Below are 72,089 nucleotides of genomic sequence, written 5' to 3'. Positions count from 1 at the left end.
CCGTGAGATACCCTTGGAAGCATCGGAGATTATAATAGTGATCGACGGGTGATGGTAATTCGACGGTTGCGAAAGTCGAAGTTTAAGAGCATTGTGACGAATACTTCTTATGAAGTGACGGGTGAGCGAATCTTGTTGCTCTTAAGTGATAGACGGGTAGAGATGACCGGTGAGCCGGTGACGGACTTAATGGTCGGTTAGTCCGAAGGATATGATGAAGTGTTGACATTGTGGTGGACGCAATTATGGTGTCGGAATTTGTCACTCTTCTCCATGAGAGTGAGCAATTGTTGAAAAAGTTCGTTGCGTGGAAGGGCGGGTGATCTCGACTGAGATGCACGACTGAGTAAGCGGAGTGACATATGCCTAGGCTTAGAGGCATATGTAGGACTTTGGTGGAGTTTGCTTTTCAAACAATTAAGGTAGTTAGTTGTGAATTGTGGTATGAATGTGCGATGTCATCGCGTGTACGACGTCTCAAGTGATTGTGCCTGTCGGCTCTGAGAGCTTAAAGTGAATTTGCGGTGAATTGATGTTTACGACCAACGGTGACAATGGTCAGGTGTGACGTGGAATTTCAATTCCGCGGGATGTTATCATCTTGGCGGTGAGAATAGGGAGATAAATCCTAAGTGGGGGAGTTTTTACTGTCGCCCGAGGAAAACTCCAGTGGTGTTATGTATAGTGAAATGTCGGAGCGTACCGTGCTAAGCCTCAATAGGTATTCAGAGTTCCTAACGAGGAAGAGTGACGGGTTGCTAATGTTGACTCGAGATCGTGCTTTACGATTGTGAGTTACAACTCTGGAATGTTATGCGTGAAGATTGTGATGATGGGATCGAAGGAAGTGTAAGACTTCCTATGTAAGGTGGTCGTGTAGTACCAATGTGCGTTATGAGACCAAATGTGAAGTTTGAGATCCCGGAGTGAGAGAATGAAGTGTCGTTGCGAGTGCTCCCGTAGTGAAAAATCTGGATTGTCATGAAACCCGGACAGTATAATTGAATGAGAACGAGTTCGATATCGTGGCGAATATCGTATTTTCCCTGTCGGGAAACGCAATCGTGAAGATTGTCAGTGGATTATTCCACTTTATGGACGAATGTGAGGCGGAGAGTGTCGATTTTGACTGTCTCACATCGAGACACGCAGATGTTGTTTGTTTGCGAGAGCGTGCTCCCTAGTGATGCGACTGTTAGTTGCATTGAAATGTTGAGACCATCCTTAACGGACGGTCTAGGTAGGAAAGTTCACCCGGCGTGGTGAATATTTTTGTGAGTCGTGTGGCGAATTGCGGAAATTTTGTGATGATGATTCGCCGTTGACGAAATTTTGGTATACGAATAGCTTCTATGCTAGTACTAGGAAGCCGTATTGTATGGTTCAGAGGAGAAACCCTATGACGATGTGTTGATGTTTCGTCTAATTCGTGGTGTATTATTGTCGTCCTGGATTAATCAGTGATGTATAGTCGTGTGTGGATCGATCGGCGGGAAAGTGGTGCTTCTTAAGTGTTATTGCGGGGTTAGTAAAAATTTTTCGCTGAAGGAATGATCCGGTGTAGAGCCGGAGGGAGTTTGGTTCTTGGCCTAAAGAATATTCAGGAATGATCGGTCGAGTAGTACGGTTATGAACCGAATGAGTACGAAATTTTAAGGAAGCATGAATCCTTCTCGATTTGGATTAATGTAAGACTTGGTTCGCGGCGTAGTGAATTTAGAAGATCGCATAGGGCGATATAGTTATGGATGACGCTTGTTGCGTGTTGCAGCCGTGAGAACTTGAAGGAAAATGTGGTATTTTTCGTATTTCCTAAATGGAAATTCTGGACGTTGAGTGTATGAGATATCGTTTATTGTGGTAGTGCACGCTAGTGATCATTAGCGTGTAGTGGGATCTTAGAATTCACGGATGATGTTATGGATGATGGGCTTTGTTGTGTTTTGTAGGAATCGTGAGGTGTGACGACGATGGTTGCCGGTGAATTGTCCTTCTTTTAGGATGATTGTGAAGTACGGTTGTTGTATTATGATGCGTTAGTGCACGAAGCGAGGATTCGGATGAGCTTACTACTTGTGTGACTCTGCGTTGGAAGCGGAAATGTTCGTGGAAGAAGTGCTTAACTTCTAGTGTTTGTACGGATCACGAGGACGTGATCCAATTTAAGTGGGGGAGAGTTGTAACACCCGTTTTTCAGTTACACGTTATTTCGAGCGTCATTCGAAATACGAGGCATGTAAGCGTATATTTGGATCCCAAATAAAATTAGAGTTGATGTTATAAAACCTTACCATTGGATAGTAAATCTCATTACGTTTCCAACGATATTTGGTTCATCAAAAACGGAGCTACGGTTTGAAAGTTACGACCAAAACAAGTTCAGTTTCAGGCTCAGTTCATTGGGACTCCGTCCAGACTTTGGGACGCCGTCCAAGAATGAAGGGTGGGACGCCGTCCGGCCATTTTGGACGCCGTCCAAAGTGCCTGACAGGCCAGCAGCTGTATTTTAAAGGTTTTAAAAGAGGGTATTTGAGTCTTTTCACTTGGGGGTCGGTTTTGAGCCATTAAAACTGATCCACTCTCATTCTTATCCCCATTTCACCTTCTCAAACACTCTCATCAAACCCTAGTGAGAGAGAGAGGTTCTAGCGAGAGAGAGTTGGGGATTTGAAGAAGACGAAGTGTGATTCAGGTCGGGTCTCAAGAGTTAAAGTTGTTCACCTCGTTCACGGCGACGTGGTGGTAGTGTTGGTAAGCTCTAAATCCGAATTTCTTTGTTAAGATTATTGTTTGAGTTAAAGTTTGTGCTAGTTAGAGTTATAACCCATTTATTGTGAAGTTTGGGGGTTTTTGGGGAAGATTCATGTATGTAAACCCGAATTGGTGACTTAGGGTTTCAATTGATGGAATTGTTAGTTTGGACCTTGCATGTGTTAGTTAAACCTTAGAACACTTGTGTTGACTTGATTTTTGGGTGTAAACCCTAATCTAGGTCAAAATGGGTCGAATGGGTATTTTGGGTCAAGTAAGCTTGATTCGGTGTCAAACTAAGTTATGGGTCAATATTTGATGAACTAAGTATATAAATGTTTGATTCAAGTGTTAAATGGTATTTTGGAAAGTTAGTCACTAGCCGTTAGTGATTAAAGATGTTTTTGGGACTTATGTCAAAATGGGTTGACTTAGATGGGTCAAATTTGTTAATGACTTTAATTTTGGATTAATTGGATGTTAAGCAATTTTGGTTAAGACCTAGATTGGTTTAAATGGTGTCAAATATAATTTTGGTTAAATTGTACTTGTTGGATGGGTCTGAATTACCACCCGTAGTGGTAATTGGTGAAGTCCACTTTATGTGTCTAAATGGGCGGTTTGTGGTGATATGTGTAAACCCTTGTTAAGGGTGTTGAAGTCGAATTCTCTCGTAGAGAATGTATGTTGATTGTTTGTATATCTATATGCGTATTATAGGTAAAAGGTTTGTTCGGTTGCTTTTGGAGGCGATTTACGTTTATGACTTGTGCGGGCAATTCGAGGTGAGTGGAATAATTATATGTGTAGGTATATAATGTATCTATTTGTTGTAGCGTGAAATGTGTAGTGTCGAGGTGCTAAGACACTATGTTTCACGTGAAGAGTGTAGCATCGAGGTGTTAAGATGCCACTCGGGTGTAGCATCGAGGTGTTAAGATGCCACCTAGGAGTGTAGTGTCGAGGTGTTAAGACACCACTCCGTAAAATAATGAGTGTTGCATCGAGGTGTTAAGATGCCACTCGGGGTGATGTGCCGAGGTGTTAAGGTGCCACCCTAGGGGTTAGTGGTGCGAGGTGTTAAGTGCCCTAATGTAGTGACCCGAACTTTTCCATGTTTATATATATTAATTGAGATTGATATTTACATGATTAAATGTTTCCAACATGTTAAGAAATCAAACTTGTTAAGACTTGATTAATTGAAATATGTTTCATATAAACAATTGACCACCCAAGTTGACCGGTGATTCACGAACGTTAAAACTTGTAAAAACTATATGATGGCATATATATGGATATATATATAGTTAACATGATATTATGATAAGTAAACATATCATTAAGTATATTAACAATGAACTACATATGTAAAAACAAGACTACTAACTTAATGATTTTTAAACGAGACATATATGTAACGATTATCGTTGTAAAGACATTTAATGTATATATATCATATTAAGAGATATTCATACATGATAATATCATGATAATATAATAATTTAAAATCTCATTTGATATTATAAACATTGGGTTAACAATATTTAACAAGATCGTTAACCTAAAGGTTTCAAAACAACACTTACATGTAACGACTAACGATGACTTAACGACTCAGTTAAAATGTATATACATGTAGTGTTTTAATATGTATTTATACACTTTTGAAAGACTTCAATACACTTATCAAAATACTTCTACTTAAAAAAAATGCTTACAATTACATCCTCGTTCAGTTTCATCAACAATTCTACTCGTATGCACCCGTATTCGTACTCGTACAATACACAGCTTTTAGATGTATGTACTATTGGTATATACACTCCAATGATCAGCTCTTAGCAGCCCATGTGAGTCACCTAACACATGTGGGAATCATCACTTGGCAACTAGCATGAAATATCTCATAAAATTACAAAAATATGAGTAATCATTCATGACTTATTTACATGAAAACAAAATTACATATCCTTTATATCTAATCCATACACCAACGACCAAAAACACCTACAAACACTTTCATTCTTCAATTTTCTTCATCTAATTGATCTCTCTCAAGTTCTATCTTCAAGTTCTATGTGTTCTTCATAAATTCCAAAAGTTCAAGTTTCATAAAATCAAGAATACTTCCAAGATTGCAAGTTTACTTCCAAGTTTTATAAATCCATTCCAAGTAATCATCCAAGATCAAGAAACCTTTGTTACTTACAGTAGGTTATCTTTCTAATACAAGGTAATAATCATATTCAAACTTTAATTCAATTTCTATAACTATAACAATCTTATTTCGAGTGGAAATCTTACTTGAAATTGTTTTCGTGTCATGATTCTGCTTCAAGAACTTTCAAGCCATCCAAGGATCCATTGAAGCTAGATCCATTTTTCTCATTTCCAGTAGGTTTATCCAAGGAACTTGAGGTAGTAATGATGTTCATAACATCATTCGATTCATACATAAAAAGCTGTCTTATTCAACGTTATAAATTTGTAATCACTAGAACATAGTTTAGTTAATTCTAAACTTATTCGCAGATAAAGTTAATCCTTCTAACTAGACTTTTAAAATCAACTAAACACATGTTCTATATCTATATGATATGCTAACTTAATGATTTAAAACCCGGAAACACGATAAACACCATAAAACTGGATATACGCCGTAGTAGTAAAACCGGAGGCTGTTTTGGTTGGGATAATTAAAAGCTAAGAAGAACTTTGATTTAAAAGCTATACTTCTAGAAAAATGATTTTTCTTATGAACATGAAACTATATCCAAAAATCATGGTTAAACTCAAAGTGAAAGTATGTTTTTTAAAATGGTCATCAAGATGTCGTTCTTTCGACGGAAATGACTACCTCTTTCAAAAACGACTTGTAACTTGTATTTCCGACTATAAACTTGTACTTTTTCTATTTAGATTCATAAATTTAAGTTCAATACGAAACCGTGGCCACTGGAATCACTCAAAACGGATTAGAAACGAAGAAATGGCGAGTAAAACAAGATTGATAAAAACTACTCATTTTACCTACGTGAAAGTTAGTAATAAATCTATTCCAACCATAACCTAATCAACTTATATTGTATATTATGTAATCTTGAGATACCATAGACACGTATACAATGTTTCGACCTATCATGTCGACCCATCTATATATATATTGCGGAACAACCATAGACACTCTATAAGTGAATGTTGGAGTTAACTATACAGGGTTGAGGTTGATTCCAAAATATATATATAGTTTGAGTTGTGATCAATACTGAGATACGTATACACTGGGTTGTGGATTGATTCAAGATAATATTTATCGATTTATTTTTGTACATCTAACTGTGGACAACTAGTTGTAGGTTACTAACGAGGACAGCTGACTTAATAAACTTAAAACATCAAAATATATTAAAAGTATTGTAAATATATTTTGAACATACTTTGATATATATGTATATATTGTTATAGGTTCGTGAATCAACCAGTGGCCAAGTCTTACTTCCCGACGAAGTAAAAATCTGTGAAAGTGAGTTATAGTCCCACTTTTAAAATCTAATATTTTTGGGATGAGAATACATGCAAGTTTTATAAATGATTTACAAAATAGACACAAGTACGTGAAACTACATTCTATGGTTGAATTATCGAAATCGAATATGTCCCTTTTTATTAAGTCTGATAATCTAAGAATTAGGGAACAGACACCCTAATTGACGCGAATCCTAAAGATAGATCTATTGGGCTTAACAAACCCCATCCAAAGTACCGGATGCTTTAGTACTTCGAAATTTATATCATATCCGAAGGGTGTCCCGGAATGATGGGGATATTCTTATATATGCATCTTGTTAATGTCGGTTACCAGGTGTTCACCATATGAATGATTTTTATCTCTATGTATGGGATGTGTATTGAAATATGAAATCTTGTGGTCTATTGTTACGATTTGATATATATAGGTTAAACCTATAACTCACCAACATTTTTGTTGACGTTTTAAGCATGTTTATTCTCAGGTGATTATTAAGAGCTTCCACTGTCGCATACTTAAATAAGGACGAGATTTGGAGTCCATGCTTGTATGATATTGTGTAAAAACTGCATTTAAGAAACTTATTTTGTTGTAACATATTTGTATTGTAAACCATTATGTAATGGTCGTGTGTAAACAGGATATTTTAGATTATCATTATTTGATAATCTACGTAAAGCTTTTTAAACCTTTATTGATGAAATAAAGGTTATGGTTTGTTTTAAAATGAATGCAGTCTTTGAAAAACGTCTCATATAGAGGTCAAAACCTCGCAACGAAATCAATTAATATGGAACGTTTTTAATCAATAAGAACGGGACATTTCAGTTGGTATCAGAGCGTTGGTCTTAGAGAACCAGAATTTTGCATTAGTGTGTCTTATCGAGTTTGTTAGGATGCATTAGTGAGTCTGGACTTCGACCGTGTTTACTTGAAAAATGATTGCTTAACAAATTTTGTTGGAAACTATATATTTTTAACATGTGAATATTATGTGATATATTAATCTCTTAACGCGTTTGATATTATGTGATAGATGTCTACCTCTAGAACAAGTCCCATTGACTCACCTAATAATAATGAAGAGTCAAATGTAAATTAGAATGATTCATGGACTGATTCACAAGTTCCCGAAGAGGAACTGGAAGAAGAGTCGGAACCGGAAGAAGAATCGGAACCGGAAGAAGAATCGGAACCGGATGAAGAAATAAAACCGGTGGGGGTAATAATAAAATGGTTAAGTAAAAGAAAACCCTCAACCAACCGACCAAGGTTAATTATGGTCAATGGTGTTTCCTCCAAGGAAGTAAAATATTGGGAGGATTACCAATTCTCCGATGAATCGGATTCCGACGAGAATTCCGATGATGTTATAGAAATTACCCCAACTGAATTTAAAAAGGCAAAAGAAAATAATAAGGGAAAGGGCATAAAAATAGAGAAATCTAATTCCAACCCGATGAACTTTATATGTATCGTCAACCCCCGAAGTCCTTAAGTTGTAACAATGACCCGGGAACCTCTAAACCACCAGGTTTTTCTAAACCAATGTGGAAAACGACGGTTCGTATTAGGGGAACATCATATATCCCTAGAAACTTGGCAAAACGAACGAAAACCGAAGAAGAAGAAGAAACAAGCGAGTCGGAATAAGATAGTTGTATTCGTGTGGTGTAATATATGTAATATAGTGTGCTTATGCTTTATGATATATGTAAAAATTGCTTGTATTAATAAGTATTTTTTTTTATGAATCTAACTCTTGTCTATTTTACAGTATAAAAACACAAAATGGATAGACAACTCAATATTTTAAGAGACCTACCCGGAGACATGATTGATGAAATCTTGTCTAGAGTCGGTCAGAATTCTTCGGCACAACTATTTAAGGCGAGATCAGTTTGTAAGACATTCGAAGAACGTTCCAAGAATGCCTTGGTTTATAAAAGGATTTCGTTCGAAAGATGGGGATATCACATTGGGAAATCCATAAGTTACGATGTGTTTACTTTGACGCATATATTGCGGGGAACCCAAATGCTATTTTACGCAATGGGTTAAGAAATTATTTTGACTCAATATATCCGAATATTGGACTTCGTGATTTAGAAAAAGCGGCTAACATGCAACATAAAGAAGCATGTTATGCTTACGGATTAATAATGTTCGCTTCTCACTAAAGTGAGAACAAGAACATCTGGCTACAACTATTAAACAAAACGTTCCCACAAGTGACGGAGTCGGTAATTGGGGTAAGAAATGAGGTTTTTAGATTGTTACGGGACTGTTGGACATTACGTAACCCTCGTCCCTTTGACGACGTTACAACACGCTGTCTTATCAACGGCCATAACGGTTATGTTCCACAAGACCAAGGATGGGAAGTAGTCCTAGTAAAACCAGAATGCATGACTTGTTTCTGGACGTATGAATTACGTGTCTTTATTGCCTTTGCTGAACGACTTGTGTACTAACTAGAATTATCTTCACAACCATCTTGTATCAAATTTATTGTGTGCTATATTTCATGCTATATGTAAAATAAGCGGTATTGTAAGTTTGTAAAATATTGTGTAAAAGTTTGAACGCGAAATATTATTATAATCAGTTTTTCATATAGAATTGTAGTACTTGAATTGTATATTAGCTACTAAGTATGAACTTAACGGGTAGGTACTACCCGAATTTAAACTTATAAAACGCTAATATGAAGAAAAAACTTTTATAAATGAGTTCATATTATGCTACGAAATACTATTAACTACTCTTAATATTCTATATGATTAACTTGTTCCATTTGACTATTTTGAAGGAAATGGCACCGACTACTCGACACACCATGAATATGAATGAAGAGGAATTCCGTACTTTTCTAGCTTCAAACATAGCCGTAGTACAGGCTGCGCTACATACCAACAATAACATTGGATCTAGCAGTACAGGAAATCGTGTAGGATGCACCTATAAAGAATTCACTGCCTGCAAACCTTTAGAATTTGATGGAACCGAAGGACCGGTAGGATTGAAACGGTGGACCGAGAAGGTCGAATCGGTGTTTGCCATAAGTAAGTGTACTAAAGAGGACAAAGTGAAGTACGCTACGCATACCATCACAGGTTCTGCGTTAACATGGTGGAATACCTATCTAGAGCAAGTGGGACAAGATGATGCTTACGCACTACCGTGGTTAGCATTCAAGCACTTGATGAACGAGAAGTACCGTCCCAGAACCGAGGTCAATAAGCTCAAGACAGAACTTAGAGGGTTACGAACCCAAGGATTTGATATTACCACGTACGAAAGACGATTCCCAGAATTGTGCCTATTGTGTCCGGGAGCGTTCGAAGATGAGGAAGAGAAGATCGACGCGTTTGTGAAAGGATTACCGGAAAGAATCCAAGAAGATATAAGTTCACACGAGCCCGCCTCCATACAACAAGCATGTAGAATGGCTCAAAAACTAGTGAACCAGATTGAGGAAAGAATTAAAGAACAGACGGCTGAAGAGGCCAATGTGAAGCAAGTCAAAAGAAAGTGGGAGGAAAACGGTGATAAGAATCACCAATACAACAACAACAGCAATTACAATAATAATCGCAACAATTATCCCAACAATCGCAACATCAATCGCAACTATAACAAACGGCCCAACAACAACAACAACAACAACAACAACAACAACAACAACAACAACAACAACAACAACAACAACAACTACAACAATCATCCCAACAACAATAACAACCGCAACAACAACAACAATCAGAAGCAGCTATGCCAAAGGTGTGAAAAGTATCACTCGGGGTTCTGCAACAAATTTTGCAACAAGTTAAAAGAAATGGTCATAGCGCGGTGAAGTGTGAGGTCTACGGACCAGGGGTTAACAAAACGAAAGGAACAAATGGTGTCGGAACGAGTAATGGCGGAGCAAGTAGTGTCGGAGCAAGTTATGCCAATGTAGTTTGTTATAAATGTGGAAAACCGGGCCACATTATTAGAAATTGCCCGAACCAGGAGAACACGAATGGACAAGACCGCGGAAGAGTTTTCAATATTAATGCGGCAGAGGCACAGGAAGACCCGGAGCTTGTTACGGGTACGTTTCTTATTGACAATAAATATGCTTACGTTTTATTTGATTCGGGTGCGGATAGAAGCTATATGAGTAGAGATTTTTGTGCTAAATTAAGTTGTACATTGACGCCGTTGGATAGTAAATTTTTACTCGAATTAGCAAACGGTAAATTAATTTCAGCAGATAATATATGCCGGAATCGAGAAATTAAACTGGGTAGCGAAATATTTAAGATTGACTTGATACCAGTAGAGTTAGGGAGTTTTGATGTGATAATCGGTATGAACTGGTTGAAAGAAGTGAAAGCAGAGATCGTTTGTTACAAAAATGCAATTCGCATTATACGAGAAAAAGGAAAACCCTTAATGGTGTACGGAGAAAAGGGCAACACGAAGCTACATCTTATTAGTAATTTGAAGGCACAAAAACTAATAAGAAAAGGTTGCTATGCTGTTCTAGCACACGTCGAGCAAGTACAAACTGAAGAAAAGAGCATCAATGATGTTCCCGTCGCAAAAGAATTTCCCGATGTATTTCCGAAAGAATTACCGGGATTACCCCCACATCGATCCGTTGAATTTCAAATAGATCTTGTACCAGGAGCTGCACCAATAGCTCGTGCTCCTTACAGACTCGCACCCAGCGAGATGAAAGAACTGCAAAGCCAATTACAAGAACTTTTAGAGCGTGGTTTCATTCGACCAAGCACATCACCGTGGGGAGCTCCTGTTTTGTTTGTCAAGAAGAAAGATGGTACATTCAGGTTGTGTATCGACTACCGAGAGTTGAACAAACTTACCATCAAGAACCGCTACCCACTACCGAGAATCGACGACTTACTTGATCAACTACAAGGCTCGTCTATTTATTCAAAGATTGACTTACGTTCCGGGTATCATCAAATGCGGGTGAAAGAAGATGATATTCCAAAGACTGCTTTCAGAATACGTTACGGTCATTACGAGTTTATGGTCATGCTGTTTGGTTTAACTAATGCACCAGCTGTGTTCATGGACCTTATGAACCGAGTGTGTGGACCATACCTTGACAAGTTTGTCATTATTTTTATTGATGACATACTTATTTACTCAAAGAATGACCAAGAACACGGTGAACATTTGAGAAAGGTGTTAGAAGTATTGAGGAAGGAAGAATTGTACGCTAAATTTTCAAAGTGTGCATTTTGGTTGGAAGAAGTTCAATTCCTCGGTCACATAGTGAACAAAGAAGGTATTAAGGTGGATCCGGCAAAGATAGAAACTGTTGAAAAGTGGAAAACCCCGAAAACTCTGAAACACATACGCCAGTTTTTAGGACTAGCTGGTTACTACAGAAGGTTCATCCAAGACTTTTACAGAATAGCAAAACCTTTGACTGCATTAACGCATAAAGGGAAGAAATTTGAATGGAAGGATGAACAAGAGAAAGCATTTTAGTTATTGAAGAAAAAGCTAACTACGGCACCTATATTGTCATTGCCTGAAGGGAATGATGATTTTGTGATTTATTGTGATGCATCAAAGCAAGGTCTCGGTTGTGTATTAATGCAACGAACGAAGGTGATTGCTTATGCGTCTAGACAATTGAAGATTCACGAACAAAATTATACGACGCATGATTTGGAGTTAGGCGCGGTTGTTTTTGCATTAAAGACTTGGAAGCACTACTTATATGGGGTCAAAAGTATTATATATACCGACCACAAAAGTCTTCAGCACATATTTAATCAGAAACAACTGAATATGAGGCAGCGTAGGTGGATTGAATTGTTGAATGATTACGACTTTGAGATTCGTTACCACCCGGGGAAGGCAAATGTGGTAGCCGACGCCTTGAGCAGGAAGGACAGAGAACCCATTCGAGTAAAATCTATGAATATAATGATTCACAATAACCTTACTACTCAAATAAAGGAGGCGCAACAAGGAGTTTTAAAAGAGGAAAATTTAAAGGATGAAATACCCAAAGGATCGGAGAAGCATCTTAATATTCAGGAAGACGGAAGCCGGTATAGGGCTGAAAGGATTTGGGTACCAAAATTTGGAGATATGAGAGAAATGGTACTTAGAGAAGCTCATAAAACCAGATACTCAATACATCCTGGAACGGGGAAGATGTACAAGGATCTCAAAAAACATTTTTGGTGGCCGGGTATGAAAGCCGATGTTGCTAAATACGTAGGAGAATGTTTGACGTGTTCTAAGGTCAAAGCTGAGCATCAGAAACCATCAGGTCTACTTCAACAACCCGAAATCCCGGAATGGAAATGGAAAAACATTACCATGGATTTCATCACTAAATTGCCAAGGACTGCAAGTGGTTTTGATACTATTTGGGTAATAGTTGATCATCTCACCAAATCAGCACACTTCCTGCCAATAAGAGAAGATGACAAGATGGAGAAGTTAGCACGACTGTATTTGAAGGAAGTCGTCTCCAGACATGGAATACCAATCTCTATTATCTCTGATAGGGATGTCAGATTTATTTCAAGATTCTGGCAGACATTACAGCAAGCATTAGGAACTCGTCTAGACATGAAGTGTGATTCAGGTCGGGTCTCAAGAGTTAAAGTTGTTCACCTCGTTCACGGCTACGTGGTGGTAGTGTTGGTAAGCTCTAAATCCGAATTTCTTTGTTAAGATTATTGTTTGAGTTAAAGTTTGTGCTAGTTAGAGTTATAACACATTTATTGTGAAGTTTGGGGGTTTTTGGGGAAGATTCATGTATGTAAACCCGAATTGGTGACTTAGGGTTTCAATTGATGGAATTGTTAGTTTGGACCTTGCATGTGTTAGTTAAACCTTAGAACACTTGTGTTGACTTGATTTTTGGGTGTAAACCCTAATCTAGGTCAAAATGGGTCGAATGGGTATTTTGGGTCAAGTAAGCTTGATTCGGTGTCAAACTAAGTTATGGGTCAAGATTTGATGAACCAAGTATATAAATGTTTGATTCAAGTGTTAAATGGTATTTTGGAAAGTTAGTCACTAGCCGTTAGTGATTAAAGATGTTTTTGGGACTTATGTCAAAATGGGTTGACTTAGATGGGTCAAATTTGGTAATGACTTTAATTTTGGATTAATTGGATGTTAAGCAATTTTGGTTAAGACCTAGATTGGTTTAAATGGTGTCAAATATAATTTTGGTTAAATTGTACTTGTTGGATGGGTCTGAATTACCACCCGTAGTGGTAATTGGTGAAGTCCACTTTATGTGTCTAAATGGGCGGTTTGTGGTGATAGGTGTAAACCCTTGGTTAAGGGTGTTGAAGCTGAATTCTCTCGTAGAGAATGTATGTTGATTGTTTGTATATCTATATGCGTATTATAGGTAAAAGGTTTGTTCGGTTGCTTTTGGAGGCGATTTACGTTTATGACTTGTGCGGGCAATTCGAGATGAGTGGAATAATTATATGTGTAGGTATATAATGTATCTATTTGTTGTAGCGTGAAATGTGTAGTGTCGAGGTGCTAAGACACCATGTTTCACGTGAAGAGTGTAGCATCGAGGTGTTAAGATGCCACTCGGGTGTAGCATCGAGGTGTTAAGATGCCACCTAGGAGTGTAGTGTCGAGGTGTTAAGACACCACTCCGTAAAATAATGAGTGTTGCATCGAGGTGTTAAGATGCCACTCGGGGTGATGTGCCGAGGTGTTAAGGTGCCACCCTAGGGGTTAGTGGTGCGAGGTGTTAAGTGCCCTAATGTAGTGACCCGAACTTTTCCATGTTTATATATATTAATTGAGATTGATATTTACATGATTAAATGTTTCCAACATGTTAAGCAATCAAACTTGTTAAGACTTGATTAATTGAAATATGTTTCATATAAACAATTGACCACCCAAGTTGACCGGTGATTCACGAACGTTAAAACTTGTAAAAACTATATGATGACATATATATGGATATATATATAGTTAACATGATATTATGATAAGTAAATATATCATTAAGTATATTAACAATGAACTACATATGTAAAAACAAGACTACTAACTTAATGATTTTTAAACGAGACATATATGTAACGATTATCGTTGTAAAGACATTTAATGTATATATATCATATTAAGAGATATTCATACATGATAATATCATGATAATATAATAATTTAAAATCTCATTTGATATTATAAACATTGGGTTAACAATATTTAACAAGATCGTTAACCTAAAGGTTTCAAAACAACACTTACATGTAACGACTAACGATGACTTAACGACTCAGTTAAAATGTATATACATGTAGTGTTTTAATATGTATTTATACACTTTTGAAAGACTTCAATACACTTATCAAAATACTTCTACTTAACAAAAATGCTTACAATTACATCCTCGTTCAGTTTCATCAACAATTCTACTCGTATGCACCCGTATTCGTACTCGTACAATACACAGCTTTTAGATGTATGTACTATTGGTATATACACTCCAATGATCAGCTCTTAGCAGCCCATGTGAGTCACCTAACACATGTGGGAACCATCATTTGGCAACTAGCATGAAATATCTCATAAAATTACAAAAATATGAGTAATCATTCATGACTTATTTACATGAAAACAAAATTACATATCCTTTATATCTAATCCATACACCAACGACCAAAAACACTTACAAACACTTTCATTCTTCAATTTTCTTCATCTAATTGATCTCTCTCAAGTTCTATCTTCAAGTTCTAAGTGTTCTTCATAAATTCCAAAAGTTCTAGTTTCATAAAATCAAGAATACTTCCAAGATTGCAAGTTTACTTCCAAGTTTTCTAAATCCATTCCAAGTAATCATCCAAGATCAAGAAACCTTTGTTACTTACAGCAGGTTATCTTTCTAATACAAGGTAATAATCATATTCAAACTTTAATTCAATTTCTATAACTATAACAATCTTATTTCGAGTGGAAATCTTACTTGAAATTGTTTTCGTGTCATGATTCTGCTTCAAGAACTTTCAAGCCATCCAAGGATCCATTGAAGCTAGATCCATTTTTCTCATTTACAGTAGGTTTATCCAAGGAACTTGAGGTAGTAATGATGTTCATAACATCATTCGATTCATACATAAAAAGCTGTCTTATTCAACGTTATAAATTTGTAATCACTAGAACATAGTTTAGTTAATTCTAAACTTATTCGCAAATAAAGTTAATCCTTCTAAATAGACTTTTAAAATCAACTAAACACATGTTCTATATCTATATGATATGCTAACTTAATGATTTAAAACCCGGAAACACGATAAACACCATAAAACTGGATATACGCCGTCGTAGTAAAACCGGGGGCTGTTTTGGTTGGGATAATTAAAAGCTAAGAAGAACTTTGATTTAAAAGATATACTTCTGGAAAAATGATTTTTCTTATGAACATGAAACTATATCCAAAAATCATGGTTAAACTCAAAGTGAAAGTATGTTTTTTAAAATGGTCATCAAGATGTCGTTCTTTCGACGGAAATGACTACCTCTTTCAAAAATGACTTGTAACTTGTATTTCCGACTATAAACTTGTACTTTTTCTATTTAGATTCATAAAGTTAAGTTCAATACGAAACCGTGGCCACTAGAATCACTCAAAACGGATTAGAAACGAAGAAATGGCGAGTAAAACAAGATTGATAAAAACTACTCATTTTACCTACGTGAAAGTTAGTAATAAATCTATTCCAACCATAACCTAATCAACTTATATTGTATATTATGTAATCTTGGGATACCATAGACACGTATACAATGCTTCGACCTATCATGTCGACCCATCTATATATATATTGCGGAACAACCATAGACACTCTATATGTGAATGTTGGAGTTAGCTATACAGGGTTGAGGTTGATTCCAAAATATATATATAGTTTGAGTTGTGATCAATACTGAGATACGTATACACTGGGTCGTGGATTGATTCAAGATAATATTTATCGATTTATTTTTGTACATCTAACTGTGGACAACTAGTTGTAGGTTACTAACGAGGATAGCTGAGTTAATAAACTTAAAACATCAAAATATATTAAAAGTATTGTAAATATATTTTGAACATACTTTGATATATATGTATATATTGTTATAGGTTCGTGAATCAACCAGTGGCCAAGTCTTACTTCCCGACGAAGTAAAAATCTGTGAAAGTGAGTTATAGTCCCACTTTTAAAATCTAATATTTTTGGGATGAGAATACATGCAGGTTTTATAAATGATTTACAAAATAGACACAAGTACGTGAAACTACATTCTATGGTTGAATTATCGAAATCGAATATGCCCCTTTTTATTAAGTCTGGTAATCTAAGAATTAGGGAACAAACACCCTAATTGACGCGAATCCTAAAGATAGATCTATTGGGCTTAACAAACCCCATCCAAAGTACCGGATGCTTTAGTACTTCGAAATTTATATCATATCCGAAGGGTGTCCCGGAATGATGGGGATATTCTTATATATGCATCTTGTTAATGTCGGTTACCAGGTGTTCACCATATGAATGATTTTTATCTCTATGTATGGGATGTGTATTGAAATATGAAATCTTGTGGTCTATTGTTACGATTTGATATATATAGGTTAAACCTATAACTCACCAACATTTTTGTTGACGTTTTAAGCATGTTTATTCTAAGGTGATTATTAAGAGCTTCCACTGTCACATACTTAAATAAGGACGAGATTTGGAGTCCATGCTTGTATGATATTGTGTAAAAACTGCATTCAAGAAACTTATTTTGTTGTAACATATTTGTATTGTAAACCATTATGTAATGGTCGTGTGTAAACAGGATATTTTAGATTATCATTATTTGATAATCTACGTAAAGCTTTTTAAACCTTTATTGATGAAATAAAGGTTATGGTTTGTTTTAAAATGAATGCAGTCTTTGAAAAACGTCTCATATAGAGGTCAAAACCTCGCAACGAAATCAATTAATATGGAACGTTTTTAATCAATAAGAACGGGACATTTCACCTAACGGATGTTATGAACACCGATGGCGTTTTCGCGAGCGCCATTCCCTTGTACTATTGGTTAACCATGGTTATTTGTGTTGTAGCGTAAGCATATTATATTTGTTCATATTATATATGCTTTTGTTATGCTAGCTTGATTATTGGAGGTTATAGCTTGTAATTGTGATGATAAGCTAATTGTGTTGCTAGCATGTATGCGGTATGTGAGTAAGTGTTTGCAAGTAGGTATATTATATATGTATGTGTATAATTATTGCATTCACTAAGCCTCGGCTTACCTCTCTCGTTGTTAACCTTTTTACAGGTATTGTGTTATTGATGCTAGCTAGTTGTTAGACTAGACGTGCAGGAGCGGTTGGGCTTGATGGGGTAGCTTTCGGATAATTAGACGCGGATGGGGGTTTTGGTAGTCCCCGGGATTATGCTCTTGGTATCGGGTTGGGTTGTAGAGTTCTAATCCGTCTAAAGAGATAAATGGGTCGAAACTGCTACTTTATTTGTAAAATGGGTCATTGTGAGCCCGGGGTTGTAAAACTTGTTTTTATGGTGGCAATATCTTAGTTTTACTTAATATGTCATATTGAGAAAATGGTTTCGTTGAAAAGTGTCGGGGAGCGAGTTTTTCGCTCGCGTGTAAACAAAAACTGATCAGTACTTTTTAGTTCATTGGGACGCCGTCCCAAATCCTTGGACGACGTCCCAGTTGTAAAGGCTGGACGCCGTCCCGATTTCTGGACGCCGTCCAGATGGGCAGTCATAGAAATTTTTTTTTTTTTTTGTCGTGTTTTTGGTAAATCAATGTTGGGTTGTTACATATTGACTTGAAATTCTTTTATGCTATATGTATGATTTGTATTCCCATTTATATAGCATATAGTAGTTACTCCGTGGTATATGCATTTTATTAATGAATAAATCAAATATTATAATTTAATATGCATGATGCCTCTATGATTACCCATTACTACCATATCCATAACTAATTAAATATTAACATACCTTATATTATATTAACAAAAGCTCATAATGTCGTTTTTTTTTTATATTTCTTCTTTTGCTTTTAAAGAATGCTTTAGGTGAGTTTTCCACTAAATTGTTAGTGGGTTTAGTTTGTTATTATTAATATCATTTTAATTTAAAAGTGTAAGCTACTTGTATCATTTAATGTCTAAAAAAATGACTAATATCGTTTTATATTTATAATTGTAGTTATTTTTTTTTTTTTTTTTTTTGTGTTATTGTACATCACATTCATTATATTATAAGGTTAGAAAATCATGGGTATTACAACTCTACTCCCCTTAAAAAGGATTTCGTCCTCGAAATCGACAATAGTATAATTCAGACAAATATCTTCATATATTCACACATGCATATATCAAATAATACAAATATGTAATTATTAAATTATACCTTAACACGATCCATCAGTCCTCACAGCAAACACCCTGTCGTTGGTTGTCGGTTGAGTTTTGTTTCCTCCAGTAGTATCACACTGGCTCTTACAATCTTTAGCGACATGTCCCATTTTACCACAATTATAGCAAGCTCCAGTTTCTTTGTAACATGTGTTTGAAGGATGACGTTTGCCACAAGTATTGCATAAAATAATCTCAACATCACTGCGCTTATTATGTTTCGAATAACGGTTTTGTGAATTCCCTTCTTGACCTCTCTTTGCGTCTCTATATTGGTCAACTCCGTTTCTCTTTTTGTAGCTTGCTGCCTTTGACGCTTTGTAGTCCAACTCTTCCATTTCAATGTTCTTAGCAGCATTTGCAGCCTCTGCCACATTAGCAAATTGCCCATTTACAATTTGAGAACGAACTCGATACTTCACCGCCCACTTAAACTTTTCAGCTTGCTCAGCTGGTGTTCCGACTGTAGCGCCTATAAAACTTGCAAGTCTAACAAACCTGGCCATAAAGTCAGTAGCAGATTCGTCCTCACGCTGGCGAATGTTATCATACTCTCTAACGTACGCTTCTCTATCAGCCCTAGAAAAGTATTGTTGATAGAATTCTTGACGAAACTCGTTCCATGAAAGTGCATTGACAAAGGCGTCGCCTCCCTTGGCTTGCTTGATTGCTTTCCACCATCTTCCCGCATCACCCTCCAACTTATAAGTAGCCAATTTCACCTTGTGGTTGTCAACACATCCCAAAACCTCAAAAAGTTTCTCCATGTGAGCAATCCAATTTTCTGCATCAATCGGAGTCGGTGCTAAGCTAAAGGTTTGGGGTTTCTGCTTCTGAAATCTCTCCAGCCATACATGAAGATCACCAAGTTGTATTATTGTTCCACCAGAACCTTCAGATGTGTTAGGTGGGGTCTCGAGTGTAGTCGCAATGGCATTTACTGGAGTGGATTGTTCGCGAATAGCATTTACAGTTTGAGTGACTATGGTAGGTATCATACTTGTTAACGCTTGATTTATTGCAGTCAAAATATTCAGGTCCACTGCATTCTCATTTGATCTCGGCATACGATGACGAGTTGTTCTTCGAATCTTATGACGGGAGTTTCTTTTCAAAGCATTGCGAAAAGGAGGCATCTATGAGAAACAAAAAGGTAGGAATCAAAACCCTAATAAGGATACCGAAAAGGAAATGAAGAGAAAGTTGTCAAAAACAGTAGCGGAAGTGAAACCAAGTCTCATGGGTCAACACCGGTCGGGTTTCAACAAGAAAGAACCTAATGCTCTGATACCATAACTGTAACACCCCACTTTCGTAACCGAAAATGGATGTCACGTTAACGATAATCAATAACATTAAAATTCATTTATTTCAAGTATCTAATAAGAAACGATACATTAATTGTCTTCAAATGAACCAAACTGAAAGTGCGTAACAGAATTTATATAATAACGAAAATAATAATGAAATGATTCTTGAACAAACTTTTCCGGCTTCGTCAATTTCCTTATAGCTCTGTTCCTTGCGATCCTTGAATACCTACCGTATGGAAAGAAAATGCGGCTGAGCGAAGGCCCAGTGCGCGGATACTGATAAAAGAAAATATATATGTTTTGTAAAATAATTTTTAAGTAACGAAAATGAAAGTTGGCGATGAACTGAACAAGAACAAATATCTATCAATGAGATTCAAACGAATCTAGAGTCAATGGGATTCCTACAAATCCAGAGTCAATGGTATCCATACGAATCCAGAATCAATGGGGTACGACAATCCGAGCTCAATACAATACAATACAATACAATGGGTACATGGACTGCAGATCCAAGTGTACCAACAATGGTGAATGAGGCGTTGGGCACTACACCTCATCCACAACAATACGATCCAATACAATAACTATGGTTAACCAATACACCTCCTAAAAATCCCATCACACCACAATGAGGAGACGCCGTAACAAATCACACCATTACGGAAGTGTCACGTCACCGGTGCCACAATGACATGCATATGGTACCTCCATAGGAAGTTATGCTCGCATACCCAGAGTAAAATAAATAACGCTAAACAAATATTTGGTCAACAATAAAGCAATGAGTCCAACTATTAGAAGCCAATAACGATGTTCAGAAGTCAATATTAATAGGGGTCAATTACGCACGGAGTCCAATAAAAATTATCAAAGAGTTCGTACAAATTAATTAAATGAACCGATATCCATATCAAACAATATTAATCAAAGTAATTTTAGTAAAAAGATTAGAATCCGTCGATATATATTAACAAGTATATTTTAGTAAAAATAATCCGTTTAAATATTACGAGTAAAGAAATCCGTACCTTAAATCAACCAAAGCTTATTACACCCTTTTTCACTTGATCCTATTATCAAATTGGAAATTGTATAGTCATTAACTAACAAGCTTAGGACATGTTTGAATTAAACTTAGGACTAATACGAGTAGTATTAATAGAAAACTAGTATATAATTCAGGGTGTGAACTCATAAATAAGATATTTAGTATCCTTAATTTGTAAACCCTATTATAGTTTAGGGGCCGTAAATGTAAAACTATAAATTATATCATATGATCTTCATCCTCATCGTCTAGTGTCACTGTTCTTCTTATTATTATTTAGTGGAAGTTTTCTTCTTTATATACTAATTATCAAAACATAATTCATCCTATCTTGAATTTAAGTAATACTTTAAATTCCTAGGTTCCGAATCGTTGATAAACTTGATGTTTTAAGACCCATAACTTTCCGATAAAACCACCAAAAGAATGAATCTAACAGTTGAGTTTCGATTTGTTTTAGTTGGTTTTTAATCAAATATATGAACACTATATGATTCGTAAAGCATAACATAAGAACACTATATATTTAAAGTAAGATTGAGATCTACCTTCGAAACAAGATCGAGCTTGAACCAAAACTAACATGTAAATGTTCTTGTTCCCGTAACCAACGAATGTCTCTCGGCCTCTCTCTACTTTTCTAGCCGTGTTTTTCTTTTCTTTTATTTTTATTTTGTGTTCTTGTATGATTTTTGGTGAACAAGGGTGATTACAATATGGTTTTATTTTTTTTAAGGAGATTTGGTTTACGGGCTAACCTCTCAATAAGAGTAAAACTATTGACTTGAAATTCTTTCATGCTATATGTATGATTTGTATTCCCATTTATACAGCATATAGTAGTTACTCTGTGGTATATGCATTTTTTTAATGAATAAATCAAATATGATAATTTAATATGCATGATGCCTCTATGATTACCCATTACTACCATATCCACAACTAATTAAATATTAACATACCTTATATTATATTAACAAAAGCTCATAATGTCGTTTTTTTTTTACATTTCTTCTTTTGCTTTTCAAGAATGCCTTTAGGTGAGTTTTCCACTAAATTGTTAGTGGGTTTAGTTTGTTATTATTAATATCATTTTAATTTAAAAGTGTAAGCTACTTGTATCATTTAATGTCTAAAAAAATGACTAATATCGTTTTATATTTATAATTGTAGTTATTATTATTATTATTTTTTTTTTTTGTGTTATTGTACATCACATACATTATATTATAAGGATAGAAAATCATGGGTATTACAAAAATCATTTAATTTATTTTAAATGTAGTTATTAAGGCATTGCTTGTTTTTTAAAAAATTTTTGTCTGAAAATGTGACCTAAAGATCTGCATGTGAGAAGAATGATTGTTTTTATGTCTGCAAAATAACTTAATCATGTATGTATCATTTAGAAGCATATTTCTAAGTTTCGAGTTTGCAGATACAAGTAGACATTATTTTATCTTATGTATTAATAAAATACAGTTTATAGTAAAAACGTCTGTAGGCACGCACACATAAAAATAAATAAGATTTGCAGAAACAACACCTAAATCTATATTTACAAAAATCTATTTTTATTTTGAAAAAATTACGCTGTTAGTACATGTGGTTTATTTACATTATCATTACAACATCTAAAATTTATTTTTTGCGTAGTTGGTACCTAGGTTTTATTTAACTTGCATAGTTGGTACCCCTAGCTAACTATGGTCAAATTTAATGGTTAACCCCTTACATTTGCCACACATGTGAGGGTAATATTGTCCATTTAATAATTTAACTCTATATAAGTTCAATAACGTCACTCGAGAGACCAGCTTGTGCAGAACAAAGGAAATCGCAAAATTATGTTGATTATCACTTCGAGTTCTCAATTTTCCAATTTTCTTAACATTGCAGTATCCCACACCAATCTTTACAGATTAAAATTAGTTTTAAACATTATAAGACTCCCTATACAATTTACAGTAATTTTCTTTCAACAAAAACTCCATCCATTGACAATTGCGAATGAAAGTTAAACGTAAAAATTTTAAACTTCAAACATATATTGTTCTTCATATTCGTAAGAATATTATGGCTTTTATACTTGACAACACCGCTGAAGTGAAAAAAAAAATTATTGGTGAAACTTGGATCAAGTTCTCATTGAGGCAACATATGTACTTTTGAGTTTTCAGGTTAAACAAACTATTTATATACTCCTACTTAAAAGTTAATAGAGTTCCCTTAATAGTCTAAAGAAAAACCATGATAGTAGATTGAGAAAAAAAACTCACAGTGCAATCGAAGTTATTTACATAAACATAATTAAGAACACAAGTACCATGACTTGGTATCAAAGCTATTTCTCTGTGTAATTTTTCTAAGTTGATTTTAGATTGTAGTGAAATGGTTTGAGTTGGGGGTTTCGGAAAGCACTTCTTTCACAGTTTCTTCATCTACCGGCGGCGGAGCTCGGCTTGATTTTGATGATTGCAGTTGGAATTGAGGAAAGGGTGTAATTTATTTATGCTAGCACAACAACCAATTTTGTAAAAACAGAAAAAGATTAGATCCTTAGAAATTTTGAATCTTGAAAATGGTGGTGGTTTGCGGCGGTGTTACGTAATGATACGGTGGTGTCATGTTTCTGAGATGCTGGGTTTTACAGTTACAATACAACGATATACTATCTAAAAATGGATAATATTAGAATGGATAATTTCAAATGAATTTATATTGAATTAAATTATTAAAGGGACGATATTACCCTCACATGCATGGCACATGTGAGGGGTTAACCATTAAAATTTGATTGTAGTTTGCCGGGGGTGCCAACCACGTAAGTTAAACAAACTTTAGGTACCAATTACGCAAAAAATAAAGCTTAGGTGTTGTGATGATATTGTAAACAAACCACATGTACCAACAACGTTCCTTCTTGTTTTGAGAGTCGCTTGGGTCAGTGCCCTTCCAAGCCTTTCCAGCCCACGCTCGTATAAGGAGTCCTACACTCTTGCCCAGTTAAAGTCTACCAACTCATGCCCAATTAGTTGCAACTTTTAATCGTTAAAAATATTATATGTACTATAAATTATAAGATCTTTCTAATAAAATTTCTTAAAGTTATCGTAATCATTCACTTGCTTTAACTACTCATGATATGGATGTAGGAGCATTAACTTGGTTCCTGTAGGCTTTTGAGAAGAGGAAAAAGTTGTTGAAATTCTATGAAACAGTCTCAAGATTCAGGATGCATGTCAGTTTCATACAACCAGATGGAGTTGCACAAGATCTGCCTCTTGGATGGTACTGGCATTTTGCAAACGTAGTTCGATTATTCTCATTTGTCTCTATCAATTGGTGGGGAGGTATATGAAGGAACAAATTAGTGGATTGAAGAATTAAAATTGTTAATGTGTATAAAAGTTTAGTACATATAAGTTATTTATTTTAGAATTTTTCTAGAGATAGCAATTAGAACAGTCGTTAATGTGCATTAATGTGTTGTATTTAACGATTAATTGACTTTTTAATGACAATTATTAAATATACAAGTATTTTTTGCATGTTAACGGTAGCTCTAAGAGTTGTCGTTTGAAAAATTATTTACTTTAATTAATGTGCCAGTTTTAAAATTATACAAGACTTTTATGCACCGACGACACATATAAGGGTTGTCGTTATAAATATAGATTTTACTTTTCTTCAATATACAATTTATGATAGACAATAAAGCAACCTCATTGGTTGTGGGTGTTTTAGTAATATTTTTTTTTCAAGTTATTATTCCGTTTAACGTCAATATGACACTATTAACAATTTTTTGGTAATTTCTCTCCGGTTGTTGACGTCATTAAATTATTATTATTATTATTATTATTATTATTATTATTATTTTTTTTTTATACACTAAAAGCAACCCCAGATTCAGGCGTTTCTAATCCAAAAACGACATCGGATTCTAGTTATTATTATTATTATTATTATTGTTATTATTGTTATTATTGTTATTATTATTGTTATTATTATTATTATTATTATTATTATTATTATTATTATTATTATTATTATTATTATTATATTTTAGTTACATTCCCTTTTCTGCAATCGATTTCCCACCGCAAGGGGTGATCATTTCAACCTACAAATTAGACATGACCCACTAACTCGAAACTACAACACAAATCACGAAACTAAGAACTGAAGAGAAAACACCATTCGAAAAACTAACACACGAGGGAAGTCAATCCTGAGACAACGTAAATGCTTCCGGAACGACTCTCGAGCTAACCATGACCCACCACTACATTTACGTGATCGAACCAGAGGAAGAACAATATCAACTTCATCAAGTCCTCCGTGATATCAACAAGAAATGCCCTTTTACACCATCTACGTTCGTCCGTACAACTTCAATTTCTCAACTATTTTCTTTGCCAATTTAATTAGTAAAATAGTGATTTATTAAGGGGTGCATTTTCCTCTTCTTAATCCGAAAATGAGCCACCACATTAGCGACCGATCTTTCGTTAAATGTAAGGGCTATTGATCAAAATGCCCATTTTTATAAAGAACTATAACAATTCGCCCTCAAAATAAGAAAATTACAACTCGTAATATTCGGTCGTTTTTTGAATAAAAATTGAGAAGTTCGTTTTAATGAAAACAAATAGATCTCTAAAAATACACACTTTCAAAAACAAAAACGGTGCATAAATACGAGCTACGGATCAAAAGTTATAGTTCGTGTCAGACCGCTCCAAGTCGCAAGTTCGCAAGGTCGCAAGAGCACCCTGCGACCCGGAGTTCGCATTGTCATCCACTCGCAAGGCTTGCAAGGCACTTTGCGACTTTCAAGAGCATTTTGACAGTTTTCCTATTTTGATGACGAATTGATATAATTCGTTTGAAAAATGGACGTTTTGATCAATAGCTCTTAAATTTTATTAGAACCAACCATTTTATCCTGACTAGGCTCAAGAAATTCAACTTCTCGTGATCCAGATATAAGCCCAACATTTGACAAAAGATCATAGCTAGAAACGGGATCTCTAAGTCCAGGTGAAGGCCCAGAAGAACATGAGGGGAACAACCGCAATTGCCTGATTTGGAAGATACCTTGAATCAATTGTCTGCTGCTTCTGCGGTTAAAGTTTGCTTTTTTTAGATACCCTATTGCTCGTTTTTGTTGATTTTAAACTTTGATCTGTGAAGTAGTTGTTATACATGGCTGCTCAGTTTTATATAACTTCCCAAAGATTGATTCTGATACACCGTACTTAATATTTGGGTATTCTGATTAATGTCGTATTACACCATCCCAAAAAGGTCAGAACACGGAATACTAAAGTTGGATATTAACCCGACATAACTGCAAATAACAAAAACATAAGTTCCAACACGTTGATTTGCTATTTCTTTGTATGTTTAAATCATAAATTATTCGTCTTTATGTTGATGAGTTATTCAACAACATTCTAATTCATAAATGAAGACTAATCACTAAACTAAAGATACAGCAATAGGACTGCGAACAATGTGGACGCTATCACTCCAACTTAGCCACCCGAACGAATACAATCCTTTCTCTATTTTCTTCCCATTTGCTTCCACAGTTAACTCAAAACTCTTCTTCTCGCCTACACGGTCAAAGTGCAAAACAGGTGGGACAACCTTAACCGATATTCCCATCGGTGAGTCCACTTTCGCAAAGTAAACGCTTCCTTTACCACCAACGTTAGTGACCGTTCGCTTAACAGTCATTTTACCGTTAAGTTTTGGGAAACTGAAAGACGGGTAGTTTAAGTTTTCTGCTGAGGGTGTGGCATTTGGGCATATGAACGTTGGGTCGACTTTTGTATCTCCTTGACTACAAAGAAACAATAGATAATCATTATAAGACGAGTCATACACAAGTCCAGGATCAGCTGCTTTTTCGGGCCTGAAATGACCCGACCCGAGTTGGAATGGGTCTGCCTTCTTGCCTGATGCATCGGTTATATGATTCCCAGCATTGTTAAGTAGTCCGGCTGTGAATTAAGCAATACAAGAATTATAAAACATAAATACTAAGACTATTAAACAATGGTTGTATTATACGCAGTGGGATTTTTACCTGATGTTATAAGTGCAGATTTTATGGCTGCACTGCTCCAATCTGGGTGAATTGCTTTGAGCAGGGCGGCTGCAGCCGCTACGTGCGGGCAAGCCATCGAAGTTCCCGAAAGAATGTTGTATTTTACCCTTCGTGGGTCCGTTGCTATCTTTGTTGGCGAATTACCTTCAGTCCATGCGGCCAATATGTTCAAACCCGGTGCAGCTAAATCAGGCTACACAACAAAACCACACGGTTATTACTTATTACTCAAAGTTACTATTAAATACTAAAAGTTTGATTTTTTATAGAATTTTTCTAACAAAGTCACTTAAAGTAGTCGTTAAGGTGCATTAATGTATTGTACAAAGTTATTAAAGTTGACTTTTACATGACAGTTAGTAAAAAGTACATGTCTTTTTCTGCACTTAACGACAACCCTAAAGAATGTCATTAAAAAAAATTGCATTTTTTATATATGGGTATTGTTAATTACCTTTAGAATCTGGGGTGTAATTGCATTTGGGCCCCTACTTGAGAAAGCAGCCATTTTTGGAGCTGGTTTAGTTTGTAATACAGTTCTTCCTGGATAAATATACGCAGTTCGGGTTCTTGTTGTATTGATATATTTAAGAATCTGTATAGCATCGTCTGACGTAACTGCAGTTGCCGGAAGAACATGAGAATCTACGGTTAGTTCAGCTCCGTTTGCTGGACTGTTTCCTAAAATGTAGCCGATACCCCCAGCTCGCTTTACTTCCATCCCTTTCCCGACTCTTGTTCCGTTACCTCGTAAACAAAAGACAATCTTGCCCTTGGTTTTTTCAGGGGATAAAGACCCAGGTAAACATTGTCTGCATAGTTTAAGGATTCAGTATGTTGTGGTTACATGTAAAAGTTAATGTACAAATTAAACTTAACTTAATCAGTAGTTACCCTGGTATGTATGTTTTAGGTACATCGGCGTTCACAACCTCTTCTGCGTAAACCAGTTTGTACATTTTCCTCTTCCGTAGCTTGTATGGTGTTACTGATTGTCCCTGTTAGAAATAAAGTTTGACCATTTTATGTCCCAATTTCAGCACTTATAATGTTTTGTATGATGTGATTGAATGTCCCTATATATCGATCAGTGTTGCAGAACTCGGAATTACTCAGCGAGTACTCAAATTTCGCAATTCGGAGTACTTGGAGAGTACTCAGTCAAACTCGGTCAAAACTCGGGATTACTCAGAAAATCGATCAAAATGGCCAAACGGTCAAAACTCGGTCAAAGTCAAACTTCGTCAACATCCGAGTACCCCCGAATACAGCCCGATTTTCCGACTACTCCTTAAAAACTCCTGACCGAGTACTTCTCGAGTAGCAATTTTTGCAACCTTGATATCAATGTGAGAATGAACAGAAAATGTAGTAGTGTAGATACTGACCTTGACTTTTTGACCGTTTCCTAATTGAATCGGGGCATCAAAACTACGATCTACTGAACTTGCAGCAACTGTGAGGATCCACGGGGCGGTATTAACCACCGTCGATGGAGTTGGGCCTTCATTACCACCACTGCACACCACTAAAATGTTATGTTTGGTTGCTTGTAGGGCTCCAAGAGCAAGGCCATCTTGCAGGTAATCGATCGGACTCGATGACCCAATCGAAACGCTCAATATATGGACACCATCACGAATTGCATCATCGAATGCGGCTAACATATCTTCAAATAGGCACGTGTTTCCGTCTTCTTTACCTTTGTTTGGTACGGGCCAGCAGACTTTGTAGATTGCTAAACGGGCCAATGGTGCACCGCCAAAAGCTGTCCCACGTGAAAACCCACCGAGGGCTGAAGCATTGGGCACACCTTGGCCTCCAACTGTTGAGGCTGTGTGGGTCCCATGCCCGTCCATGTCACGTGGGGACCGGCTATCGGTGGTGGTATTTAGAGGACCGTATGCTGCTTCATATCCTTTGATGTAGTATCGAGCTCCTATCAATTTTCTGTCACCATTTTAGCACATAAGATTCAACATTCATATGACCATTGAATTAAGGTACTTTATGTATAGGTTGTTCTTATTTCTTCAATCTTAAATGAAGTAAATATGAACAAATAATAAGCCAAGTTCTGTTTGATTGATATTTGATTGTTAAACTTCCTATTGTGACACCAGACACGAACTTATTGGTCCTACCCGAAAACTATTACACAAAATTGATGACTTTATCATTTATCTTTTGTTAATTTTATATGATGTTATTTAGAAGGGCATTATAAATTAATTGGTTCTTGATGATAAAACAAAAGATTGGCATATGTTACATTGCTCACTAATGCAATTTACCCCTACTTTATGTTATATATATGCTGAGCATTATAAAAAAAAAGGTTAAAAAGTCACTAGACTAGTCGGTGGGGACTTTGAAACGACTAGTCGGTCGGGACTTTGAAACGACTAGTCGGTCGAGTCGGGTCAAGTCGGATGTTAATTAACGTTGATTTTTAGTATATCATACATAAATATATCAAAGATAAATATTTCAGACATAAATATTTCAAACATATGTATAGTGCACAAAATTTAATTATTAAAATATGAAAATTTTGACCTAGTTTTGACCAAGCTTGACTTTGACCGACTCAGAACCCCAGCTCACCAGACTCAAACCAACATTGACTTGTTTGGGCGAAACAGGGCGGGCTAGTCACCAAACCGACTAGTCGGCCAACTGTAGCCATTTACCACCCTGTAAAAAAGGTACGATGATGGTCAAGTGTGTTTTTTGAGAGGGACCAAAGATTGTGGGCTAGGTACACAAGCAGCAGAATGATAGATACTTCACACATCACAAGATGGCACTAACAAACAGCCAAATTGAGGTAACTACCATTGTTAAACTTATTAGGTCACACATTTGTTTTCTTTGATGTAGACAATCTTGCCTTTCCAATCACACCATCTATATTTTATTACTACAAATCAACTACAAACAAGTATTATCATCATTATGATTGGTTTATTATACTTTTATACATGCTCCAATCATCTTTCCAAAAAAATAAAAAATAAAAATTGTGTTGATTACTCCATTATCAAACTTATCCATTATTATTAGCATGTATGGTCTTATAAAGCAATTTTATATCATGCTTACTAATACGATTTCTTATCATGTACCTAGTGGCGGAACTTGAGCTTCTCGATAAAGGGGGCGAGACCATCAATTCATTCATTCATAAAGAATAAACGAAAATGTATTATATATACAAAATACATGTAAATATAATCATCAGATATAACAATCTAACACTATAAACATAAAAATGTACTTTGTATATGAAGCATAAAAAATTATAAATGTAATAGATTATTATCACTTAACAGTTGAAAAGAAGAAACTAATGACAGTTGGGGAACTTATAACTTAAACTTTGCATTTTGGTTTATTAAATAAATTAACTAATGGGTTGTTTGATATTTGTATAACAGGAGTTTTGTGATTCACTCTGTATTTTTAATGGCCTATATACCTTTTCTTCTACACTTTTGGCCTTTGCGGATATATAAAATACAAGTACTTACATAGTATTTTTTTAAAGCCCACCAAATAAATACATAAAGGATAGTTACAAATTAAAACTTAGGAGGGGCAGCCACCCCCTTTTGCCCAACTTATCTTCCGCCCCTGCATGTACCAACGTGGTAGGTTATCTCGAATATGAATAACCATCCAAAGATATCATAATGGTTGGCGTTCTAATTTGTCCATTACAGGTCTCAAGTTCAAACTTCACTACAAGCAAAAACATAACTTTGGGCGGCCAGGGAAAAGGTCAAAATAGTCACGGGACAACTTGATTAAGACGCGTACATTTGAGTAAAAGTACTTTTTTCTCAGATAGTCTGAACTAATAAAACCTTATCCGTTTATTGTACCTTTATTTCTACTAGAGGTGCCTATGTTGATTGAATTATTGTTCAATGCTTATACATTTGGTTTTCTACATATTTCATTCTAAAAGAACACTTGTAAACTAGTATGAATAAATATAAATAATATTGATATAAATAATAATATAGTAAATGGAAGGAAAAAAAATGTTGGCTGACCTGTTGCAGTGTGTTTTTTTGAAATCGGGTCCAGTTTGGCAGATACCTTTCCAAGAACTAGGAATGGGTCCCATTCCTCTATCATTGAAGCTCTCTGACTCCGGCCACACCCCTTCACCAATACACAAGTTCTTCACATGTTAAACATATCCACATTTTCTTTAACATTTACTAATAATTGTAATTAACAAGTTCTAAATTATGTTTCTTTTGAGCTCATGTTGGAATTATCTCAATACCAGTATCCATTAAGTTGATATGATTTAAAAAAGACACTTAATGTATCAGTAAAGTTAAGCTCTCTTTCTATCCTTAAGTCGAGAACATTCGACAGCGATATGAATTGGGTCCATTCCTGTTGGACGCCAATGGAGTTGCGTTCCTATCATTCTAATGGAATCGATCTTTTTTTAAAGTTATGGGTCCATGTTTGATGACGCTTATGGAGGATTCCATACGGGTCATTACAGAATATATTGAACTTTAAAAAAGATGTGAAAACAAAAATGGCAAAAAGAAAAAGAGAAATATATACCACTATCCATCATGCCTACAATGACATCTTTGCCATATTGAGATTTGAGTAACAAGTCCTGTCTATCCAATTGACTTGGTTGTAATTCTTCATCTAAGCCTGCAAATTCCCATGATCTTGTGGTATGCATTGAATACTTCCTTTCATGGCTTGGGATCACCTTCACAACATCCTTCATATCTGTTCATACTCAACACATTAACATATGTTAGTCAGTACACAGATTTTACATAACAAAATCTAGATGAAACGTGAAAACTCTTGACAATAGGTGTAGATCGGCAGAGATACTCATCCCCGTGTTTCCTTTGAAAACTAATCACAAAACTCACCCTGTAAGAGTCGGATTTCTATAAAAATACATTTACCGAATACCCCATTTGGTAACGAGTATCATCCTACTTTGTCTAGGGTTGTAAATCTTTGCCAAGAGTGGGACTCGAACCTGTGTCCATTTTGACAAAGGCTTCCACATGGTGAGGCACAACTTTTAAGGCAACGAGTACGAGTGACCTATTAGCTCATTGGTAAAAGAGAATCTCTTATCATGGAAATAAAACACTTAGGGTTGACATCACAATATTCTAACAAGAGGTCTCGGGTTTAAACCTCACTATCAATGCATCTTGGAGTGACTAAACGGTCATGAGACTATCTGGTTATACTGCATAGTAAAAATACTCACCCTCCGCAATTAACTTGAGCAAGTATTCGTTTACCTTAGTTTTCAACTTAAGATACCTCTAATGTTTACACTTTGTTAACAAGTAATAGTATGCAAGATGATTATTTTGAAAGTAACCATCCCAATATAACATAGTGGAAAGTCTTGATATCCTCATGAAAGGTTTTGAGATAAAACTTTACTAACGATATATCTTATATATAAGAAAAGGGTCAGAAACATATGAAATAACTTGGTTAAACCGTGTACATCTAAATAAAAATAATCACCATCCCATATAGTATCAAAAATAAAATAAAAAACCAACCGTCTATGATTGCTTGAAAGCCAAAACATCTTTCATGTACAAATTTGGAATATATATATATATATATATATATATATATATATATATATATATATATATATATAGGGGAATGATCCATGGCTAAACAAATTTTGAGATACAAACTGAATAATTAAATGTGGACCGCAAATGATCATTCATCATATGCTGATGAATGATAAATTAATCATTCATCAAACGATGATGAATGATAAATTATCATTCATTAGTATATGATGAATGATCATTTGTGGTCCACATTTGTTTATCCAGTTTGTGCTCTTATTACGCTTAGCTATGAATTCTTCACACACACACACACACACACACACACACACATATATATATATATATATATATATATATATATATATATATATATATATATATATATATATATATATATATAGTGGTAGGATCAAGAGGGAAGTAACCAATCGGGGGGAGCGGGGGGAAGGAAAATTGTTTTTTTTTCGTTTTTTGAAAAAACGTTGTTCACGAACATTATAGATTGGATGAAAATAAGAACATTTAGAAAAGACACTTCGTGATGAATGTTATTATTTTGGCGGGAAAACGCTCGAAGAAGTAACATATAACAATTATCGTGTTTTTCGAGCGTATGTTGAGGTTTTAGACATTAGGGTTTAGATATTAGGGTTTAGATATTAGGGTTTAGAAATTTAGGGTTTAGATTTAGGGTTTAGATTTAAGATTTAGATTGCGTTTTTAACACGAACGGTTTAGAGTTTAGGGTTTAGGGTTTAGGGTTTGGTGTTTTGGGTTTATGGAATAAACCCAAAACACCAAACCCTAAACCCTAAACTCTAAATCGGGCTAAATTTTACTTCACAAAACATGAAAAAAAAAGTTAACATTCTTCACGAACAATATTATCTTGAATGTTATTTTTGTCGATCGTTTTCCCGCCAAAATAATAACATTCATCACGAAGTGTCTTTTCTAAATGTTCTTATTTTCATCCAATCTATAATATTCGTGAACAAAGTTTTTTCAAAAAACGAAATTTTATTTTATTTTTTGCTTCCCCGCTTTCCCCCGATTGGTTACTTCCCCATTGATCCTGCCCCTATATATATATATATATATATATATATATATATATATATATATATATATATATATATATATATATAAAACTGAAGTTATGATATTTTTTTGTAATTGTAATGAGTGCTAACGGACACATAGAATATGCGAATTTGTAAAAAGTAAAAAACTAAAAAGTATTTCATATTATTTTCTTTTCACGAAAAAAGAGTTAAAGAATATGACAATATTATTTGTCACAATGATTCTTCCTTATTAGTCAAAAAAGCCATATTAAGAACAAAACCAAGAGTCTTTAATTCTAGAATACTTGAATTATGAGCCACATTAAGAGCCACATATCATCAAAAACAAAATTTTGGAATTATTTTCTCGCTTATACAAGCTTATTGGCTAGCTAGTAGTGACAAAATCCCAATAATTCACATGATAACTGTTTTAATGAGAAAATAAAGAGCACATGGTGAAGTTTTGTACAATCATTTGTTACAAATGTAATTGTAATATGTGAAGGCATGAAAAGGTCACATAGAAATAATGAAAAAAATTCAATAATTCATATGATGTGCAAATTAAACAGATTATATAAACAGTCATGGTGACTTAATTACCAGAGAGTTGGGAGGCTTCTTCTTCAGTTAGTAAGGCAGCGAAACCGTTAATGCTATGTTTATAGCTATAAATAAGACTTGATCTTCCTTGTTCTTCGACTTTTTTGACAGAAAATAAGTAAGAAAGATGATGTTCTTCAAGCTCTTGCAACGTTTTATCTCCAATGTCATCGTTATCTCGTAAGTAAACTATGTATACCTGCCCATAAAAACTGAACCTATCAAATGCACGTAAATATACCAATTGTAGTGCCTACTTTTTTTTTTTTTTCGAAAAGCAAAAATGATATTAAAAGAACTCGAAGCAGTAAGGGTAGACACCCCTCCTGCATAATACAAGCATTCACAACAATTACATCACATGGAAAACAACTCGAAAACTACTCATGGACATAGATGGATGCGTAATTGTAGTGCCTACTTTTCGACTTTAATTTACAAGAATTTTGTACCAACAAAAGTTAACAATATTAATTATCACCGCGAATATACATTTATTCGTGTTATGAAAGATGTTAATCGTACCAAGATTGATATTATGCTTTAAGATTATATGCAAGAAGTGTTTTCAACAGATTTTAAAGTGCTAGTATGTACTTTTGAGCCGGCAATAAGAGAAATTACATAATCTAGCTAGTTTGTTACATTAGTTATCTTTCACTTAACTTGAACATATATTGCAATAGATATAAACAAGAATCTTGAATCCAAAAATGTGCATGTATAACGTATTCTTGGCACAAAACGTTGATATATTCAAGTACATTAAGAAGAAAAAAATAGAACAAGAAACGTAGTTAAGTATGGAGTGTATGTACGACCTTGGTGTCAATGCATGAGGCTAAGAGAGGTAGCAAAAGAAGAAGAAGAAAAAATAAAGAAGTATTCATGGTTGAATATTAAAAGGCAATGAATGGCGAATATGAATATTATGTATATGTAGATGTAGATTTGAAAAGGTGTATTTATAGGAGATGAGGTCCGATAAAATCTAAGATATTATCTACAAATCAATCTTGAATCTAGGGGAGTAAGGATTAAAAATTAACGATAAAAAAGTTGTCAAATTGTATCCCACTTGACAAACTTCCCTTGTTGTAACTTGTAACCGTTCTCTCTTAAGTTTTTATGTTATAATAGGGACTTTATTGCTATACACTAATTAATCCTGCTTTATGTATTAGTTACCTAATTATTTTATAGAATTATTAGAGTTGGAATTGGCTTAGTATTATTATTAACTAAGGGTTCTTCAATCATATACTTAGCTTAATTGCTATTGTTACTATTATTTTTTCATATTGTTTTTTAAACTCGATCTTTTAGCATGAATTGAATCCTATGGCGAAAAAAAAAAAAAAAAAATCCCTATATTTGTTTGTTTGATAAGAGTGTCAAATCTAGGCTTTATTATCATTTATTTTCAGGATTCAGGATGGCCTATATACAACTATAAATACTCATTTATAATTTCACCCTAATCATATACGTAGCTATATTTTGATAAAGTTGTAGGAATTGTAGCACTCAACAAGACAAGTGATTTAAAGCATGACTAACTCACAAACAATAAACGAATTGATTAAAACATAAGACGATAAATAAATACATAAATGATGCAAGAATTTAACGTGCTTATATCTCAACTCTAAAACACGAAAAAAGGTTTACTCAACAGGCGCATATCAGAGATTTTCTATTATAATTTTATGCACACAATTACATGTTACATGTGGATGTATTTATAGTGCTAATAACAACGAATTAGAAGTAAACAAGGAATCTTAATCGCAATAATATTCCAGCTCACTGACACCATTTTCGCGATCACGATAATATCAATCGGTCGCTAGATTCTTACTCAAACACGAAATTCAGGTCCTTGTGTAAATTAACTTCGTACTCCAACATCTCCCACTCGAGTGAGACTTTAAACATACCCAACCTTCGTCAACCCGTCAACTATGTTTATACAACCCACAAAACCCTAGATTAGCTGATTATTAATTCCTTTTGATACCGCCAGATGAGACACCTGATTCACGCTGCACTTCCATCGCTTCGCTATAAGGGAAGGAAGTCTCTCGGCACCAAAAATTACGTTGAGCGATAATCCAATCTCTTAATTACTAGTTTGTGCCTCTTGGTTTCTTCGCCACCATATTCTTAAACCAGAAGATATCTTCCTACACTAGAAAACCCATTTAAGTATGCGAAACTTCAATTATAGAATTTAACAGGAAGCTACTACGCCTCACTCATCGCTCTATACATATCCAACCCTTTCACTCTCATGTCAACGATCACCCGTACAATTTAACCCGTCTATCTATGATTTTCCATCCCATCAATCAGAAAACCCTAACAAACGCCTTTGTAGATTCGTCATCAAGGTACGCAGTGAGAACGCAGTCACCACCTCGAAATCTACCAACTTTTCCAACTTTCCGCTTTCACGCTGGTACACTGACCTCTTCATACGAATAAACCTCAGCTTCTCACCCAAGCACGCCCTCGTTGTACTGGTAAGAATTAAAACCGAGACTAATAAACTTGGTTCGTACCACCAGCCAGTCGTAGGTTACTTTTTCTTTGGAGAGTAATTTAAACAAGTATTTGAAGCCCCAATGTTATTCGGAATCATCACAATAATCTTGAGAACATTGAAGAACAATGTCTCATAACCAGCTTCACAACTCCACTAGTTGACTAAGTCTCTAGCTCGATAACTTTCGTCGGTTACCAACTCACACCAAGTTCTCGACACCCTCAACAATCGTAGAAAGCTCATGTTCCGAAACTTATATATTATCCACTCCCGTTTATTCCAAGCATCTTGAAATATTCGACCAATTATTTGGTCATCCCGTTTCAAACCCCGCAAGTATCTAACTTCTCCGATAAATCTCACTGTCGACTTTCAAATTGATGCGTCCCGTTCATTACAACGCCGCCCAAATCAGAGTTAAACCACCCTATTGAGCTCCCGTAACAAACCACCATCCCCATAAATCCATCTCGTATCGCCCAAACTTTCACAAGATAAATATTCTCACATTCACGCCATCAAAACGAAAAAAGATCATCATGAAGCTACTCAAATTCGAAAACTAATATATGAAAATCCAACGGTCTTATCATCATCAAATTTTTAGCACAGTTAGATCTGTGTGTATAGCACCCCAGTTCAAATTTCATGTCGATCCAATGGTAGGCGAACCGGAAATAATTTTTCTCCCACAGCTGCATAATCAAACCTTAAAAGATTTATGAATAGCAGAAACTTCAGAAAATCATATCTTCAAACTAAATGGCCCGATTGCTACCAAATTTTGATATGTTTTAGAACTATGTGTCTAGTAAATAAAGTAAAAATTTTAAGACGATCTCACGGTTAACGAAACCATTACGAATTTCTTCTAGAGCAGCTCTTGAACTCCCGAATTTGATAGCTCAACCATTCCTTCGCACGCTATAGAGAGGAATAAGAACTCATATCCGATCTCCTAAAATCTGTCCTGCAACAAAACCAATCGATCCGATCACCAACTTCATTTCCGTCCCGAAAGAACCATTGTCAAAACGTAACTTGGCCAAGTTACGTTATCATCAAATGAGAATCAGAGTAATCATGATTGATAAACTCTCGAGTATAAAGACCGTACTCGATGAGTTTATTACGAGCAACCTAAACAAATTCTTATCACAATACATGTTGCAAACAAAACACTAGATCCTTCGTTCAATAACCATGATGAAAACCCGAATCGTCAACCAATTGTATACCCTGCTTTTAATTCCCTATCGTGCCTGATCTTCAACAATGAAACCCTGATACCAGTTGTTAGGAATTGTAGGTACCAACAAGACAAATAATTTACAACAATCACTAAGCCACAAGCGATAAACAAATTAGCTACAACATAAACTTATAAATAAATGCAAAATGATGCAAGGATTTACCGTGGTATATCCCAACTTCAAAACATGGAAAAAAGTTACTCCACGGACGCAAACCAAATATTTTCTACTATAATTTTTGTGCACACAATTACAGGTTGCATGAGGATGCATTTATAGTGCTGATAATAACGAATTAGAAGCAACCAAGGAATCCTAATAGTAATCAAATTCCAGCTCGATGACACCATTTTCGGGATCGCGATATTATCAACCCGGTCGCGAGATTTCTACTCAAACACGAAATCCAATTCCTTGTTAAAATCAACTTCGCACTCCAACAAAAGTTGTATTCATGGAGCATCTGGATGGACTAAAATAATTATACCACGGCTATAAATCTTATACAATTGTGAAATTAAATATTTGTACAAAATAATTTCTTATTACACATTGTAATTTTTAATGAATTTTCAATTAAATTGTGAAAATATCAATTTCCTCTCTCAGAATCCCTGACATCGTATGGTTTGTTTACTAACTTTTTACTCACTGGCTTCCAAATATCATTTCATCATTATAGATCCTCTTTTGGTTAGCTTAAGGTATTAGTTTATTGGCCGTTTTGTGAGGTTGATTTGTGTTGATCATTTATTGTTTAGATGTGGTTTAATCGTTTTATCATCAGTTGGACAGACAAGACTAGATCATATATATCGCCCGCTCCTTTTTATTTTTATGGTGTTATATATCTATCAATAATTCAAGCATGTGGACAATAATTAAGGTAGACAAAAGTCTATGAATGTACAGGATGGATGTCAATTTTTTCTAATTGAGAATAGTAAATATTTGTAGTATATATATGCAAGCAAATGTAATCAGTTAGAGTACCCATTCATATACATATATGAAATATATCTTTCTATCTCCATCCATTATTACTCTTTCATATTCAAGTATTGAAATGTCCCGTTCATATCGATTATAAACGTTTCACATTAATTGATTTCGTTGCGAGGTTTTGACCTCTATATGAGAAATTTTTTCAAAGATTGCATTCGATTTTTAAAACAAACCATAACCTTTATTTTATCGATAAAGGTTTAAAACATTCCAAAAATTATCAAATAATGATAATCTAAAATATAGCATTTTCACACGACCATTACATAATGGTTTACAATAATATTACACAACAACTTAAGTCTTCGAATGCAATTTTTAAACAATATAATACAAGCATGCAGACTCCAATCCTGTCTTTATTTATCATGCAACAGCGGAAGCTCTTAATAATCACCTGAGAATAAACATGCTTTAAACGTCAACAAAAATATTGGTGAGTTATAGGTTTAACCTATATATTTATCAAATTGTAATAATAGACCACAAGATTTCATATTTCCATTTTTCATAAACATTATCCCATACATAAAGATAAAAATCATTCATATGGTGAACACCTGGTAAAGGACATTAACAAGATGCATATAGAATATCCCCATCATTCCGGGACTCCCTTCGGACATGATAAAATCGAAGTACTAAAGCAGTTCAAATTTTCTGACTGGGGCTTGTTAGTGCCCATAGATCTATCTTTAGGATTCGCGTCAATTAGGGTGTCTGTTCCTTAATTCTTAGATTACCAGGCTAAAAAGGGGCATATTCGGTTTAATAAATTCAACCATAGAATGTAGTTTCACGTACTTGTGTCTATTTTGTAAAACATTTATAAAACTGCATGTATTCTTATCCCAAAAAAATATTAGATTTTAAAAGTGGGACTATAACTCACTTTCACAGATTTTTACTTCGTCGGGAAGTAAGACTTGGCCACGGGTTGATTCACGAACCTATAACGAATATATACATATATATCAAAGTCTGATCGAAATATATTCACAACATTTTTTTTATTACGTTTTAACGATTTAAGTTTGTTAAGTTAGCAGTCCAATGTTAGTAATCTATAACTAGTTGTCCACAGTTAGATGTACAGAAATAAATCAATATATATTATCTCGAATTAATCCACGACCCAGTGTATACAATTCTCAGGCTAGATCACAATTCAAAGTATATATATTATTTTGGAATCAACCTCAACCCTGTATAGCTAACTCGAGCATTACTGCATATAGAGTGTCTATGGTTGTTCCCAAATAATATATATAGATAGGTTGATATGATATGTCAAAACATTGTATACTTGTCTATGGTATCCCAAGATTACATAATATATGTTAGAATACATGTATAATATAATATAAGTTAGTTAAGTTATGATTTGTATAAATTTGTTACAAATTTCACGTAGCTACAACAAGCAAAATTATCCAATCTTGTTTTACCCATAACTTCTTCGTTTTAAATCCGTTTTGAGTGATTCAAGTTGCTATGGTTTCATAATGAACTGAAATTTATGAAACTAAACAGAAAAAGTGTAAGTTTATAGTCAGAAATACAGGTTACAAGTCAATATTGTAAGAGGTAGTCATTTCAGTCGAAAGAACGATGTCTTGATGACCATTTTTGAAAAACATACTTCCACTTTGAGTTTAACCATGATTTTTGGATATAGTTTCATGTTAATAAGAAAAATCATTTTCCCAGAAGAACAACTTTTAAATCAAAGTTTATCATAGTTTTTAATTATCAAACCCAAAACAGCCAGCGGTTTTACTACGACGGCGTATGTCCGATTTTACGGTGTTAATCGTGTTTCCATGTTTTAAATCATTAAGTTAGCATATCATATAGATATAGAACATGTGTTTAGTTGATTTTAAAAGTCAAGTTAGAAGGATTAACTTTGTTTGCGAACAAGTTTAGAATTAACTAAACTATGTTCTTGTGATTACAAGTTTAACTCTTCGAATAAGATAGTTATATATATATATATATATATATATATATATATATATATATATATATATATATATATATATATATATATATATATATATATATATATATATATATATATATATATGAATCGAATGATGTTATGAACATCATTACTACCTCAAGTTTAGTAGATAAACCTACTAGAAGTGAAAAAAATTGATCTAGTTTCAAAGGATCTTGGATGGCTTGAAAGTTCTTGAAGTAGAATCATGACACGAAAACAAGTTCAAATAAGATTATCACTCAAATTAAGATTTTTATAGTTATAGAAATTGAATCAAAGTTTGAATATGAGTATTACCTTGATTTAGAAAGAGAACCTACTGTAAATAACAAAGATTTCTTGAGATTGGATGATCACTTGAAATGGAATTGCAAGATTGGAAGTAAGCTAGTAACCTTGAAAGTGTTCTTGATATTTTCTTGAATAGTTGTTTTGTAAGTTGATCTATGTATGGATTTTTGAGCTAGATTGAGACGACCCGTCCTAATCCATAAGGATGAATACAACAACATATGATTACATTGTGAGGTATTTGACCTCTATATGATACATTTTACAAACATTTCATTCATTTTTAAAAGACAAACTTTCTTTAAAACGAAATTTGACGGCATGCTTACCATTTCGTAATACATCCAATCATAATTGACTTAATAATAATCTTGATGAACTCAACGACTCGAATGCAACGTCTTTCGAAATATGCCATGAATGACTCCAAGTAATATCTTTAAAATGAACAAATGCATAGCGGAAGATTTCTTTCAATCCTGAGAATAAACATGCTTTCAAATGTCAACCAAAAGGTTGGTGATTTCATTAGTTTATCGTAATCAATTATTTCCATAATTTTAATAGGCCACAAGATTTCCTTTATTCAATAATCATACACTCGCATGTGTTTAAAAATCATTCATATGGATTGAATACCTAGTAACCGACATTAACATAATGCATATAGAATATCCCCATAATAGAAATCCATCTGTATTAATATAAACTCGAAGTACTAAAGCATACCATTTTCCAGTATGGGGGGAGTCAGTGCCCGTAGATATACCTTTAGGATTCGCGTCAATTAGAGTGTCTGTTCCCTAATTCTTAGGCTTCCAAGCTAAAAGGGGTGATATTCGATTCGAAAATCCAACCATAGAATGTAGTTTCGATTACTTGTGTCTATTTCGTAAAACATTTATCAAAGCAGCGCATGTATTCTCAGTCCCAAAAATATATATTGCAAAAGCATTTAAAAAGGGAGCAAATGAAACTCACAATACTGTATTTCGTAGTAAAAATACATATGTCGTCATTGAACAAGTGCAAGGTTGGCCTCGGATTCACGAACCTATATTAAGTATATATATTTATATGATGGTAAATATCTGTCTAACATTTTAGGTCAAGTCGTAGTGTATCACAATCCTAATGCTCGAGATTCTCATGCATAAGTTAACAAAAGTATTCTAATTCTAAAAAAAATGTCTTTCAAAGTTTATACCTGTTTATTATATATCTCAAATATAGTCATTTTATATATTTAAATATATTTATCATATTTTATTAGAGTAAATAATACAAGTCATTTATTAATAAATAAAAATTTATATTAAAATTTATATATGATAAAAATATGCTTTTATATATCTTAAGTAATAGAATTTGTAAAGTTCATTTAATATTATAAAAATAATATGATAGATATTATTAATGTAATTATATTACACGTAGTAAAATATATTTGTATCACATATTTATTTAGTACAATAATATCGATACTGATAATAGTAAGTAAAAGTTGTATTATTTTGTAATAATAATTATTATTATTCTATTAATAATAACAATATTTATATTTACTAAAAATGATAAGATGATAATTTTTATTAAAATACTAATAATAATGATATTTTATATTAACAATGATATTCCTTTAAATAATGATTTTTGTTAAAATGATAGTTTTAATATTAATAATAATACTTTTTAATAATAAAAATAATGAAAAACGATATTTTTCTCTTAAATCAATATCTTACAATATTTTAATTTTATCATGATACTCATACTCATTATTTCCCAATCGATTTGTTTAATAGCTTTTAGTCTTCATTTTTATCGCATTTATAATAAAGGTAATAATATTAATCATGAAAATTACCTGATACTAATATTAGTTTTAATGATACTAAATAGTATTATCATAATATTAATGATAATACTACTAATTATAATAATAATAATGATAATATTAATAATAATTTTTAATGATAATAATAATAATAATAATAATAATAATAATAATAATAATACAATTTTTAATGATAATATTTACATTAATAATGATAATAATGATAATAATAATATTATTTAGATAATAATAATAACGACGATAATAACAACGATAGTAATAATAATAATCATTTTAATAACAATACTAAAGTTCGGTTGGTCGTATCTTTTAATCCGTTCATCGAAATCACACGAGTTCTAAATGAAAAGTTCTTAATTTTTCGCTAGCTTTCCAACAACAAGCATATCTTATACCTTATCTCAACCGCATATGTAACTAACTAAGGATTCAACATAATCTATCTAATGACAATATCAAAAATACAAGCATGCATAATCCTATATACTCGAGCACTAGTCAGGGATACACTATTAATATATAAAAGTTAAGTTATGAGTGCTCACGTATCAATATTGAGATTCAATATTGTAAGAAAGGTATGTAGACGCAACAGAGATGATAAACACTAAATTGACCTCACGAGCATACTCATGAACCATAACCATCACCTCCATAGCTATAACCCATAATTTCCTTAGCCCTATCCTAGTCATAAATTCCATTTTTGAAATAACCCGCTCATGACTCCGTCGTAGTATTTTATGTATAAATACTAATAATAATAACACTCTTAATATTAATAATACTAATCATTAATAATAATAATAATAATAATAATAATAATAATAATAATAATAATAATAATAATAATAATAATAATAATATAAATATAGATATAGATATAGAGTACTCGATAGATAGATGGATGAATTAGATAAATGAAACTGAAAAATGTACGATATTTAAAGAGATGTTGCACCCACCTACCACCCATGCGATCGCATGGGGTCTGAGTCTCATGGCCATGCGATCGTATGGCCTTCTTTTTCCAGTGAATCACGTTTTAAATCACAATCTTGGTACTTTATTTATATTATTTAATATGTAATATATTTAATCTTTAGAATTAATTAATTAAATATTATATTATATTATCGTGCATAGTTGATTTGTAATTTTTACACCGATGAATAGTACGTCGACGCTCGACTTACGTACCGGTTCTAGTTTTTCGAACGCATTTTCGTACGCTTAGAAAACTGGTACTTTACGTTTCGTGTAATGTACCTTTATCAATAGCAAGACTTAAATCAATGAAAAATTATCCCACTCAAAGTGTAACTTATTCATTTGAGTGTTGTGGTCATTTGCTTCTATAAATCAATGTCTCGTTGGTTATCAAAATATATTATTTTAAATCATCCGTTAAATATTATATTTTATCACTTGTAAAATACATATATATCCTTGTTAAAAAATATAAATTTGTTCATATTGAAATATGTAATAATACAATATTTAATTCTTCAAAACTAATTATATTTTTAAAGTTCATTTTGGAATCGTTTAGATAGTAAAAAAATATTATATCAAATCACGTTTACGTTTTTGAAACACTTTATATATTTGTAAGTTATAATATAAACTTTATTTAAATTCTTCAAAATTCACATACAAGTTATTTTATAAAACGTCTTAATTAATAAAGTTCTTTTTAATCTGGAACGTTTTTATACGTTTAAATATGATAACTTTGTTTTCTAAAACTAAATATATAAAATAATCATTTTATTAAAATAGAAGAAGTTGTTATATCACGTTTTAGAAAAGTAAGATTAAATATACTTTTAATAGGTTTCAAGTTTTTAACATTTGTTGGTACAACGTGATATAAGGTCCAAATGTTAGATAAACGTATGAAATCATCTTAACGTAAAATGTCGATATCCAATGTCTAAGTTATTTACATTCCACATTCCAACTTTAGATGAAGATTAAAATAGTTATCTTATTAAAATCACGAGGAAAATGTTGTAAAGTATGAATTGAAAATCAAGTAGGAATTTTCACTAACTCCTGTCTAGTTCCCGATAATTGACATTTTGTTCTTATTTGTAAAAATCACTTTGCCATTTTCCGAATATGGTTAAAAAGGAAAGGTTTCCTAAATCAAAGTGGACCTCTCTAAATAGAGACTCGTAATCATACAAAGTACAAAGTTGTTGCCTGCATGGAGTCTCTCATGCTTTGTACAAAGTTTATTGCATTCAAAATAAAACTGCGTTTTGTAATAAATAATTGGACTGTGATGTCAACCTGTAAATTAAAGACTTATGTATTTTGGGGTTTTGCTTATACCTAAGCACTCGCTCACATGTTTATAACTTTCTATGTTTAGAAAGTCACTTATTTTAATGAATGCAATATTTTATCAAAACGTATCATATAGAGGTCAAAACCTCACTGTGGAATCAATGATTAACGTGCCGCGTCAATAGCGATTTTGACGGGTTGTTACAGTTGGTATCCGAGCTTGAGGTTATAGGGAACCATAATTTGCATTAATGTGTTTAACTGGTAATTGTTAGTATGCATTAGTGAGTCTGGACTATGACCATATCTGTTTTTACCGATTTTTGCTTATCATATTGTCAAAAACATTATATGTGATATATTTATATATTAACGTAATTGTTGTTTCAATTATGTGATAGATGACTTCTTCTAATCCTATCATTTTGTACGACTCGGAATCAGACACTGAATCTATTCTATCCACAACTGAAAAGAGCGTTCCAATACATATTAAAGAAGAAATATTGTTAGCTGGGGAATCTCAACTTCAGGTTAACCCAGAGGAGGTCCCAGCTCCACCCAGCTTTAGTTTTCCGGAGCCACAGTATCGTTGGCATGGACCCATGATCCCTGGAGTAAACGAGGATCGTCCATTTCTAAATGAACATGGACATTGGGCCAGATACACCGCCGACGAGCGGGTTATGCCGATTACGCCTGGCAGATTTCGGTTCATGACCACCGGAACATATTCTCGTACACATGATTCAGACAGTTCGTCATCATATTCTCCTACACATGACTCAGACAGTTCGTCATCAGACGAGATCAGTGAGGAAGAGGATTTCGCTAATGAAATAAAAGAAGTCACTAAGGAGAAATTCCAACTTGCTATAGATAATAAAAACAACCACAAAAATAAAAAGTCCTTAATTATTAAAAAGGAACAAGACCATTCGATCCGTAACCACCCTTATTATATTAAACCCACTGAGGCAACGGGTACCTCAAAACCCCAACCAAAAATTAAATACACTGCTAGAATGTCTGTCGGACCTTGCACACACAAACAATTGGCAGAGAGAACCAAATGGGAAGAAGTTTCTGATAGTTCTGAATAAACGACCTCGCAACCATAAATCTTCCATGCGCTATTCTATTGCTTATGAGTGCTACTCTATCTTGTTATGTAGAATAAGCATATGTAAAATATCGGTATTGTATGGTATTGTATTATTTTGGTTTATTAATAATAAATGCATGGAATGATTATTTGTATTATTACTACTTCTTATTATTATTATTACATAATAACGTAGTAACTCGCTATAATTTTTCATAGTGAAATATTATTAGGATTTTAGTAGTTAATTCCTCGTACTAGCTATTATGTATGAACTTAAGGGGTAGGTAATACCCTAGAAATAATTATAAAATGCTAATAAGAAGAAAAGACTTTTATAATAATTGGTTAATATTATTAATATGCTACGATTAACTATTGACAACTCATTTTACCTATAATATTTTATATGATTAAATTATCTCTATTGTATTTATTGAAGAAACATGTCTCAAATGTCGGATGCTGAGTTTGAGGAACTAGTCGAGAAACGTGTGAATGAAAGAATTGCTACAGCTGAGGCAGCAAAAGCAACAGCCGAAGCAGCAGCCAAAGCAGCAACCGTAAACACAAACTCACGAAACGGATGCTCATACAAAACTTTTCAAGGATGCAAACCACAGACGTTTAGTGGAACTGAGGGACCAGTCGGTCTAACCCGATGGTTTGAAAAGATGGAGTCCGTTTTCAAAATCAGTAATTGTGCGGACGGAGACAAGTCAAAGTATGCTTCGTGCACGTTGCAAGACGGTGCACTTACTTGGTGGAACAATTATGCTAAAACAGAAGGAGTAGATACGGCATATGATATCTCTTGGGAAGAACTGAAAAAGATGCTAATCGAGGAGTACTGTCCTCGAAACGAGATTAGAAAAATGGAATCTGAGTTACGTAATCTGAAGGTTTTCGGCGCGAATCTCAATAACTATGAAAAGCGTTTCATGGAACTAGCCTTGTAGTATCCCGAATTGGTGCCAAACGAGAAACGAAAGATAGAAATGTATATTGACGGTTTATCGATCAATATCAAAGGAAATGTTACATCGTCCAAACCGAATACGATGCAGGAAGCCATGGCAATGGCACACCAACTCATGGACCAGATCACAGAGAGTTCGATTAAGGTACCTGATGTGGTAGCGGAGGGGTACGTGATAGTACTATATTTTACTACGAAATACGTTACAAATTACACAAGTTTTAATTATTTACTTACAAATGGGATATACCTAAACCTTGCTACAACACTATATACAGTGTACCTAATCGTAGAGTAGTATAGTTTTTAGTAAGTCCGGTTCGTTCCACAGGGAGCGGGCTTATTGCACACTATATTTTTAAACAACTATATTTGTACAAAATATATATAATTATATATAATAATATATAAAAGGGGGTTTACCGTTTAATGATCGGTTTGTCGATTTATATTTTAAGCGAAGCGTATAGTAAATGATGATATTTAAATAACAATAAAATAAATAACAATAATTAAAATGACAATAAATAAAAGTACGAGGAAATATGAAATAAAATATATTATGCTTATTTAAACTTCCATAACCATGATGTTTGACGTGTTGATTTTAGTTTTATGCCCATGGGTTAATTGTCCTTTGTCCTGGATCATTTAATATGTCCGTCTGGTTTTTGTCCATAACAGTCCATCGGTCATAAATTTAAAGTGCGAGTGTCCTCGTCAAATTATCCTTATACCCGAAGTCAAATATTCCAACTAATTGGGGACTTAAACTGTAACAAGGTTTAATACTTTGTTTAATAATTATACCAGGATATCAACTGCGTGTAACCCAAGGTTTTAATACTTTGTTATCAATTATGCCAAGTGTCCTTGTACATAATTTCACCCCTGTTTTAATAATTCCATAGACTATTAATCCATTCCCGTGTCCGGTTAAATGAACGATTATTCGTACATATAAATACCCCGCCCATCGTGTCCGATCGAGTGTATATGGTTATTTATAGGTACGTTCAATTGTAAATCTTTATATTAAAATTAACAAACTATCATTTAGTTAAAAAAATATAAAGCCCATTAATAGCCCATAGTCTAATTTCCACAAGTGTCGTTCTTTTGTCCAAACCCCAATTATGGTACAAAGCCCAATTACCCCGTCTTTAATATTTAGCCCAACATCATGATTACTTCGGCTCAAATAAGCATAATAATAACTTAAGCACGAGACATTAATTTAAAAAGGAGAACATAACTTACATTGAGTATTTATCGCGTAGTGTTACACGGACAGAATTTCGACTTCAAAAACCCGTAAAATAACCTTTACATAATCCAAACTAACTAATATAAAAATATCCTATACTATATATATATATATATATATATATATATATATATATATATATATATATATATATATATATATATATATATATATATATATATTATTTATTTATTACAGAGTATTATTATTATTATTTTATATTTTTATCGAACGAATGCATGGCCTTTTATAGGCGTTTTGATTTCTGACAGCTCCGCGAGTCGTGGAGTTTTTGGCCTTCAAACTCCGCGAGTCGTGGAGTTTGAAAATACAGCTCACACAATTTTGGAACCTTGCTTGTCGACGTTATTAAATAATAATATAATATATATAATTTTTAATAATTATTTATATATTATATTTTATTTATGTGTATAGTTGACTTGTAATTTTTGCACCGTTGCGTCGCGCGTTGATAGTTGGCTCAGGTCCCGGTTCCGGATTTTCGAACGTCCTTGCGTACAATTTAATGTCTTGTACATTGCGTTTCGTAACTTGTACTCTTGTCATTTTTAGACGTTTTTCATCAATAAATTGAACCTTTTGAATTGTATCTTGAACATTTGAGCTTTTTGGACGTTTGTGTCTTCAAATCTTCGTTTTCGCCTTTTGTCTTCGCACTTATTTATTTAAATAATTACAATGAAAATATAATACAATTACATATGAAAACCTATTATTTAGGAGGGATATTGCTATGAAATATATGTTCCTTTTTAGCCTTATCAGTACCAATTACCGAAGTCAAGACAACTGAAGGAAAGAGGAAATGGGAAGACTATAAAGGCAAAAGTACTCACCTGAAGAAACAAGAAACTTTTAAAGGTAAACAAGATGGGGCAACTGCAAGTCCAAACTATAAGGGACCCCATCCGTTCTGCAAAAGATGTTACACACATTTTGCAGGTTATTGCCAACTGGTCTGTGATAAGTGCAACAAGAAAGGACATGTGGCGAAAGATTGTTATGCCACCGTTTTTGAAGTAAAGACAAAACCGACTGATGTCAAGAAATGTTTTGGATGCGGGAAGTCTGGTCACTTTATAAATCAATGCCCTGATAAGGAGAAGAACAAAGAACCCGCACGTGGGAGGGCATTTAATGTTTGTGCCAGTGAAGCACGTGAGGATCCTAATCTTGTCACGGGTACGTTTACCGTTAATAATCAACTAGCTTCTATTATGTTTGATACGGGTGCTGATAGAAGTTATATGTGTAAAGACTTTAGTTCTAAACTAAAATGTGCATCATTGCCTCTAGACGATAAATATACTATTGAATTAGCTAATGGTAAACTGATAAAAGCCGATAAAATTTGCCATGGTTGCGAAATAAATCTCTTTGGTGAAATTGTAACTTATTATCTTCGCATCTGGATTCTTTTCTTACTCCGTCCAATCTTTCTCTGATTACTGATACTATTTCACTCGGAAGTGTGTCATTATTACGTTTAGTGATCAAAGCGTGTAGCATTAGACCATGGTTTAGTTCGCAGGAAGTCTTCATTTCGTAAAAACCTAAAAAAAAATAAAAATTTAGAATGGGGGGAGAAGACTAGTTCCTTAGGGTCTGCTAGGGAAAGACCATTCGGGTTCCATTTTCGAGAACTACATGGAAACAGAAAATCTAACTCTAACAGAAATACATATTATCCTTTAAAAGACTTGATTCTCCCCACACTTAGTTAGCTGTGGTATCGAAATTGTGATTAACTTCATTGTCAACTTCCATTGGACTATCTATGTAATGTTTAACTCTGTGACCATTAACCTTAAATTCAATCCCATTTGAATTTATTAATTCTATCGTTCCGTATGGGAAAACTCTTTTGACTATGAATGGTCCAGACCATCTTGATTTCAATTTTCCAGGAAATAGCTTGATTCGTGAATTGAAAAGAAGAACTCTGTCTCCTTCTTTAAATTCTTTTAAACTTCTGATTCTTTTATCATGCCATTTCTTCGTTCTTTCCTTATAGATTAACGAATTTTCGTATGCTTCATGTCTTAATTCTTCTAATTCGTTTAGTTGACTTAATCGTAGACATCCGGCTTCATGTAAATCAAGATTACATGTCTTCAAAGCCCAAAATGCTTTGTGTTCAATTTCTACTAGAAGATGACATGCTTTTCCGTAGATAAGTTTAAAAGGTGTGGTTCCAATTGGAGTTTTGTAGGCTGTTCTAAAAGCCCAGAGTGCATCCTCCAATTTAATGGACCATTCCTTCGGATTTGATCCTACAGTTTTCTCTAGAATACGTTTTAAAGCTCGGTTGGTATTTTCAACTTGTCCACTTGTTTGTGGATGATATGCGGTGGAGATTTTATGAGTTACTCCATATCTTTTAAGAACTTTCTCAAGTTGATTTTTACAGAAATGAGTACCCCGATCACTTATTAAAACTTTCGGTGTTCCAAACCTTGTAAAAAGACGTTTTAAAAAGTTGACTACAACTCGTGCATCGTTAGTTGGGAGAGCTTGTGCTTTCACCCATTTAGATACACAATCAATGGCTACGAGAATATAGAGATTATTATGAGATTTTGGAAATGGACCCATAAAGTCAATACCCCAAATGTCAAATACTTCACATACTTGAATGACATTTTGTGGTATTTCATCACGTTGACTTATTTTTCCGGCCCTTTAACAAGCATCACAGGATTTGCAAAGAAGGTGTGCGTCTTTGTAAATTGTAGGCCAATAGAATCCAGCATCATAAACTCTTCTTGCTGTTAGTTGAGGCCCATAATGCCCTCCTGTTGGTCCTGTGTGACAATGGTTTTAAATTTTACTAGCTTCATCTCCAAATACACATCGGCGTATTATTCCATCGGGACAACTTTTAAACAAATGTGGATCTTTCCAGAAATAGTGTTTTATATCACTGAAGAATTTCTTTCGTTTTTGGTACGATAATCCTTTTTCAAGGAATCCACATACTAAGTAGTTTGCATAGTCTGCAAACCATGGAATTTCATTATAATCTATCTTCAATAGATATTCATCAGGAAAGTTGTCTTGTATGGCCGATTCATTTAGAACTTCTAATTCGGGATTTTCAAGACGAGAAAGATGATCAGCGGCGAGATTTTCTGTTCCTCTTTTATCTCGGATTTCAATATCGAACTCTTGTAAGAGTAAGATCCAACGGATTAATCTTGGTTTGGCATCTTGTTTTGAAAATAGGTATCTAAGAGCAGAATGGTCGGTATAGACCACCGTTTTTGTTAGAACGAGATATGAACGAAATTTGTCAAAAGCAAAGATAATAGGAAGGAGTTCTTTTTCAGTAGTTGTATAGTTCATTTGTGCTCCTTGTAACGTCTTACTAGCATAATATATAGGTTGAAATCGTTTTTCAATCCTTTGTCCTAAAACGGCTCCCATTGCAAAATCACTTGCATCGCACATTAGTTCAAATGGTAGATTCCAATTTGGTGTTATCATGATCGGCGCATTAGTGAGTTTCTCTTTAGGAATATTAAAAGATTTGATACATTCATCTGAAAAGATGAATGGAGCATCTTTTTCTAGGAGTTTATTCATAGGAGTGGCAATTTTAGAAAAATCTTTTATGAAACGTCGGTAAAAACCGGCGTGCCCTAGAAAACTCCTAACTCCTCTAACATTGGTGGGATGTGGAAGTTTAGCAATTACATCTACTTTAGCTCTATCCACTTCAATTCCTTCTTTTGAAATTTTATGTCCAAGAACGATGCCTTCTTTAACCATGAAATGGCATTTCTCCCAATTAAGAACTAGATTTGATTGTTCGCATCTAATCAGCATTCGTTCAAGATTAGCTAGACATGTTTCAAAAGTATCACCGAAGACTGAAAAGTCATCCATGAAAACTTCCATGCATTCTTCTATCATGTCGTGAAAAATCGCCATCATACACCTTTGAAAGGTTGCAGGGGCGTTGCAAAGTCCAAATGGCATGCGTTTGTAAGCAAAAGTACCATAAGGGCACGTGAATGTGGTTTTCTCTTGATCTTCGGGTGCTATTGGAATTTGTAAATATCCGGAAAATCCATCAAGAAAACAATAGTAACTATTTTCGGCTAGCCTTTCCAACATTTGATCAATGAAAGGTAAGGGAAAGTGATCTTTTCTGGTGGCGTCATTTAATTTTCTATAATCAATACATACACGCCATCCTGTTACAGTCCTAGTAGGAATAAGCTCATTTTTCTCATTTGTGATAACAGTCATGCCACCCTTCTTAGGCACGCATTGAACTGGGCTTACCCATGGACTATCAGAAATTGGATAAATTAGACCTGCATCTAGCAGTTTAATAATTTCTTTTTTAACAACATCTTGCATATTAGGATTTAGTCTTCATTGGCGTTGCACATACGTTTTATGACCTTCTTCCATAAGGATTTTATGTGTGCAATACGAAGGACTTATTCCTTTAATATCATGAATCTTCCATGCAATGGCTGGTTTATGAGCTTTCAACACAGAAATGAGTTGTGATTTCTCATTTTCAGTAAGAGAAGACGATATTATTACAGGTAATTCAGATTCACCATGCAAATAAACGTATTCCAAATGGTTTGGAAGTGGCTTTAATTCTAATGTCGGTGGTTCTTCTATCGATGATTTATATCGATATCTGTCTTCTTCTTTTAGCATTTGAATTTCTTCTGTTGTTGGTTCATATCCATTAGCTATTAGTGTAGCTAACATTTCAGCTTCATCAATTGGTTCATTACTTTCTCCTAAAGAACATTCTCCTGTTCCTTGTAATTCTGGAAATTCTTCTAACAATTCTGCATGTGAATCTATAGTTTGAATATAATAACATGTATCATCTGCAGATTGCGGTTGTTGCATTGCTCTATCAACTGAAAAGGTAACACTCTCATCCTCTATACTTAGGGTCAATTTCTTACCGAACACGTCTATCATTGCTTTAGCCGTGTTTAAGAATGGTCTTCCTAATATGAGAGGAACTTGAGAATCTTCTTCCATGTCTAGAACAACAAAATCTACTGGAAATACTAAAGTACCAACTTTAACTAGCATGTTCTCCATTATCCCTCTAGGATATTTTATTGATCGATCGGCAAGTTGTATACTTATTCTTGTTGGTTTCAATTCTCCAAGGTCTAGTTTAGTGTATAGTGAATACGGCATTACATTTATACTAGCACCTAAGTCTGCCAATGCTTCTATTGAACTAAGACTACCCAGAAAACATGGAATTGTGAAACTTCCTGGATCAGATAATTTTTCTAGTATCTTATTCAACAGCACTGCTGAACAATTAGCATTCATAGTAACGGCTGAGAGTTCTTCCATTTTCTTTCTATTTGAGATTAGATCTTTCAGAAATTTAGCATATCTAGGCATTCCTGAAATCACATCAATGAAAGGAAGATTTACATTTATCTGTTTAAACATATCCAAGAATTTGGATTGCTCGGCTTCAAGTTTCTCTTTCTTCATTTTACTCGGGTAAGGAAGTGGTGGTTGGTATGGTTTAACATAAGGTTTAGCCTTAACTGTGTTATCTTCATTAACCTTTTCAACTACCGGTTCTTTTTCCTTATCTTGTTCAGGTTGTGGTTCTTGTGGAGTAGGAATAGCTTCATCAGAAGTTACAGGTATTTCAGGTGGTTTAAGTGTTGTACCACTTCTTGTGGTAATAGCTTTAGCTGTTTCATTCCGGGGGTTAGCATTTGTATCACTAGGTAGACTTCCCGATTTTCTTTCACCTATTAACCTTGATAGGTTACTTACTTCTTGTTCCAAGTTTTGAATAGAAGCTTGTTGATTTCTAAATGCTTGAGCATTTTGTTCACTAGTTTATTTTTGAGATGTGAAAAACTGCGTTTGAGTTTCTACTAGCTTCGTCATCATATCATCTAAATTCGGCTTTTTATCATCGGTTTGTGGTGGTTTGTTTTGAAAATTAGGTCTTTGCTGGTTGTAAGTATTGTTAGATACTTGTTGATTGCTAGGACCTTGTTGGTTGTTGTATGGAATATTTCGGTTATAATTCTGATTTTGATTGTAAATCGGTCTTGGCGGTTGATAATTATTCTGATAATTATTTCCAGGCCTTTGGTTTATGTATGAAATATTCTCTCTTTGTTCCATTGTTAATTCAATACTGAGACAATCTTTTGTCAAATGTGGTCCTCCACACTGCTCACAACTAATTCGTATTGAGTGGATATCTTTAGTCATCTTTTCCATTCGTCTCTCGACAGCATCTATCTTTGCAGAAATGGAATCTAAGTCATGGCTAGAATCGGCTCTAGCTGCTTTAGATGATCTAACGATATCTTTTTCTTGGTGCCACTCATGTGAGTGGGAAGCAGTGTTATCAATAATTTTGTAAGCATCAGTTTCAGTTTTCTTCATAATGGAACCACCAGCTGCTATATCTATGTCTTTTCTTGTAGTGATGTCGCATCCTTGGTAGAATATTTGTACTATTTGACAGGTGTCTAAACCATGTTGCGGACATCCTCTTAATAACTTTCCAAATCTTGTCCACGCCTCATATAGAGTTTCATTCGATTTCTGTGTGAACGTAACAATTTCTCCTTGAAGTCTTACGGCTTTAGATGCCGGAAAGAATTGTTTAAGAAATTTTTCAACTAAAACGTCCCATGTATCGATCGCCCCTTCAGGTAACGATTCCAACCAATTATTGGCTTCTCCCTTTAAAGTCCAGGGAAATAACATGAGATATATCTGTTCATCCTCCACTTCTCGGATTTTAAATAGAGTGCAGATCCTATTAAAGGTACGAAGATGTTCATTTGGATCTTCCTTCGGCGCACCACTAAATTGGCATTGATTAGTCACCATGTGTAGAATTTGTCCTTTGATTTCATAATCTGGCGCATTAATGTCTGGATGAGTAATTGCGTGACCTTGGCCAGTACGTTTAGCTCTCATTCGGTCTTTCATACTTAAAGGTTCTAGATTCTCCATAATTGAATTTGTTGAATCGGAATCACTAGAGGATTCTGATTTAATGGTTCGTTCCTCAACAATCTCTGTTTGAATGATTGGTGGTTTCGGAGGAAAATTTAATGGTTCAGGATCTATGAATCGTCCCTGAATATTCTCCGGATTCTCAATTGTGAGGTCGAGTTCAAAAAATGGATTATCGGAAATTTGAATTGGAGTACTTGGTCGACTGGATGACGATTCTAAAGAAAAATCAACGGCCGTAATATTTGCTAAATGTCTTGATCTAGTTACAGGTGGTGAACGTACAAAAGGTGGTGAACGTCTTGCTCGGTGCATTCACTGAATATCCTATTAGTTTTTAAAAGGAAAGAAAAATTATATAAGTTATCCAATTAATAGACTTTTCTGATTTTGCCCACGTTTCGAATAGCCAAAAGATGCAGCAGAGGGGCAGGATTCGTTTGGTCTCAATATAATTGAGGACTATTTGGCTCCAATAACCCGGTCCACGTACAAATCCAACTATTACTACAAACCAGAAAATTTTGATGTCTATCAATTTAACCACTTAAAATAAATTTTTGTAATTTTAAGAAATTTAGTTAAGAAGTAGAAAAAAAAATCTATGTCCTAAAACTAGAATAGCGAGAAATAAGAAAGAAAAAGAGCGCGTCGAAAAAGAAAAAGAAAAGGGTTGAAAAATAAAAGGCGTCGGAAAATAAGAAATAAAAAGAAATGACTTATAGAACTTAAAAACACTCGACTAACCCAACCTTATTACTATCACTAACTTAAAATTATAATCGCAAATTGAGATTACTAATTGGAATGATAATTGATACATAGGTAAAAGGCGTCTAAAAATATTAAAGCTTACAAGTAAAACTATATCCCAAATGGAAATAACTTTAAAAAAAAGCACTAAAATTTAAAAAGGCGTCGCAAAATTCTAAAGCACTTAAATCTTAGTCTAAAGAAAAGGCACTTAAGGGATTTTATGACAAAGCCTAAAAATCTAAATAAAAAAAAATAACTATGGCAAAAACTATGTTTAAAACTAAAAATGAACGGAAAATACAAAAATTACGCTAAAAACAAATAAAAAGGGACAAAATATAAAAATATACTAAAAGTTGTAAAAAGTACAATTTTTATAAAAATATTATATTATTTATTTTATAAAACTATTAATTTTAAATTTTAATTAAACTAATTTAACTAAAAATACAAAATAATAAATAAACTAAACTAAATTAATTAAACCTAATTAGGGTTAAATTTAATAATAATAATAATTACCCCGTATTTAATGCTGTTAGGGTTCCTGTGTACCCGTGTCAGGGCTGCTCCGCGACTTGCGGTGCCCGAGGCTGGAAAACTCCGCGAGTCGCGGGGTTTCAAATTTCAGATCAGGTTGCTTCGTTTGACAGGTTCAACGTAATTTTATTTATATATATTTTTTTATTTTTCTGTTTTTAATTTAATTAAAATATTTATATAATTTAAATAAAACTTATATTTTAAAAACTAGAATAGAAATAAAAATATGTTACAATTTTATAAATAAAAATCTTAAAACTAGATTTATATATAAAAATTTTTTCGGTTTTTGATTTTATGTTTTAAATAAAACCAAAATATTTAAATAAAACTTATATTTTTATAAAATAAAAATAAAGAAACTTTATAAAACTTAAAAATTTAACAAACTCTTAAAAATATTATATTTTTGTTTTCTTTTTATATTTTCGAATATTTAAAACGTATTTTTACAAAAGCGTATTTTTTTTATATTAGCAAACTAAAAAGAAAATTTTTGTTTTTTTCTTTTTATTAGCGTTGCGCTTTCGGCGTTTAAGTTCCCCGGCAGCGGCGCCAAAAACTTGATGTGGTAGCGGAGGGGTACGTGATAGTACTATATTTTACTACGAAATACGTTACAAATTACACAAGTTTTAATTATTTATTTACAAATGGGATATACCTAAACCTTGCTACAACACTATAGGCAGTGTACCTAATCGTAGAGTAGTATAGTTTTTAATAAGTCCGGTTCGTTCCACAGGGAGCGGGCTTATTGCACACTATATTTTTAAACAACTATATTTGTACAAAATATATATAATTATATATAATAATATATAAAAGGGGGTTTACCGTTTAATGACCGGTTTGTCGATTTATATTTTAAGTGAAGCGTATAGTAAATGACGATATTTAAATAACAATAAAATAAATAACAATAATTAAAATGACAATAAATAAAAGTACGAGGAAATATGAAATAAAATATATTATGCTTATTTAAACTTCCGTAACCATGATGTTTGACGTGTTGATTTTAGTTTTATGCCCATGGGTTAATTGTCCTTTGTCCTGGATTATTTAATATGTCCGTCTGGTTTTTGTCCATAACAGTCCATCGGTCATAAATTTAAAGTGCGAGTGTCCTCGTCAAATTATCCTTATACCCGAAGTCAAATATTCCAACTAATTGGGGACTTAAACTTTAACAAGGTTTAATACTTTGTTTAATAATTACACCAGGATATCGACTGCGTGTAACCCAAGGTTTTAATACTTTGTTATCAATTATGCCAAGTGTCCTTGTACATAATTTCACCCCTGTTTTAATAATTCCATAGACTATTAATCCATTCCCGTGTCCGGTTAAATGAACGATTATTCGTACATATAAATACCCCGCCCATCGTGTCCGATCGAGTGTATATGGTTATTTATAGGTACGTTCAATTGTAAATCTTTATATTAAAATTAACAAACTATCATTTAGTTAAAAAAATATAAAGCCCATTAATAGCCCATAGTCTAATTTCCACAAGTGTCGTTCTTTTGTCCAAACCCCAATTATGGTACAAAGCCCAATTACCCCGTCTTTAATATTTAGCCCAACATCATGATTACTTCGGCTCAAATAAGCATAATAATAACTTAAGCACGAGACATTAATTTAAAAAGGAGAACATAACTTACATTGAGTATTTATCGCGTAGTGTTACACGGACAGAATTTCGACTTCAAAAACCCGTAAAATAACCTTTACATAATCCAAACTAACTAATATAAAAATATCCTATACTATATATATATATATATATATATATATATATATATATATATATATATATATATATATATATATATATATATATATATATATATATATATATATATATTTATTATTTATTTATTACAGAGTATTATTATTATTATTTTATATTTTTATCGAACGAATGCATGGCCTTTTATAGGCGTTTTGATTTCTGACAGCTCCGCGAGTCGTGGAGTTTTTGGCCTTCAAACTCCGCGAGTCGTGGAGTTTGAAAATACAGCTCACACAATTTTGGAACCTTGCTTGTCGACGTTATTAAATAATAATATAATATATATAATTTTTAATAATTATTTATATATTATATTTTATTTATGTGTATAGTTGACTTGTAATTTTTGCACCGTTGCGTCGCGCGTTGATAGTTGGCTCAGGTCCCGGTTCCGGATTTTCGAACGTCCTTGCGTACAATTTAATGTCTTGTACTTTGCGTTTTGCAACTTGTACTCTTGTCATTTTTAGACGTTTTTCATCAATAAATTGAACCTTTTGAATTGTATCTTGAACATTTGAGATTTTTGGACGTTTGTGTCTTCAAATCTTCGTTTTCGCCTTTTGTCTTCGCACTTATTTATTTAAGCAATTACAATGAAAATATAATATAATTACATATGAAAACCTATTATTTAGGAGGGATATTGCTATGAAATATATGTTCCTTTTTAGCCTTATCAGTACCAATTACCGAAGTCAAGACAACTGAAGGAAAGAGGAAATGGGAAGACTATAAAGGCAAAAGTACTCACCTGAAGAAACAAGAAACTTTTAAAGGTAAACAAGATGGGGAAACTGCAAGTCCAAACTATAAGGGACCCCATCCGTTCTGCAAAAGATGTTACACACATCATGCAGGTTATTGCCAACTGGTCTGTGATAAGTGCAACAAGAAAGGACATGTGGCGAAAGATTGTTATGCCACCGTTTTTGAAGTAAAGACAAAACCGACTGATGTCAAGAAATGTTTTGGATGCGGGAAGTCTGGTCACTTTATAAATCAATGCCCTGATAAGGAGAAGAACAAAGAACCCGCACATGGGAGGGCATTTAATGTTAGTGCCAGTGAAGCACGTGAGGATCCTAATCTTGTCACGGGTACGTTTACCGTTAATAATCAACTAGCTTCTATTATGTTTGATACGGGTGCTGATAGAAGTTATATGTGTAAAGACTTTAGTTCTAAACTAAAATGTGCATCATTGCCTCTAGACGATAAATATACTATTGAATTAGCTAATGGTAAACTGATAAAAGCCGATAAAATTTGCCATGGTTGCGAAATAAATCTCGCTGGTGAAACCTTCAAAATCGATTTGATACCCGTAGAATTAGGAAGTTTTGACGTAATCGTTGGCATAGACTGGATGTCCAAAACAAGAGCGGAAGTTGTTTGCGCTGAGAAAGCAATCCGCATTCCTCGTAGGGTTTAGGGTTTAGGGTTTAAGGTTTAGGGTTTAGGGTTTAGGCTTCGTCATTAATGATTTATGGGGAGAAGAGCAACTCGAAGCTGAACTTTATCAGCTGTATGAAGGCCCAGAAACTTATAAGAAGAGGTTGTTATGCTATTCTGGCACACGTAAAGAAGATCGATACTGAAGAAAGAAGCATTAATGACATGCCGGTTGTAAGAGAACATCCCGGAGTATTTCCAGAAGAATTACCGAGGCTACCTCCACACAGATGTGTAGAATTTCAGATTGATCTCGTACCAGGAGCCGCACCTGTAGCCCGATCCCCATATAGACTTGCACCTTCAGAAATGCAAGAATTACAAGACCAGTTGCAAGAATTATCAGACCGTGGATTTATTCGTCCAAGTTTTTCACCTTGGGGTGCTCCTATTCTGTTCGTCAAGAAGAAGGATGGATCTATGAGAATGTGCATAGATTACTGAGAATTAAACAAATTAACGATCAAGAATCGGTACCCATTACCGAGGATTGATGATTTGTTTGATCAATTGCAAGGATCAAGTGTTTATTCCAAGATTGATCTACGTTCCGGATATCATCAGCTGAGAGTGAAGGAAGAAGATGTTCCTAAAACCGCGTTCAGAACCCGTTACGGTCACTATGAGTTTCTAGTCATGCCTTTTGATTAACTAATGCTCCAGCAGTATTCATGGATCTAATGAATCTCATCTGTAGACCATATTTAGACAAATTTTTCATTGTTTTTATCAACGACTTATTGATTTACTCGAAGAATAAGGAAGAACATGAGCAACACTTAAGACTGGTACTAGAGATACTCAAGAAAGAAGAATTGTACGCAAAATTTTCAAAATGTGATTTCTGGTTACAAGAAGTATAGTTTTTGGGCCATGTTGTCAGTAAACATGGAATTAAAGTTGACCCTGCCAAGATCGAAGCCATTAGTAAATGGGAAACACCGAAGACTCCAACACAAATCCGCCAATTCATAGGTCTTGCTGGTTACTACCGAAGATTCATTCAAGATTTTTCTAAAATCGCCAAACCCTTAACTACATTAACTCAAAAGGGAAAGAAATATGATTGGTCCACGGAACAGGAATCCTCATTCCAGTTATTAAAGAAGAAGTTAACGTCTGCACCCATTTTGTCATTACCGGAAGGAAATGATGATTTTGTGATCTATTGTGACGCTTCGCGCCAGGGTTTAGGATGTGTATTAATGTAACGCACAAAAGTTATCGCATATGCCTCACGACAACTAAAAATTCATGAAAATAACTATACGACGCACGATTTGGAACTTGGAGCAGTAGTTTTTGCACTCAAAATATGGAGACACTATCTATATTGCACCAAGTGTACAGTGTACACCGATCATAAGAGTCTTCAGCATATTTTTGATTAAAAACAACTCAATATGAGGCAACGTCACTGGATAGAGTTGTTGAACGATTACGATTATGAAATCCGTTACCACCCCGGAAAGGCTAATGTTGTAGCTGATGCCCTAAGTTGAAAAGAAAGAGTAAAACCTCTTAGGGTCCGAGCTTTGAACATTACAATTCGTACCGATCTCACAAAGCAAATTCAAGCAGCACAGTTAGAAGCTTTAAAAGAAGAAAATGAAAAAGGCAAAATGAGCAAAGGGTTAGAAAAACAACTCGAAGTAAAAGCCGATGGTTAAATGTCCCGTTCATATTGATTATAAACGTTCCATATTAATTGATTTCGTTGCGAGGTTTTGACCTCTATATGAGATATTTTTCAAAGACTGCATTCATTTTTAAAACAACCATAACCTTTATTTTATCAATAAAGGTTTTAAAAACATTGCGTAGATTATCAAATAATGATAATCTAAAATATACTGTTTACACATGACCATTACATAATGGTTTACAATAGAAATATATTACATCGACATATGTTTCTTGAATGCAGTTTTTACACAATATCATACAAACATGGACTCCAAATCTTGTCCTTATTTTAGTATGCAACAGCGGAAGCTCTTAATATTCACCCGAGAATAAACTTGCTTTAAACGCCAACAAAAATGTTGGTGAGTTATAGGTTTAACCTATATATATCAAATCGTAACAATAGACCACAAGATTTCATATTTCAATACACATCCCATACATAGAGATAAAAATCATTCATATGGTGAACACCTGGTAACCGACATTAACAAGATGCATATATAAGAATATCCCCATCATTCCGGGACACCCTTCGGATATGATATAAATTTCGAAGTACTAAAGCATCTGGTACTTTGGATGGGGTTTGTTAGGCCCAATAGATCTATCTTTAGGATTCACGTCAATTAGGTTGTCTGTTCCCTAATTCTTAGATTACCAGACTTAATAAAAAGGGGCATATTCGATTTCGATAATTCAACCATAGAATGTAGTTTCATGTACTTGTGTCTATTTTGTAAATCATTTATTAAACCTGCATGTATTCTCATCCCAAAAATATTAGATTTTAAAAGTGGGACTATAACTCACTTTCACAGATATTTCCTTCCTCGAAAATAAGACTTGGCCACTGATCGATTCACGAACCTATACAAATATGTACATATATATCAAAGTATGATCAAAATATAATTACAACCATTTTTATTATGTTTTAAAGATTTGAGTGTATTAAGTCAGCTGTCCTCGTTAGTAACCTACAACTAGTTGTCCACAGTTAGATGTACAGAAATAAAGCGATATATATTATCTTGAATCAATCCACGACCCAGTGTATACAAGTCTCAGGCTAGATCATAACTCAAAGTATATATATTTTTGGAATCAACCTCAACCCTGTATAGCTAACTCCAACATTACTGCATATAGAGTGTCTATGGTTGTTCCCAAATAATATATATACATGGGTCGATATGATATGTCAAAACATTTGTATACGTGTCTATGGTATCCCAAGATTACATAATATATTAGAATACATGTATAATACAATATAATTTGGCTAGGATATGATATGTATAGATTTGTTAAACATTTCCCGTAGCTAAAAAGATCAAAAATATCCAATCTTGTTTTACCCATAACTTCTTCATTTTAAATCCGTTTTGAGTGAATCAAATTGCTATGGTTTTATATTGAACTCTAATTTAAGAATCCAAACAGAAAAAGTATAGGTTTATAGTCGAAAATTTAAGTTACATGTCAATTACTAAAGAGGTAGTCATTTCCGTCGAAAGAACGACATCTTGATGACCATTTTGAAAAACATACTTTCACTTTGAGTTTAACCAAGATTTTTGGATATAGTTTCATGTTCATATGAAAAATCATTTTCCCAGAAGAACAAATTTTAAATCAAAGTTTATCATAGTCTTAATTATCCAAACCAAAACAGCCCCCGGTTTCACTACGACGGCGTATATCCGATTTTATGGTGTTCATCGTGTTTTCAGGTTTTAAATTATTAAGTTAGCATATCATATAGATATAGAATATGTGTTTAGTTTATTTTAAAAGTCAAGTTAGAAGGATTAACTTTTGTTTGCGAACAAGTTTAGAATTAACTAAACTATGTTCTAGTGATTACAAGTTTAAACCTTCTTATAAGATAGCTTTATATGTATGAATCGAATGATATTATGAACATCATTACTACCTTAAGTTTTCTGGATAAAACTACTAGAAATGAGAAAAATGGATCTAGCTTCAAAGGATCCTTGGATGGCTTGAAAGTTCTTGAAGCAGAATCATGACACGAAAACAGTTCAAGTAAGATTTTCACTCGAAATAAGATTGTTATAGTTGTAGAAATTGAATCAAAGTTTGAATATGAATATTACCTTGAATTAGAAAGATAACCTACTGTAAATAACAAAGGTTCCTTAATCTTAGATGATTACTTGGAATGGATTAGAAAGCTTGGAAGTAAACTTGCAAACTTGGTAGTATTCTTGATTTTTATGAAACTATACTTATGGAATTTATGAAGAACACTTATAACTTGAAGATGGAACTTGAGAGAGATCAATTAGATGAAAAAAATTGAAGAATGAAAGTGTTTGTAGGTGTTTTTGGTCGTTGGTATATGGATTAGATATAAAGGATATGTAATTTTGTTTTCATGTAAATAAGTCATGAATGATTACTAATATTTTTGTAATTTTATGGGATATTTCATGCTAGTTGCCAATTGATGGTTCCTACATGTGTTAGGTCACTCACATGGGCTGCTAAGAGCTGATCATTGGAGTGTATATACCAATAGTACATACATCTAAAAGCTGTGTATTGTACAAGTACGAATACAGGTGCATACGAGTAGAATTGTTGATGAAACTGAACGAGGATGTAATTGTAAGCATTTTTATTAAGTAGAAGTACTTTGATATGTGTCTTTAAGTCTTTCAAAAGTGTAAGAATACATATCAAAACACAACATGTATATACATTCTAATGGAGTCGTTAAGTCTTCGTTAGTCGTTACATGTAAGTGTTGTTTTGAAACCTTTAAGTTAACGATCTCAATTAATGTTGTTAACCCAATGTTTATTATATCAAATGAGATGTTAAATTATTATATTATCATGATATTATGATGTATGAATATCTCTTAATATGATATATACATTAAAATATCGTTACAACGATAATCGTTACATATAAGTCTCGTTTCGTAATTCTTGAGTTAGTAGTCTTGTTTTTACATATGTAGTTCATTTTTAACACACTTAATGATATATTTAAATATCATTTTATCATTTTAAATATAGTGTATCAATATCATAATATGATACATATGTATTTACTAGACGTTATCATAACGATAATCGTTATATATATCATTTCGAGTTTCTTAACTTAGTAATCTCATTTCTTATGTATATCACACATTGTTAATATATTTAGTGAGATACTTACTCATCATAATCTTATGTCAACCATATATATATGTCTATATATACCACAACATGTAGTTTTTACAATTTTGTAACGTTCGTGAATCGCCGGTCAACCTGGGTGATCAATTGTCTATATGAAACTTATTTCATTTAATCAATTCTTACCAAGTTTGATTGCTTAACATGTTGTAAACATTTAGTCATGTAAATATCAATCTCAATTAATATATATAAACATGGAAAAGTTCGGGTCACTACAGTACCTACCCGTTAAATAAATTTTGTCCCGAAATTTTAAGCGGTTGAAGGTGTTGACGAATCTTCTGGAAATAGATGTGGGTATTTCTTCTGCATCTGATCTTCATGCTCCCAGGTGAACTCGGGTCCTCTACAAGCATTCCATCGAACCTTAACAATCGGTATCTTGTTTTGCTTAAGTCTCTTAACCTCACGATCCATTATTTCGATGGGTTCTTCAATGAATTGCAGTTTTTCATTGATTTGGATTTTGTCCAACGGAATAGTGAGATCTTCTTTAGCAAAACATTTCTTCAAATTCGAGACGTGGAAAGTGTTATGTACAGTCGTGAGTTGTTGAGGTAGCTCCAGTTGGTAAGCTACTGGTCCAACACGATCTATAATCTTGAATGGTCCAATGTACCTTGGATTTAGTTTCCCCCGTTTACCATATCGAACAACGCCTTTCCAAGGTGAAACCTTAAGCATGACCATTTCTCCAATTTCAAACTCTATATCTTTTCTTTTACTGTCCGCGTAGCTCTTTTGTAAACTCTGGGCGGTTTTCAATCGTTGTTGAATTTGGATGATTTTCTCGGTAGTTTCTTGTATTATCTCCGGACCCGTAATCTGTCTATCCCCCACTTCATTCCAACAAATCGGAGACCTGCACTTTCTACCATAAAGTGCCTTAAACGGCTCCATCTCAATACTAGAATGATAACTGTTGTTGTAGGAAAATTCTGCTAACGGTAGGTGTCGATCCCAACTGTTTTCGAAATCAATAACACATGCTCGTAGCATGTCTTCAAGCATTTGTATCGTCCTTTCGCTCTGACCATCAGTTTGTGGATGATAGGCAGTACTCATGTCTAGACGAGTCCCCAATGCTTGTTGCAATGTCTGCCAGAACCTTGAAACAAATCTACCATCCCTATCAGAGATAATAGAGATGGGTATTCCATGTCTGGAGACAACCTCCTTCAAATACAATCGCGCCAACTTCTCCATTTTGTCATCTTCTCTCATTGGCAGGAAGTGTGCTGACTTTGTGAGACGATCAACTATTACCCAAATAGTATCATAACCACTTGCAGTCCTTGGCAATTTAGTAATGAAATCCATGGTAATGTTTTCCCATTTCTATTCTGGGATTTCAGGTTGTTGTAGTAGACCTGATGGTTTCTGATGTTCAGCTTTGACCTTAAAACACGTCAAACATTCTCCTACATATTTAGCAATATCGGCTTTCATACCCGGCCACCAAAAGTGTTTCTTGAGATCTTTATACATCTTCCCCGCTCCGGGAGGTATTGAATATCTGGTTTTATGTGCTTCTTTAAGTACCATTTCTCTCACATCTCCAAACCTTGGTACCCAAATTCTATCAGCCCTATATCGGGTTCCGTCTTCCCGAATATTAAGATGTTTCTCTGATCCTTTGGGTATCTCATTCTTCAAATTTCCTTCTTTTACAACCCCCTGTTGCGCCTCCTTTATTTGAGTAGTAAGGTTAGTACGAATAATAATATTCATAGCTTATACCCGTATAGGTTCTCTGTCCTTTCTACTCAAAGCGTCGGCTACCACATTCACCTTCCCCGGGTGGTATCGAATCTCAAAATCATAATCATTCAACAGTTCAATCTACTTGCGTTGTCTCATATTCTGTTGCTTCTGATTAAATATATGTTGGAGACTTTTGTGGTCGGTATATATAATACTTTTGACCCCATATAAATAATGCCTCCAAGTCTTTAATGCAAAAACAACAGCACCCAATTCCAAATCGTGAGTTGTATAATTTTGCTCGTGAATCTTCAATTGTCTAGACGCATATGCAATCACCTTCGTTCGTTGCATTAATACACAACCGAGACATTGCTTTGATGCGTCACAATAAATCACAAAATCATCATTCCCTTCAGGCAATGACAATATAGGTGCCGTAGTTAGCTTTTTCTTCAATAACTGAAACGCCTTCTCTTATTCATCCTTCCATTCAAATTTCTTCCCTTTATGCGTTAATGCAGTCAAGGGTTTTGCTATTTTGGAGAAATCTTGGATGAATCTTCTGTAGTAACCAGCCAATCCTAAAAATTGATGTATATGCTTCGGAGTTTTTGGGGTTTCCCACTTTTCAACGGTTTCAATCTTTGCCGAGTCCACCTGGATACCTTCTTTATTCACTATGTGATCGAAGAATTGAACTTCTTCCAACCAAAATGCACACTTTGAAAACTTAGCATACAGTTTTTCTTTCCTCAATACTTCTAGCACTTTTCTCAAATGTTCTTCGTGGTCTTGATCATTCTTTGAGTAAATAAGTATGTCATCGATAAAAACAATGACAAACTTGTCAAGATATGGCCCACACACTCGGTTCATAAGGTCCATGAACACAGCTGGTGCGTTAGTCAATCCAAACGGCATAACCATAAACTCATAATGACCATAACGCGTCCTAAAAGCAGTTTTTGGAATATCATCCTCCTTTACTCGCATTTGATGATATCCAGAACGTAAATCAATTTTTGAATAAACCGACGAGCCTTGTAGTTGATCAAATAAGTCGTCAATTCTCGGCAGTGGATAACAGTTTTTGATGGTAAGTTTATTCAACTCTCTGTAGTCAATACACAACCTAAATGTACTATCCTTCTTCTTGATAAACAAAACAGGAGCTCCCCATGGTGATGTGCTTGGTCGAATGAAACCACGTTCTAATAGTTCTTGCAGTTGGCTTTACAGTTCTTTCATCTCGCTGGGTGCGAGTCTGTAAGGAGCACGAGCTATTGGTGCAGCTCCTGGTACAAGATCTATTTGAAATTCAACAGATCGATGTGGAGGTAGTCCCGGTAATTCTTTTGGAAATACATCGGGAAATTCTTTTGCGACGGGAACATCATTGATGCTCTTTTCTTCAGTTTGTACTTTCTCGACGTGTGCTAGAACAACATAGCAACCTTTTCTTATTAGTTTTTGTACCTTCAAATTACTAATAAGATGTAGCTTCGTGTTGCCCTTTTCTCCGTACACTATTAAGGGTTCTCCTTCTTCTCGTACAATGCGAATTGCATTTTTGTAACATACGATCTCTGCTTTCATCTCCTTCAGCCAGTCCATGCCAAATATTACATCAAAACTCCCCAACTCTACTGGTATCAAATCAATCTTAAATATTTTTCTACCCAGTTTAATTTCTCGATTCCGGCATATATAATCTGCTGAAATTAATTTACCGTTTGCTAATTCGAGTAAAAATTTACTATCCAACGGCGTCAATGGACAACTTAATTTAGCACAAAAATCTCTACTCATATAGCTTCTATCCGCACCCAAATCAAATAAAACGTAAGCAGATTTATTGTCAATAAGAAACGTACCCGTAACAAGCTCCGGGTCTTCCTGTGCCTCTACCGCATTAATATTGAAAACTCTTCCGCGGCCTTGTCCATTCGTGTTCTCCTGGTTCGGGCAATTTCTAATAATGTGGCCCAGTTTTCCACATTTATAACAAACTACATTGGCATAACTTGCTCCGACACTACTTGCTCCGCCATTACTTATTCCGACACCATTTGTTCCTTTCGTTCTGTTAACCCCTGGTCTGTAGACCTCACACTTCACCGCGCTATGACCATTTCTTTTACACTTATTGCAAAATTTGGTGCAGAACCCCGAGTGATACTTTTCACACCTTTGGCATAGCTGCTTCTGATTGTTGTTGTTGTTGCGGTTGTTATTATTGTTGGGATGATTGTTGTAGTTGTTGTTGTTGTTGTTGTTGTTGTTATTGTTGTTGTGCCGTTTGTTGTAGTTGCGATTGATGTTGCGATTGTCGGGATAGTTGTTGTTGTTTTGGTGACTCTTATCACCGTTTTCCTCCCACTTTCTTTTGACTAACTTCACTTTGGCCTCTTCGTTCGCCTGTTCTTTAATTCTTCCCTCAATCTGGTTCACTAGTTTGTGAGCCATTCTACATGCCTTTTGTATGGAGGCACTCTCGTGTGAACTTATATATTCTTGGATTCTCTCCGGTAACCCTTTCACAAACACGTTGATCTTCTCTTCCTCATCTTCGAACGCTCTCGGACACAATAGGCACAATTCTGTGAATCTTCTTTCGTACGAAGTAATATCGAATCCCTGTGTTCGTAACCCTCTAAGTTCTGACTTGAGCTTATTGACCTCAGTTCTGGGACGGTACTTCTCCTTCATCAAGTGCTTGAATACTGACCACGGTAGCGCGTAAGCAGCATCTTGTCCCACTTGCTCTAGATAGGTATTCCACCATGTTAACGCAATACCTGTGAATGTATATGTAGCGTACTTCACTTTGTCTCCTTCAGCACACTTACTTATGGCAAACACCGATTCAACTTTCTCGGTCCACCGTTTCAATCCGACTGGTCCTTCGGTCCCATCAAATTCTGAAGGTTTGTAGGCAGTGAATTCCTTGTAGGAGCATCCTACATGATTTCTTGCGCCGTTAGCTGTATTGCTAGATTCAGAATTATTGTTGGTATGTAGCGCGGCCTGTACTGCGGCTATGTTTGAAGCAAGAAAGGCACGAAATTCCTCTTCGCTCATATTCAGGGTGTGTCGAGTAGTCGGTGTCATTTCCTTCAAAATAATCAAATGAAACAATTTAATCATACAGAATATTAAGAGTAGTCAATAGTATCTCGTAGCATAATATGAACTCATTTATAAAAGCTTTTTCTTCATATTAGCGTTTTATAAGTTTAAATTCGGGTACTACCTACCCGTTAAGTCCATACTTAGTAGCTAATATACAATTCAACTACTACAATTCCATATGAAAAACTGATTATAATAATATATCACATACAAATATTCTTCAAACTTACAACTTCGCTATATTACATATAACATGAAATATAGTACACTATGATACAGGACAGTTTTGAAGATAAATCTAGTTAATACGCAAGTTGTTCAGCAAAGGAAATAAAGACACGTAATTCATAAGTCCAGAAATAAGTCATGCATTCTGGTTTTACTAAGACGACTTCCCATCCTTGGTCTTGTGGAAAATAACCGTTATGACCATTAGCTAGGTAGCATGTTGTAATTTCGTCAAAAGGACGAGGGTTTCGTAATGTCCAACAGCCCCGTAATAATCAAAAAACCTTGTTTCTCACCCCAACTACTGAATCCGTCACTTGTGGGAAAGTTTTATTTAAAAGCTGCAATCCGATGTTCTTTTTCTCACTTTGGCAAGAAGCGAACATCACTAACCCGTAAGCATAACATGCTTCTTTATGTTGCATGGTAGAAGCTCTTTCTAATTCACGAAATCCTATGTTGGGATATGTTGAGTCAAAATAGCTTCTTAACCCGTAGCGTAAAATTGCATTTGGGTTCCCCGCATTTAATGCTTTAAAGAAAACACGGCGTAACTTAAAGTCTCCCCAATGTGATATACCCCACCTATCAAAGGAAAGCCTTTTATAAACTAAGGCATTTCTGGAAAGTCTTTCAAATGTTTGACAAGTTAATTTCGCCATAACTAAATGTGCTGATGAATTCTGTCCGACTCTAGACAAGATTTCCTCAATCATATCCTCTGGTAGGTCTTCTAAAATATTTGGTTGTCTACCCTTAACGTCCATTTTGTTTTTATACTATAAAATAGACACGGATTAGATTCGTAATAACAAACAATACAAGCAATTTTTACATAGAACATAAAAGTACAAGCACACTACAATACATTTATTACACAACATGCTCACACCCCTCTAATCTGAATCACTGGTTTCTTCTTCTTTGGACTTGGTTCTTTTTCCTAATCTTCTAGGGATATATGATGTTCCTCTAATACGAGTCGTCGTTTTCCACATTGGTTTAGAAAAACCTGGTGGTTTAGAGGTTCTCGGGTTATTGTCACGATATTGAAAATGCGGGTGTTGACGGTACATATAAAGTTCATCGGGGTTGGAATCAGATTTCTCTATTTTGATGCCTTTTCCCTTATTATTTCCTTTTGCCTCATTAAATTGGGTCGGGGTAATTTCTATAACATCATCGGAATCCTCATCAGGATCCGATTCATCGGAAAATTGGTAATTTTCCCAATATTTTGCTTCCTTAGCGGAAACACCATTGACCATTATTAACTTTGGTCCATTGGTTGAGGATTTTCTTTTATTTGACCGGTTTTCTGTGGTTCCTACTATTCGCCCCTCCGGAACCTCTTCTTCTTCCGGTTCCGTTTCCTCTTCTTCCGGATCTTCGGG

At 34.2% G+C, this 72,089-nt stretch overlaps 1 protein-coding gene across 1 annotated transcript; it reads right to left on the bottom strand.

The window, feature by feature from the left end:
- Positions 1 to 26,491: 26,491 nt before the first annotated feature.
- LOC139871356 (subtilisin-like protease SBT5.6) lies at positions 26,492 to 35,435 on the bottom strand. Its single transcript, XM_071859074.1, has 9 exons — positions 35,346 to 35,435; positions 34,525 to 34,723; positions 31,833 to 32,012; positions 31,298 to 31,409; positions 28,625 to 29,186; positions 28,131 to 28,234; positions 27,691 to 28,048; positions 27,216 to 27,429; positions 26,492 to 27,129 (listed from the first exon to the last, which is right to left on the bottom strand). Exons 1-9 carry the CDS (start codon positions 35,412 to 35,414, stop codon positions 26,603 to 26,605), a joined length of 2,325 nt encoding a protein of 774 aa, XP_071715175.1. The 5' UTR covers positions 35,415 to 35,435; the 3' UTR covers positions 26,492 to 26,602.
- Between the last annotated feature and the right edge of the window lie 36,654 nt (positions 35,436 to 72,089).

The sequence above is a fragment of the Rutidosis leptorrhynchoides genome, chromosome 1 (genome assembly GCF_046630445.1).
Source record: "Rutidosis leptorrhynchoides isolate AG116_Rl617_1_P2 chromosome 1, CSIRO_AGI_Rlap_v1, whole genome shotgun sequence".
Lineage (NCBI taxonomy): Eukaryota > Viridiplantae > Streptophyta > Magnoliopsida > Asterales > Asteraceae > Rutidosis > Rutidosis leptorrhynchoides.
This window is presented reverse-complemented; position numbering and strand designations above follow the sequence as displayed.

Excerpts from the sequence above, each read along its gene's own strand:
- LOC139871356 (XM_071859074.1), bottom strand. The coding sequence starts at position 35,414 with ATGAATACTTCTTTATTTTTTCTTCTTCTTCTTTTGCTACCTCTCTTA. Across the intron at positions 32,013-34,524 it reads AGAAGCCTCCCAACTCTCTG|ATATGAAGGATGTTGTGAAG; the intron begins GTAATTAAGTCA and ends GAGTATGAACAG. Across the intron at positions 28,049-28,130 it reads CCTAAAACATACATACCAGG|ACAATGTTTACCTGGGTCTT; the intron begins GTAACTACTGAT and ends TAAACTATGCAG.